This window comes from Rhamphochromis longiceps, linkage group LG2 (assembly GCF_057381845.1).
Source record: "Rhamphochromis longiceps isolate RC_006_pf linkage group LG2, R_longiceps_female_GT1.1, whole genome shotgun sequence".
Classification (NCBI taxonomy): Eukaryota; Metazoa; Chordata; class Actinopteri; order Cichliformes; family Cichlidae; genus Rhamphochromis; species Rhamphochromis longiceps.
Window position 1 is genome coordinate 10,105,032 of NC_140558.1, and position 66,779 is coordinate 10,171,810.

The following is a 66,779-nucleotide window of genomic DNA, read 5'->3' on the forward strand; positions in this document are numbered from 1 at the left end:
GAGACGACGTCACAGACAGCCGGCTCACGTACGATGACGAGTTGGTCTGCCAGACCACGTGTGAGTCTGTGTGTGAGCAGCGGCAGAGAACAGCTTACCTGCTATTCTATAAAAGACAGGTGACGTCTCCCAGCAAACAGTCAGCATGTCTGTGCAAATATTCAGTGTAACTTGTAGAAAAACCCTCACACTCAGTTTATTTGTGTTTTTCTTTTTCTATTTCTTACTTTCTTTGCCGCACTAGAAAGGCAGCAGAGTCGGGACTCAGATCTGCAGCAACACCTTCATTGTTATTGTTATTATTGTTGTTAGTACTGTTGTTGTTATGATTGATATTGTTACTGTTATGATCAGTTTTATTATTATTATCATTATTAATTTTTTAATACATTTGTTTATCTTTATTATTAGTAGTAGTAATGTTGTTGTTTATGTTGTTATTGTTATTATTATTACTGGTATTTTTGACATTATTATTATTATTTTGTTGTTATTGTCATTATTAGTAGAAGTAGTATTAGTTATATCATTTTTATATCAGCCTGGAGTGAACAACATGAAAGCATGGATCCATCCTCCCTCACATTCACAATTCAGGCTGCTGGTGTAATCGTGCAGGGGATATTTTCCTGGTACACTTTGGGACCTTTAAATGCTACAGTCTGAGTATTGTTATGACCACAGTGTACCCTCTTCTGATGGCTGAAAGTAAAAGGGGGTCCAGTACCGGTTCCGGTACCAGGCCTACTGACAATTTAACATAATGTAAAATGGTAACATCGTAAACATAATGTTACCATTTAACATAATGTAAAATGGTAACATTGTAAACAGAATGTTACCATTTAACACAATGTGAAATGGTAACATTGTAAACAGAATGTTACCATTTAACACAATGTGAAATGGTAACATTGTAAACAGAATGTTACCATTTAACACAATGTGAAATGGTAACATTGTAAACAGAATGTTACCATTTAACACAATGTAAAATGGTAACATTGTAAACAGAATGTTACCATTTAACACAATGTAAAATGGTAACATTGTAAACAGAATGTTACCATTTAACATAATGTGAAATGGTAACATTGTAAACAGAATGTTGCCATTTAACATTATGTTAAATATAACTAACGGATTTACTTTACCAAATGGACCATCCCGGCCTTGCCGTATTGGTCTATTTGATTCACCTTTGTTTTTCTTGTTTATTTTATTTTCACTTGCTACACATAGGACAGACATGACTGGGGGAAAGAAAGGGGAGAAAGAAAGAGGGAAAGAAAAACAGCAGGGAAGAGGAATGGTGATAAAGGGCAAAAAACAAAAACCAACAAAACAAACAGACAAAAAATATATATATCAGTCACTTCAACTCAAAGAAGTCCAGACGCTTTTCTTTCCAAGCTCCTTTGACTGACTGTTAGGACAACTTATTTATTGCAAGCATGCAGTACAAGAATAACTCGATGTTTCTGACTTTGCATTACGAATTGTTTACCCACTGACAAACATTTCAAATGAAATTAAATTAAAAAACAATTTGTGGTAACCTGATTTTAATTCAAAAAGAATCATTAACAACACTTCTTGTAATGGTGTCAAAATCAGCCCAACTTTTATTTTCAAATGCAAAAAGTAAAAGAAAATGAGCCAACATACTGGACACATATAATTGTCAATATAATTGTTTATAAACAATTATACTGTCATCATTGTTACAGATATGGAAACTTTATTAAAAATTTGTCCAAGTAAAAAAATGCCCTGCTAATTGTTGGGGTTTTCTCTCCTCTAGCCCTTTCCTTTAAGCTCTTCTTTACACCCCCCCACCCCCACCTTTTCTTTTTTCTTAATAATATAACAATAAAAACAATTGGCTGCATTTTAAATGTGTCAGATCAATGTCTTTATTCAAGAATACAAGAAATGGTAATAGCTGCATGTGTGTTTGTGTGTGTGCATAATATGCATACTTTACTTGTTGGATCCAAATCCCACAAGGAATCAAATAAAACAAGAAGACAAATTATCCTTTCAAAAAAACAGAGATTGTGGATGCGTCTGGCTTTCATAACTGGATGCAGGATAATACTTAGGCACTGGAAGTCATCCAGCCCCTGTTCTCTCAGGGAATGGACTGAACAAATGTCTAAGATGGCATCATATGAACGGGTTATGTACAGAATTAAGGGGAGAGAAGACATTTTTGAGCAGGTCTGGGGTCCTTTTTTGGTGTACATCGACAATGTCTCCTAGATATTATGATAAATGTTCTTTTGGGGGGGGGGGGGGGGGGGGTTCATGTGTCATTGGTATTTTTGTTGTTGTCTTTTTTTTTTTTTTTTTTTTTTTTTACTTTGAAAGTCAGTAGAGGGAAGAAATTGTCTTAATGTCATCAGTGGTCAAGGTTATGTTTTGTTTTTAGGCACCTGGGTGTTTTGCCCCCATTACTTTTGTTTTTGCTGATGTTTCCCAGGAGGCGGTATATCATTTTGTTTCTCCTGGGTTTTTTTTTTGCTTTGTTTTTTTGTTTGTTTGTTTGTTTGTTTGTTTGTTTGTTTGTTTGTTTGTCTGTTTGTCTTAGTTACTGTTAGTCCTTATTTGTTGGTTGTTGTTAAGAAACGGACAGAGAACTGACAGTATGATTATTCCAGTTGTATATTTGTTAACGTTTCTGTCCATCCAAAATATGAATAAAAAAAAACCAAAAAAAAAAACAAGAAGACAAACAAAATTTGTTGGTCAGCGTGATCAGTCGTTTGGGATCCTCAGCTTACAGCGGTGAGTGGGTGCTTTCAGACACATGTGCTGAATGCAGGTCAGCTTTGAAAGTTTATGAGACGTTAATAAGTGCGCCTTCTCCTCTCAGGACATTACGTCTGTGACGGCGTTCACCAGATGAGCGGAAGAGACGACGTCACAGACAGCCGGCTCACGTACGATGACGAGTTGGTCTGCCAGACCACGTGTGAGTCTGTGTGTGAGCAGCGGCAGAGAACAGCTTACCTGCTATTCTATAAAAGACAGGTGACGTCTCCCAGCAAACAGTCAGCATGTCTGTGCAAATATTCAGTGTAACTTGTAGAAAAACCCTCACACTCAGTTTATTTGTGTTTTTCTTTTTCTATTTCTTACTTTCTTTGCCGCACTAGAAAGGCAGCAGAGTCGGGACTCAGATCTGCAGCAACACCTTCATTGTTATTGTTATTATTGTTGTTAGTACTGTTGTTGTTATGATTGATATTGTTACTGTTATGATCAGTTTTATTATTATTATCATTATTAATTTTTTAATACATTTGTTTATCTTTATTATTATTAGTAGTAATGTTGTTGTTTATGTTGTTATTGTTATTATTATTACTGGTATTTTTGACATTATTATTATTATTTTGTTGTTATTGTCATTATTAGTAGAAGTAGTATTAGTTATATCATTTTTATATCAGCCTGGAGTGAACAACATGAAAGCATGGATCCATCCTCCCTCACATTCACAATTCAGGCTGCTGGTGTAATCGTGCAGGGGATATTTTCCTGGTACACTTTGGGACCTTTAAATGCTACAGTCTGAGTATTGTTATGACCACAGTGTACCCTCTTCTGATGGCTGAAAGTAAAAGGGGGTCCAGTACCGGTTCCGGTACCAGGCCTACTGACAATTTAACATAATGTAAAATGGTAACATCGTAAACATAATGTTACCATTTAACACAATGTGAAATGGTAACATTGTAAACAGAATGTTACCATTTAACACAATGTGAAATGGTAACATTGTAAACAGAATGTTACCATTTAACACAATGTGAAATGGTAACATTGTAAACAGAATGTTACCATTTAACATAATGTTAAATGGTAACATTGTAAACAGAATGTTACCATTTAACACAATGTAAAATGGTAACATTGTAAACAGAATGTTACCATTTAACACAATGTGAAATGGTAACATTGTAAACAGAATGTTACCATTTAACATAATGTGAAATGGTAACATTGTAAACAGAATGTTGCCATTTAACATTATGTTAAATATAACTAACGGATTTACTTTACCAAATGGACCATCCCGGCCTTGCCGTATTGGTCTATTTGATTCACCTTTGTTTTTCTTGTTTATTTTATTTTCACTTGCTACACATAGGACAGACATGACTGGGGGAAAGAAAGGGGAGAAAGAAAGAGGGAAAGAAAAACAGCAGGGAAGAGGAATGGTGATAAAGGGCAAAAAACAAAAACCAACAAAACAAACAGACAAAAAATATATATATCAGTCACTTCAACTCAAAGAAGTCCAGACGCTTTTCTTTCCAAGCTCCTTTGACTGACTGTTAGGACAACTTATTTATTGCAAGCATGCAGTACAAGAATAACTCGATGTTTCTGACTTTGCATTACGAATTGTTTACCCACTGACAAACATTTCAAATGAAATTAAATTAAAAAACAATTTGTGGTAACCTGATTTTAATTCAAAAAGAATCATTAACAACACTTCTTGTAATGGTGTCAAAATCAGCCCAACTTTTATTTTCAAATGCAAAAAGTAAAAGAAAATGAGCCAACATACTGGACACATATAATTGTCAATATAATTGTTTATAAACAATTATACTGTCATCATTGTTACAGATATGGAAACTTTATTAACAATTTGTCCAAGTAAAAAAATGCCCTGCTAATTGTTGGGGTTTTCTCTCCTCTAGCCCTTTCCTTTAAGCTCTTCTTTACATCCCCCCACCCCCACCTTTTCTTTTTTCTTAATAATATAACAATAAAAACAATTGGCTGCATTTTAAATGTGTCAGATCAATGTCTTTATTCAAGAATACAAGAAATGGTAATAGCTGCATGTGTGTTTGTGTGTGTGCATAATATGCATACTTTACTTGTTGGATCCAAATCCCACAAGGAATCAAATAAAACAAGAAGACAAACTATCCTTTCAAAAAAACAGAGATTGTGGATGCGTCTGGCTTTCATAACTGGATGCAGGATAATACTTAGGCACTGGAAGTCATCCAGCCCCTGTTCTCTCAGGGAATGGACTGAACAAATGTCTAAGATGGCATCATATGAACGGGTTATGTACAGAATTAAGGGGAGAGAAGACATTTTTGAGCAGGTCTGGGGTCCTTTTTTGGTGTACATCGACAATGTCTCCTAGATATTATGATAAATGTTCTTTTGGGGGGGGGGGGGGGGGGGGTTCATGTGTCATTGGTATTTTTGTTGTTGTCTTTTTTTTTTTTTTTTTTTTTTTTTACTTTGAAAGTCAGTAGAGGGAAGAAATTGTCTTAATGTCATCAGTGGTCAAGGTTATGTTTTGTTTTTAGGCACCTGGGTGTTTTGCCCCCATTACTTTTGTTTTTGCTGATGTTTCCCAGGAGGCGGTATATCATTTTGTTTCTCCTGGGTTTTTTTTTTGCTTTGTTTTTTTGTTTGTTTGTTTGTTTGTTTGTTTGTCTGTTTGTCGTAGTTACTGTTAGTCCTTATTTGTTGGTTGTTGTTAAGAAACGGACAGAGAACTGACAGTATGATTATTCCAGTTGTATATTTGTTAACGTTTCTGTCCATCCAAAATATGAATAAAAAAAAACCAAAAAAAAAAAACAAGAAGACAAACAAAATTTGTTGGTCAGCGTGATCAGTCGTTTGGGATCCTCAGCTTACAGCGGTGAGTGGGTGCTTTCAGACACATGTGCTGAATGCAGGTCAGCTTTGAAAGTTTATGAGACGTTAATAAGTGCGCCTTCTCCTCTCAGGACATTACGTCTGTGACGGCGTTCACCAGATGAGCGGAAGAGACGACGTCACAGACAGCCGGCTCACGTACGATGACGAGTTGGTCTGCCAGACCACGTGTGAGTCTGTGTGTGAGCAGCGGCAGAGAACAGCTTACCTGCTATTCTATAAAAGACAGGTGACGTCTCCCAGCAAACAGTCAGCATGTCTGTGCAAATATTCAGTGTAACTTGTAGAAAAACCCTCACACTCAGTTTATTTGTGTTTTTCTTTTTCTATTTCTTACTTTCTTTGCCGCACTAGAAAGGCAGCAGAGTCGGGACTCAGATCTGCAGCAACACCTTCATTGTTATTGTTATTATTGTTGTTAGTACTGTTGTTGTTATGATTGATATTGTTACTGTTATGATCAGTTTTATTATTATTATCATTATTAATTTTTTAATACATTTGTTTATCTTTATTATTATTAGTAGTAATGTTGTTGTTTATGTTGTTATTGTTATTATTATTACTGGTATTTTTGACATTATTATTATTATTTTGTTGTTATTGTCATTATTAGTAGAAGTAGTATTAGTTATATCATTTTTATATCAGCCTGGAGTGAACAACATGAAAGCATGGATCCATCCTCCCTCACATTCACAATTCAGGCTGCTGGTGTAATCGTGCAGGGGATATTTTCCTGGTACACTTTGGGACCTTTAAATGCTACAGTCTGAGTATTGTTATGACCACAGTGTACCCTCTTCTGATGGCTGAAAGTAAAAGGGGGTCCAGTACCGGTTCCGGTACCAGGCCTACTGACAATTTAACATAATGTAAAATGGTAACATCGTAAACATAATGTTACCATTTAACATAATGTAAATGGTAACATTGTAAACATAATGTTACCATTTAACATAATGTAAAATGGTAACATTGTAAACAGAATGTTACCATTTAACACAATGTGAAATGGTAACATTGTAAACAGAATGTTACCATTTAACACAATGTGAAATGGTAACATTGTAAACAGAATGTTACCATTTAACACAATGTAAAATGGTAACATTGTAAACAGAATGTTACCATTTAACATAATGTGAAATGGTAACATTGTAAACAGAATGTTGCCATTTAACATTATGTTAAATATAACTAACGGATTTACTTTACCAAATGGACCATCCCGGCCTTGCCGTATTGGTCTATTTGATTCACCTTTGTTTTTCTTGTTTATTTTATTTTCACTTGCTACACATAGGACAGACATGACTGGGGGAAAGAAAGGGGAGAAAGAAAGAGGGAAAGAAAAACAGCAGGGAAGAGGAATGGTGATAAAGGGCAAAAAACAAAAACCAACAAAACAAACAGACAAAAAATATATATATCAGTCACTTCAACTCAAAGAAGTCCAGACGCTTTTCTTTCCAAGCTCCTTTGACTGACTGTTAGGACAACTTATTTATTGCAAGCATGCAGTACAAGAATAACTCGATGTTTCTGACTTTGCATTACGAATTGTTTACCCACTGACAAACATTTCAAATGAAATTAAATTAAAAAACAATTTGTGGTAACCTGATTTTAATTCAAAAAGAATCATTAACAACACTTCTTGTAATGGTGTCAAAATCAGCCCAACTTTTATTTTCAAATGCAAAAAGTAAAAGAAAATGAGCCAACATACTGGACACATATAATTGTCAATATAATTGTTTATAAACAATTATACTGTCATCATTGTTACAGATATGGAAACTTTATTAACAATTTGTCCAAGTAAAAAAATGCCCTGCTAATTGTTGGGGTTTTCTCTCCTCTAGCCCTTTCCTTTAAGCTCTTCTTTACATCCCCCCACCCCCACCTTTTCTTTTTTCTTAATAATATAACAATAAAAACAATTGGCTGCATTTTAAATGTGTCAGATCAATGTCTTTATTCAAGAATACAAGAAATGGTAATAGCTGCATGTGTGTTTGTGTGTGTGCATAATATGCATACTTTACTTGTTGGATCCAAATCTCACAAGGAATCAAATAAAACAAGAAGACAAACAAAAACAAAACAAAAATATATTTCTCTCCCTTCCCAGGTCAGGTTCACAAAAGCATTGCAGCTCTTTATTCCTCTTGTACAGCTCCACAGTCTGTCAGCCAAAAAGAAACTACTGAGGTTCCAACACCCAGTGTTTCTGTAAACACAGATGAAAATGAACAGTCATCCACATCTAAAAGATTTGTAGATTCGAGGGACCGGTATAATACATCTAGTACATCTTTGTTTAAACCTCAGAACACAAAAAGGGAACAAACCATTGTATACAGATTTAAAAGTGCGCAAAGCAACGAACAGTCACCCTCTGAAACAGCTGAGGTTATCACAACCATTGTTTCTGTAAATACACAGGAACAGTCACCCACCTCAAAAAGATTAGTATATTCAAGGGACCAGTGTATCTACTCTGGTCAAAAGAATCCATGCTTCGTACTGATGTCCACAATTCTTTTTTATTCCTCTCACAATCATGGAGCACCGTGAAAACTAGAAACGAGTAAAATAATATCAATAGCACATATGACATCCATCTCAGCCACTTATTTCTTTTCACAAGATGCACAAGTGCTTAACAAATAACAGCATAATGTTTTTACCGTGTACGCCTTGTAAAACCAGTAGTAGAAAAGTTGTAGGTTCGTGCTCTTGTGGGGGAGACGTATGTTATCCACCACCTCGATAGCTAGCCGAGAGTTCGAGGGTCACTAGAGCCGCCGAGAACGCATGAACTACTTACGGTAGGACGTTTTGCCAAAGTAAGACGTTTTGTCAGAACACCGAGTCCTCAGGAGGATGCAGCCCATGAATTTGGACACGATCTCAGATGCACTTCTGGTGTTGTCATGGCAACCCACACAAACATTTCAGCGTCAGCTACAATGAGGCGGAGCCCTTACTGAAACACTGAGCTCAGGTAGAGTGAAAGACAACATTTTTCCGCATCCAAAACAGCAGCGCTGTTCCTGTGACCTCTAGTAAAGCCTCTACTTGGGAAAAGGGAGTCTTTCATCAAAGCATCCTGCAGAAGTTGAATAAAAATATGCAAATGTTTAAATGATGCAACTTAATGAAGGCTGACAGCAGTTGTACTATTTTACATTGCAGCGAACAGGGGTGACCATTATTTTCAACGTTTTTACAGCATTTTTCACATTGAAAGTGAAATAATATAAATAATGTCTCAATTAAATTGCGTTAATATTTAAAAATACAAAAACTACAGCTTTGTTCACAAGCCAATAAAAATGTACTTGGGCCAGTGGTAAATGAAAATAACACTTATTCAGCACCTGGTTGTTGCGGCTGCATCAGGACACCAGATGTTCAGCCTCCATCCTGTAGGCAGACTTATCCCCGTCTGAGAGGAGTCCAATAATGGTGGTGTCATCTGCAAGCTTAATTAATTTGACAGACTGGTGGTTGGAGGTGCGGCAGTTGGTGTACAGGGAGAAGGGCATAGAAGAAAGAACACAGCCCTGAGGGGAGCTCGTGCTGATGGTCCGGGAGTCCAAGACATTCTTCCCCAGCCTCACTGGTTGCTTCCTGTCCGTCAGGAAGTCAGTGATCCACCGGCAGATGGGATCAGGCACATTCATCTGGGAAAGCAATCCTTGAAGAAGGTCTGAAAGGATGGTGTTGAAGGTAGAGCTGAAGTCCACAAACAGGATTCTAGCATAGATTCTGCAGGACAAAGTGTAGGGCCATGTTGATGGCATCGTCTACAGACCTGTTGGCTCTGTATGCAAACTGCAGGGGGTCCAGGAGGGGGGCCGTGAGGGTCTTAAGATAGGAGAGAACCAGGCGCTCAAAAGACTTCCTGACCAGATGTCAGAGCCACAGGTCTGTAGTCTTTTCGTCCAGTGATCTTTGGCTTCTTGAAAGCTATATATGATATAAAAATTATATAAAAACTGTTAATCAGCAAAAGAAATGATATCATAGTTCTTATAAAGAAAGCCTCTATCAATCAAACACCAGCAGTGTAGCAATGTTGTTCACTTACACTGTATATAAAACACTGATTTTGGCTACATCCAGTTTTTACTGTATTATAAACATTTTTTACCATGAAGAGTAAAGTGTTTGGCATTTTTGTCATTGTTATTGAGCTCAGAGATCAGGCCCAGCCCAGTATCTACCTGGTTATGAGCAAGGAGCTGGAGGTGATAACTCAACAATAACCAGGCCATGCATGCATGCATGGATGGATGCATGGATGGATCAGTTTGTAGGCTGTGTGTGGTCAGCAGCAGGCTGCTGGGTGTGGACCAAGAGGGAAAGCCCAGCATGTGAAACCCATCAGCAGAAGGCCAGAACAAAGGTGCACAGACAAACGCAGCCCAGACACTCAGGCAGGACGAGTAAAATAAATGGCAGCAAACACAGTATGATGTGGTAAAATGTGCTTTCTTTCACAAACAGATAGCACAAACAAGAATCACAAGAATCTCCTTTGTGGTTCTTGTTTTTCTTTTGAGTACATTAATAAAAAGTTGAAATAAAGTGGCAATAAAATTCATGCACTGAAGACCACACGAAACCCTAATTCACCCTACTACCTGTTGCCTTCACATTCCATTTGCATCCCTTGTCCACAGAATCAAAAATGACCCTTCTTCACTAAAGATCGAACATAAAGCAATTGCATTTTAAATGGAAGCCCATTTTGCATTAAGAAACACTATCAGCAATCAGAAATTGTGTATATCAGAGTTCTCTGTTTTTACTGTCCTGAAAACTGCATTAATTCAGTGGATGCGGTTAGGTTCAAAACAACGTAATATAAGAGGGCAACCAATTCAATCTAAGAGGGATCCAATTTTTATCCATTCATGTACCAGCTACTGGCTTTTTGCTGTTATGTTCTCATATCGCGTGAGAGTTTATTTGCCAGGTGTCAGAAGTCTAATAATGAATAAAGTTCAGGATATGCTTAAAAACTCACCTCAGTATAGCCGTCATCAGAAGGAAGTGCGCTTCACTGACTCATCAACTTGTCTCAGGCTTTCCACAAAGTTTCACAGTTGACCTTAAAGTAAGATGCTGCAAGCTTACCTTGCAGTGTATTACTTTTTAAGGTCTAAAGACCTTAAAGTGCGCTATAGATTGAAGTGATTTGAACTGACAACAGGGCTAATTCAGCACTTCAAGTTAACATCAATAAAAGTTTTTAAATTTATTCTGATTTCCGTTTGTTTTCATTGCCTGTGCTATCTGTTATTTAGTTCAAATTGTGGGTAGATAATGCTGTGCTGTCATGTGACCTGTTCTCTCATGTGTGCCTTTCTCTTGTTTTGTATGTATTTCTCGTTTGTTATTTATTCCTATTTTATTCCTGCAATTGGTATGGAATTCATTTTTTTTTAATTGATCAGTGTTTTGAAATTAGATGTGATGAACATGTGACCTTAATTTACAAAATCAACATCATGTTGGATTCAATGAGACATGAAACTAGTGCATGAAACAGGTCTCAGTAAATGTTCTCATAGACTGCAATACACTGCCCCCTGCTGGTCATTATAAAGTCTGCAGATGTCATTTGACATGAATGTCATATTTGTGAAACAAAATAAAGGACTCTGTAAAATAAATGAAAATCAAATATTTATATACAGAATATTTATGTACAAATGCTGAAAAAGACATTTGAACAAGATGCACACCCAGTAAAATTAAAAAAAAAAAGAAAAGTCAGTTTTATCATGTGACTATCATGCTGTCATTTCTGCACAATGCACTTTACACCAGATCAAAATAAAACACTGTGAGGTCGTTCTAACCGGAAGCCCAGAGAGCTTCGACAATGCAGCACAATGCCCTGAAGCATCAGCATCAAAATATACTTCAAGTACCAAAAAGTACTCATTGTGCAGAATGCCCTATTTTTGAATAGCTGGACATTTAATTACTTTATCACCAGCTGTGACTACAGCTGATAATAAACCATGTTTCATAGGGATGTGACTACATTTAGAAATGTCACGCATTTTTAGGTATAAAGCAAAAGATGCAATGAAATAAATAAGCTATCACATATTAATCCAAATGAATTCACTGAAATACATCTGCACATTTCTGCAGCCTGACTTATTACACACGTGAACACAGTACACATTTGTTTACTGCAAGCTTGTTTCAGAGATGTGATGCAGTTAAATCTGTATGCGTCTGTTTCCTTGTAGTGTTAGTAGAGATGGTGAACCTGACACAATCCTGTGTTTGGTGTGAAGGAAACCAGTTAACAGCCGGTTTAGTGAAATTCTCTTGAACTCATGGAAAACTCATCGTCGTCTCGAAGTGAGCAGCTGAAGCGTCCCGTGTGATCAGAGGTCCTCGTCGTCCTCGCTCACCATGACGTCGAGCTCTTTGTCTTTCCGTACGACGCTCTCGGTGATGAACTCCTTGTGCTGCTCCTCCAGCTCACGCAGCTCCGCCTGCAGGCGCTCCAGGTGGAGCACTCGCCGGTTCCTCAGCAGCCGGCTGGGGAATGGGTTCATGTCGTTGAAGGCGATGCTGGTCAGCTTCCTGCATGGACACACGCAGGTGGAAAGGACTCGATCACCAACACAGAGGAACTGGAAACTGATCAGCTTGAGTGTTTCTGTTTTATGCTGCTTGATACTTCAGGTACTGCAGTTTGAGCAGGAAATACTGGACTGACTGGACCACATGTATCCGAGAGCTGCAGATACTTAAAAATCTTTAAATCGTTGTTACTGTGATCAGGGAAATTTAAACTTCTCACAAAATTTCAGTAAAAAGGGTTTGAAGCTCAAAGATTCAACAGCTACATCCGCTACACTTCTGAGAGTGTAACAGCTCGTAGATTAAGGCGGGTGGAGGCGAGTGCGTACCTGGCATTGGAGACGGTCTTTGTGAAGAAGCGTAGGTACTGGTAGATCTCCACGCTGTCGTGAATCTTCAGGATGTCGTCCTCTTTGTATTTGAACAGAGCCAGAGTGTATCTGAAGATCACCTGCAGCACAGACACGCATTTCATAACAGGACACTCACGCCACACAATTAATTGGAAACTTTGAGGAGGTGAGTCATAAAATTACTCTTTCAGTTGTGGTGCAGTTGGGCCCTTTACTCATTACAGCTCTGATCGATTTCCAATAAGCCACTTGGTTCCTCAGTTGCCAGATAATATTAACTTACTTGGTAGTTGAGCTTTAAGTTTAAATTAAACTTTTGGGTTGGATCTACGTGGCTGAAGCTGTTGTCAGCATTTATCCCTGTGTGGTATATATTTCTGTGTCTGAACTGTGATTTTATTTCCTGAGACAAACGATGTAAAAGCTGTGCTGCATTTGTCACATTGCAGAAACAAGCCCAAAGCCATTGTCCCGCTCATCGTCTGGATTTACGCTGCTTGTGGTAGACTGTGAGGTCGTTACTAGAATGATCTGCTTTCCCACTCCTATTTCATGTCACATGACAGTTCCCCATGCTTAGTAAACAATGTCTTATTACTCCTAAAATGTAAATAAAGACATCTAAAGGTGAAAACAAAATCATTTTTGTTTCCATGGACACTACTGTGGTGCATTCAAGTGTTGTCTGCATTTCTGTCATGGTGTGTTCGGGTGTATGGTACCTTGGTACCCTCATACAGGAAGGCGTCCCACAGAGGCATCAGGATGTCGCTGGGCAGACTCTCCACAAAAACCACCAGGAACCAGTTGAAGGTGACCAGAGAGACGTCAATGTTGTGATCCTCAAAGTGAGATGCCAGGCGAGGAAGCTTCTCCGCCATGAAGTCCTTCAGCACGCGCTGGTCCGCCTGAGCACAAAGACTCACAGAGATCAGCCTCACTGATCACTAAAACAGATCACAGCAGGCAAGCAGGTGAGTGTGTCTGCTGACCTGAGAGGCCACCAGATTCTTGGTGTAGTAGTCCTGAGGCATGATGGCTTCCACCACTGCCACCAGACACCAGAAGGCGTCTTCGTCACTTTGGAGGACCAGCAGAGCGAGGGCCGCTAACCTGTGGACATTGATGGAAGGTGAGGTTCTGCCTGGAAGGCGGGTCCACATAAGAACTCAGATATAAAATTTATACTTTTGTTCTGACCTGCTGAGTACCTGGCAGTAGCCAATGGCAGGGTTATGCCCGGAGAAGGCCAGAAGGATGCGGCGGAGCTGCTGGAGGGCGGGGCTGGACAGCGAGGAGAAGTGCTGATTGGTCGTCAGGGTTCGGTGAAGGTCCAGCTGGACCTGCCTGGAGGCAGGATTAGGAGCTGTCCGACTCTTCTCACACAGCTGGAAACAGAACAGGATTACTGAGTGCTCGCCAGCATTCCCAACAGGAAGGAGGAGGAGCCACCTGTGCTCAGGTGCGGATAAAGCACTCTGTTGGCAGAGGTATGAAAATGCGCAGTAAAATCTAACGTGCATAGCTAACTTCATCAACGACATTTTGGGAGGAATAATCACACATCAGCCTTCGGCCATTTTTTGATGAACGCATACGCCCCCTAGAGCGCGCTAACTTTATTAACAGCCACACAAATGTAAAGCACACATCAAACATAAATAAACCATTTGACTGTCTCCATAATTGAGAGCATTTTCTCTTCTTATTTCAACACCCCCACTTGCTCTCATATTATGATGCTCTTAAGTAAACAAAAAAAACAACAAACAAAAGGTTTCTTCCTCAGTACTGTATACATGTTTGTATACCATGTTAATGCCCAAACATAAACTTCTCAAACTTGAACAGCTTAACTTTTGTTGCAGGCTTTGTCATTACATCTGCAACCATCTCTTCTGTTGAACAATAATCCAGAGTTATTTTTCCTGCACTCACAGTTGATCTCACAAAGTTGTACTTTATGTCAACATGTTTACATCTCTGTCTCGTCACAGGATTCTTCGCCAACGCAATTGCACCCTGATTATCTTCATGAACTTTTGGCGGTGCATATTTTTGTCCATCAATACCTTGTAACAGTTGCATTAGGTACAAAACTTCTTGTAGGGTCGCAGCTAAAGCCATGTACTCCGCTTCACAGGTAGATAATGCAACAGTAGGTTGTCTTTTGGTTTTCCATGAGATTAAAGGACCATCTACAGACAAGCTTATGCAATAACCAGTTGTACTCCGTCTGTCTGTTACATCAGCTGCCCAATCAGCATCGCTGTATGCCCACAACCTCAGTTCTTTGTTGTCACATTTCCTGTAACACAGTTCTTTCTCGGTTGTCCCTTTCAGATACCTCAGTACATGTTTTACTGTAGTCCATTTGTCTTCAGTTGGCTCAGTAAAGTACTGTGAAAGTTTACTGACTATAAAACTCAAGTCCGGTCTTGTGCATGTAGCCAAATAGATCAGACTACCAACTGCCTCTCTGTACCTTTTGACATCACTCATCTTTTCTGCATCATCAGCATAGTTCAGTTTTTGCTCACAAGGTGTCTGTCTTTCTTTACAATCCTGCATGTTGAATCTTTCAAGTATTTTTTCCACATATTGTTTTTGTGACATTTTTACACAGTTATCACTCTGGTCAAAATCTATACCAATGAAATGTCTCAGTTTACCCAAATCCTTCATTTTGAATTTTGCTGCAAGCATTTTCTTCACAACAGTTAGTTCACTTTCATCACTAGCAGCAATGATCAGGTCATCTACCCATACAATCAGAATCACCTTCTTATTTTCTGTCATTTTTGTGTAAACACAATGGTCAGCGGGGTTTTGCACAAAGTCGTTCTCACTCAGATATTCATGCAACAACTTGTTCCAATTCCGGCCTGATTGTTTTAGCCCATATAGCGACTTTTTCAACTTGCACACCAGTTTTTCATTTGTGTCGGATTTTACCTCATAACCCTCAGGTTGTTCCATGAATACCTCACAATCTATTGGTGCATGAAGATAGGCAGCTTTAACATCCATCTGGTGTAAAAGCATGTTTTCTTGTGCTGCCTTTTGCATCAACACTCTGATACTAGTCAGGTTAGCAGTAGGGGAAAATGTTTCTTCATAATCCACACCTATCCTCTGACTATATCCTTTAGCAACATAACGTGCCTTGTACTTCTCAGATCCATCAACATTGTTTTTGACTGCGTACACCCATCTACCCCCCACTGTCTTCTTACCCTCAGGCAAAGTGGTTAAGGTAAATGTGTCATTTTCTCTTAGTGATTGCATCTCTTCATCCATTGCACTGACCCATTTCTCTGAGTTAGATGAAGTTATTGCTTCCTTGAATGTTTGGGGAATGTTACACATTGCTCTGTAACAATAATCCATGTTTGTAAGTACTTGATCACAATCCTCCTTATCAGTAACATATTCACTTAAATACCCAGGCCTCTTTCTCACTCTGGAAGGATACCTTGCAGCCTCGCAGTCGAGTTCATTCTCCTGTGACTGGCTGCTCATCTCAGACATGCTTACTGGGATCTGTTCCTGAGTATCTGTGTGTTCTGTACTCACATCAGTCTGTTCTCTGGTCTTGGTGAACCTGTTTGGTGTCTCAAAGTCACCCTCATCATCTGGCACCTTGTCAGTCTGTGTTTGTCTCTCTACTCTTGTTTTAGTCTCAAACTTCACCAGTCTATGCTTCTGTACTTTCCCACTGCCCGGGTAGTAGACCATATAAGCTGGACCGTTCTTGTCATATCCAACAAAAATTCCTTTCTCACACCTTGAGTCTAGTTTTCTCTTGTTCTGCCTGTAGGCATAACACACTGACCCAAATGTCTGCATCCTGGAAAGGTTTGGCCTTCTTCCTGTCAGCATTAAATATGGTGTCGGTTCTGTGCGTCTGTTAAAACATCTATTCCTCACTACAGCTGCTGTTTGCACTGCGTAAGTCCACAACTCTTTAGGTAACTGTTTCTCTATTAACATACACCTGGCCATATCAAAAAGAGTACGCCAATTGCGTTCTGCAGTACCATTTTGGTGTGGTGAGTATGGTGCTGAGGTCTCATGCCTGATTCCATTTTTGCTAAGGAGTGCCTGATACTCATTTCCCATAAACTCTGTTCCATTGTCAGACCTGATACATTTAACTTGCCCATACGGGGCTGTATCAGCCAAAAACTTCTGTGTTGCTTTTGCTGTGTCACTCTTATTTTTCAGAAAATACACAAACACTGCACTGGAATAGTCATCAGTGAATGATAGTGCAAATCTATATCCATCTCTGGACTCTGAGTCTACTGGACCAGCTAGATCTGTGTGTACCAGCTCTAAGGCGGTTTTGGCTCGTGCATCAGGGTCCCTGTTTCTAGTTTGAACAAACTTTCCCTGTGTGCACACTTCACAATGCAAGACAGATTTGTCTGTTTTTCCTTTGATTGCCATACCATCAACAACCCCCTGTAATTTCTGAATGTCATCATAATTACAGTGACCAAGAATTTCATGCCATGTTTGCATGTCATAGCAACCCTTACACTGGTCTTTACCTTCAGTGTTTACTGTTTGTAGGTAGTACAGTCTGTTGTACTCATATATTGGGAACCTTGTACCGTCTTTGTGTCGCAGGGTGTCTTTTCCTTGCTTGAAGATCATAGTTGCTCCATTTGAGGTAGCTGCTTTCACAGAGAAGATGTCTTGTGGATACGATGGGATGTACAGTGCCTGTTTCAAGGTTGTTTTGTGGCACTGCCCCCTGCTGTCCATCAAGCAAAACTCTGCCTCCCCTCTTTGCTCTGCAACTCCAGTGCACTTGGTGCCGTCAGCCAACTCTACGTAGTGTGACTTGGGCTGGAAACTGTCGTCGAATCTCCTGAACTTCGTTATATCTGTAACAATATGCGAAGTTGCCCCTGTGTCCACCATCAGACCCTTTTTGTTGATGCCATGCTCTGACTGGAACGCTGCACCCTCGCTGCTTACCCGGAATGCGTAGTCTTTGCTACCCCACTCCTCGGAAACTTTCCGTGCATTGTCTTGCCGCCGTTTCCGTCTGCATGTTGAGTCCCGATGGGTGGTGCTCGCTACACCACTGCTTGCGCTGACACGTCCTGGCTTTGTGTCCCTTTAGTCCGCATCTGAAACACACTATGTCTGCGTTGCCGGCCCCACGGTCATTCGATTTTTCAAACGTGGGATTGTCGCTCGGTCGTGCACGTGCTTTCATGATGTTGTCATCTGACGCTGCGGCGCGCATTTTCTCTGTGTCTTCAAAGCTTCGCAGTTTAGTTTTAAATTCAGCAAAAGTCACTTCAACTTCACTTTGTGTGACATGGATAGCAAACGGTTTGAACGATTCTGGCAGTCCCTTCAAAACCATTGCTACCAATAGCCCATCACTCAAAGTTTCACCAGCATTCCTCAGGGCTGTGATTATTGTCTCTGCTCGTATCACATACTCAGTCACACTCTCACTTTTGGAGCGAAGTGAGTTCTGTGTACAGGCTAATTATACGAGGCTTTCCTTTACCTGCATAATAGTTTCTTAGAATCCCCAGCGCCTTCCGTCCATCATCCGCTGCTTCTCGCATAACAAGAGACAAACTTTTGTCATCCAGAAACTGGATCAGCTCCGCGTAGGCCTCTGCATTCTTTGCTCTCTCTTCTTCTCCCTCCGCGTCGGTAGGCTGCTTCAAAATAATGTCTCTTAAACCTTGCAGACGAAGGTGGCCCAAAAATTTCGTCTCCCATAGTTCGTAATTCTTTTCATCCCCATCAAAAACTAGCCGAGCCCAACGGCTATTTGACTCAGCGGCTCGTCGGCTCATGGCGCTAGCATGGTATGCTAATCCTCACCGAGTGCGCAGTACGTCGCGGCGTTTCTCTCGGTGGCAAAACGACATGGACTCTTTTGGAAAACTTCTTAGCTTCCTGGGCCCATAACCTGTTGGCAGAGGTATGAAAATGCGCAGTAAAATCTAACGTGCATAGCTAACTTCATCAACGACATTTTGGGAGGAATAATCACACATCAGCCTTCGGCCATTTTTTGATGAACGCATACGCCCCCTAGAGCGCGCTAACTTTATTAACAGCCACACAAATGTAAAGCACACATCAAACATAAATAAACCATTTGACTGTCTCCATAATTGAGAGAATTTTCTCTTCTTATTTCAACACACTCTCTCTCTCTACAGCTGTACCTGCTGATAGCGTTGCGTGTGGCACTCTTGGCTTGTCAAAGTTCTGGCTCGGACCAAACAGCGCCACACTCTGCCGATACTCCCGAGGGACGCCTTCACGCACCAGAATTTTGAGCTCAGGTGAGATGATGAAGTCATCGTCGGACCTGCCTGCAAGGTACTGAGCCCAGCGGCTCAGCAGGGGGTGCTCCAGACCCTCCTACAGAGACAATGATGTATGATATAAAAAGAGGATAACCATTATCTGTTAAGCATTATGTTACAATTTAACATAATGTAAAATTGTAACATTGTAAACATAATGTTACAATTTTAATCCGTATTAATATCATAGGGAGATTAATATCCCTACAATATTAAGCATCAGACTTTATCAAATTTTCTAAAAACTTTTTTTGTTGGATAGTGTAGCGCAGCTGGATAGTGTAGTGGTAATACTACATATCTTTGGAGTCGCACGTTCGATTCCCACCCAGTATCCAGTAAGGGTCCTGGCTAGACCCCTCATGCTAACCAAAAATCCCTGGAATGGTGCGGCTATGTCTGCAGTCTCTCCGCTTAAATTTAGAGCTTGCTTGTTTGTTAAATGTATTATTTACTGTTTTTAGTTTACTCCATGACGGGGCTGGATATCGGGCGTCCTGCACCACCCATCCGGTCTGGAGCATAGCGAAACCATTTCTGCACTGTTTGAACGAAGGTAAACTCAGAAACTGCCCCCACCTGCTGAGTCAGGCCATCTAAGACAACAAAAACCCCCAAAAACAAACAAACAAAAAAACAGTAAAAAAGAGGGGTTCAATTAGAGTTCAAATATGAATAACCTCTCGCCAAAAGTCTTTAACAGCTAGAAAGCTGGCAAACTACTAAGCTGATCAACATGAAAGGCACAAGGTGGAAATCAGCAAACTGCTGCCTCACTTTGTTCACCTGTGCTCTATATTTCATGGTCCGGTTGGCTGCAGGACCAAACATTTGGCCTTACACCTTATTTCTTTATGTTTTGCTTCCAAGGTGCCAGACTTGTAGGTAACTTTTTACACTGACATGACCTCAGCAATAGTTTCCAGTCTTTCAACTTCCTTGGGCTTTGGCTGCTTTTTTACTCATTTTCAGTCCAGTCCTTCTACCTGACCATTTTCAGAGAACTCTAAGGAGCTTGGGGGAAAAAAGCAACCGGACTTCTTTAACTTTTTTGAAGACGTTTCGCTTCTCATCCCAGAAGCTTTTTCAGTTCACTGAAGCCTCATAAGAAAGTGACACAATAACATTTAGATAATAAAACTCGCCAAAAATGCACCTTAAGAGCACTGTCTCTTTAAATACCCTCTTTTGCTTGGTCTGCTCCTTATTTTTTCTCATTTTTTCTTACTTTGGAGGACCAGCAGAGCGAGGGCCGCTAACCTGTGGACATTCATGGAAGGTGACGTTGTGTCTGGAAGGCGGGTCCACATAAGAACTCAGATATAATATTTATATTTTTGTTCTAACCTGTTGAGTCCCTGGCAGCAGCCAATGGCAAGGTTGTGCCAGCCAGCAGGATGCTGCTGAAGGGCGGGGCTGGAGTCTGAAAGTAAGAGCTCGTTTAGACTCTATTCTGTGAACAGGCTTGCTCCCACGAATATGTGAATTCATCTGTAAAAGAGTTTAACTCTAATGCACCTGTTCCTCCTGCTCCCTGCTGCAGGGCGGCCTGTTGGACTACGAATGCCAGTGCGGAGCTAAGAAGATCAAAGAGGAGCTGTTGTTCTTGAACCTGCCAAAGTGAGTAACCTCAAATCGGTCCCCAAAGGCCTCAAACCACCACAGTTCAGTCGGTGTCAGTTTTGTTCATGTCATGTCCTCCTTGCGTCTTCCTTTGAGCCTCTCCTCTTTGTCTCATCTCTTTCAGTGTGCTGATCCTCCAGCTGAAGTGGTTTACGTTCACTCCATCGTTCACCGTGGAGAAGAAGAACAGCCCCATTGTTCTGACACAGCAGCTGGTGATCAGCCAGGACACAGCCTTTACTGAAGAGGTAAGGGAAAAGGCACACCGTTCATTTCAAGTATGGATGGAGCCCATTTCTAAGCTAACGGGTGGTGCCGCTGCCCTCTCCCAGTAAACTGCTCGCTATTTGTTGGTCAGCGTGATCAGTCGTTTGGGCTCCTCAGCTTACAGCGGTGAGTGGGTGCTTTCAGACACATGTGCTGAATGCAGGTCAGCTTTGAAAGTTTATGAGACGTTAATAAGTGCGCCTTCTCCTCTCAGGACATTACGTCTGTGACGGCGTTCACCAGATGAGCGGAAGAGACGACGTCACAGACAGCCGGCTCACGTACGATGACGAGTTGGTCTGCCAGACCACGTGTGAGTCTGTGTGTGAGCAGCGGCAGAGAACAGCTTACCTGCTATTCTATAAAAGACAGGTGACGTCTCCCAGCAAACAGTCAGCATGTCTGTGCAAATATTCAGTGTAACTTGTAGAAAAACCCTCACACTCAGTTTATTTGTGTTTTTCTTTTTCTATTTCTTACTTTCTTTGCCGCACTAGAAAGGCAGCAGAGTCGGGACTCAGATCTGCAGCAACACCTTCATTGTTATTGTTATTATTGTTGTTAGTACTGTTGTTGTTATGATTGATATTGTTACTGTTATGATCAGTTTTATTATTATTATTATCATTATTAATTTTTTAATACATTTGTTTATCTTTATTATTAGTAGTAGTAATGTTGTTGTTTATGTTGTTATTGTTATTATTATTACTGGTATTGTTGACACTATTATTATTATTTTGTTGTTATTGTCATTATTAGTAGAAGTAGTATTAGTTATATCATTTTTATATCAGCCTGGAGTGAACAACATGAAAGCATGGATCCATCCTCCCTGACATTCACAATTCAGGCTGCTGGTGTAATCGTGCGGGGGATATTTTCCTGGTACACTTTGGGACCTTTAAATGCTACAGTCTGAGTATTGTTATGACCACAGTGTACCCTCTTCTGATGGCTGAAAGTAAAAGGGGGTCCAGTACCGGTTCCGGTACCAGGCCTACTGACAATTTAACATAATGTAAAATGGTAACATTGTAAACAGAATGTTACCATTTAACACAATGTGAAATGGTAACATTGTAAACAGAATGTTACCATTTAACACAATGTAAAATGTTAACATTGTAAACAGAATGTTACCATTTAACACAATGTGAAATGGTAACATTGTAAACAGAATGTTACCATTTAACACAATGTGAAATGGTAACATTGTAAACAGAATGTTACCATTTAACACAATGTGAAATGGTAACATTGTAAACAGAATGTTACCATTTAACATAATGTGAAATGGTAACATTGTAAACAGAATGTTACCATTTAACACAATGTAAAATGGTAACATTGTAAACAGAATGTTACCATTTAACATTATGTTAAATATAACTAACGGATTTACTTTACCAAATGGACCATCCCGGCCTTGCCGTATTGGTCTATTTGATTCACCTTTGTTTTTATTGTTTATTTTATTTTCACTTGCTACACATAGGACAGACATGACTGGGGGAAAGAAAGGGGAGAAAGAAAGAGGGAAAGAAAAACAGCAGGGAAGAGGAATGGTGATAAAGGGCAAAAAACAAAAACCAACAAAACAAACAGACAAAAAATATATATATCAGTCACTTCAACTCAAAGAAGTCCAGACGCTTTTCTTTCCAAGCTCCTTTGACTGACTGTTAGGACAACTTATTTATTGCAAGCATGCAGTACAAGAATAACTCGATGTTTCTGACTTTGCATTACGAATTGTTTACCCACTGACAAACATTTCAAATGAAATTAAATTAAAAAACAATTTGTGGTAACCTGATTTTAATTCAAAAAGAATCATTAACAACACTTCTTGTAATGGTGTCAAAATCAGCCCAACTTTTATTTTCAAATGCAAAAAGTAAAAGAAAATGAGCCAACATACTGGACACATATTGTTACAGGAAAAATGATTCTATGTTTCTTTACCTTCTTTTAAATGTACAAAGATGCCTTTTGTCTGCCCTTTGCCTATGGTTAGATTAGTTTAGAATTATCTTTTTAGACTTTCTCAGCAAAGACATACTGTTTTGGGACATATTGTTTTAGATTGTTTTATCTCTCACAGCCTTCTCCCAGCTCTCTGCTGACGAGACTAGCGCCACATATGGAGTTGTTTATTTTATTTGTTTTGTATTTTCTTATCCTGTTCTCACTGTCTTTCCTATAAAAATTACCAAGCCACTGTGCATGGTGTGAGTTGTTCTTAGCAGCTCACCCGTGTACACGTTTGATAAAGAAAGTAACTTTGTCTCATTGTGTCTTTATTTCTCCTGGATCTTTTACAGAGTTTTCCCCCAACATTTCTTGGTCCTTCGACAGCCGGATCACCTCCATCGTGTCCCATCTCCGTGACCAGTCCACGTTGTTCGCCTGTCGACAGCCCACACACCAGGTGTGTGGAAAAAGACCAAGAGCGTTAAATTCGGGTCTTGGCCAACGTCTTAGAAAGCGACCCACGGTGGTGGGACCCGATCGAGGTGGACCAGACCCGGCGACACCGACCAGGTAGATACAGACACACTGACACAATCTTGCGTAAAAACGTATTTTAAATTCAGGGAATTTAAAATAGCGGAAGTAGCTCGTCGACTGGTAGCTCTGGGAGCTCGTCGACTGGAAGCTTTGGAAGCTCGTCGACTGGTAGCTTTGGAGCTCTGGGTAGCTCCCCCAGCTGGGTCTAGACTGGGTCTAGGGAGTAAGTAGCTCTGGGAGCTCCCCTTATTATAAGGGTTCCGGTCGCGCGCGTCGAAGCTGTGAATGTGAATGTGTGTGTGTGTATTGTTTTAATTAATGGAGCAAGCTGAATTTTCACGGTCCAATAAGAGACTGAGCTGCTCCTACTGTGTTTTTCTTTTACTGCTGTTCACTGACGTGCTGGTGAGTTGAGAGAACGGTCGAGTTCCGTCTCGTAAAGTTCACACCGCTTTTGGAAATAGTCCGAAAGTAGAAGGGCGTGTGAGCAACCACTCTCGTCTCTAATACCAGCGAAGGTGATAGCAGCTGTATTGTGTATATATTACTTAAACAAAAATAAGTAAATACATAAATAAGATGGGTAATCAAGCAAGTGAAATTAAAACTCACTCCTGCTGACGAGCAGTGGTGAGAAAAGAAAAGTCCAGACGCCGGACAAAAACAGTGTCTGTAAACTGAGAGATTTAAGAAAACAAAATATAAACAGTCAGAAGAACAGAACTCAACTGCCAGTTTAGTAAAACCAGAAGACGAGACACTGTGCAGTTCCCACAATCCTTTTAGTAAACCATCCCTCACTCCTGCAGCCGCATCTGCAGCACCACCCATATCAGGAAGAACTTAATAATCCCTTATTAAGTGAAAACTAGAGATCACAGTAGTTTGAAGTAGTTTAAAAGGGTTGAAAACAGACCCCACTGAGTAGATATAAATATAAAAAGTGCGAAATAAAGATGAACAAAGGGAAAATTACAGTAGAAATGATCTTTAGAGTATTTGACATTAATAATAGCAAGGACAACAACCTGTAAAGTGATATTAACAATGAAACACAGTTGGCATGATGACCATGCCCAGCATGTATAAAATGAATATAAAGCAAATAATTCACACGAAAATATTTTAATAACATAAATAAGGTATATTAAGGCTGTGTCACTGTTCAGCCAAGGACAGTGTGTGAAAAGGTAACTGTCTCCACCCTGGGAAAAGGATGATTCTGCAGGTCATCTGAAGCCCTTGATGGATACAAAATAAAATATAATTAATACATTATAATAGAACTGCCTGGTCCGCCATGCAACAGAGAGAACAAATGTGACCGCTGATTGGATGAATTCAAAATTATCTGTTTGCTGAATAAGATGATCCTAACTATCAAATTGGCTCAGTAGTACTATAGTGGTACACACTGCTAAAATATTATAATATGCTATTGCTGTCATATAAGACAAAGAGGATAATATTAACAATGACAATATTAATATGAAGAGGCACCTTAATCTGTTATGATGTGTGGTGAATAATTGTTAAGCAGTAGTCTGCATCAAGCTTAAGGTTTGCTGAAACTCAGTGTAATGACATGTGAGATGAAGACAATACGGAGAATAACTAAACTAATGAAGTGCATAGAGGCACTTGACCAGCTTGAAACCTATCATCCTAGACTGACACATTGCTGAGATATAGAGCACACCTATAATAACAACCAATAAGCAAAACCCTGTAGACAACAGCTAAAACTACAGGATTGAGAAGCTGAATTAAATATGTAGACACTGCTAAGCTGATGAGCATGTTCCACATTTTCTTTTCTTTTTATTTATTTGTTTCTTTTAGAGCAGAAGCTGCTGTAACACACCCAAAGAAAGACTCTAGGTCTGACCAACCGTCTCAGTCGTGGGCAAAAAGATGTCAGTCAATAAAATTCTAAAAGATAATTTATTGACAAAAAATATATCAAGAGACAAAACGACACACTTAATATAAAATTCATAGCGCAAAACCAATCCATCCCAATCATATCTGATTTCATCACATTACATACCTGCACAGAGAGACAAAACAAAACAGCAGTGGTTGTAGTGTGGGCTATAAGTAGACCAGTGTATCAGTGCAATCAAGTACACCTGCCTCTAATTAGTCCAACCTCATTCCAGCCATTGGCTCACCAAAAATGTGACACACACAAAACCACTCCCAACCCAGTGCAACTTCACACAATAATATGGAGCTGAATTAACACAGGCACATTAGTCTACCATGTTACAAGCTGCATGCTATTACAAGCCAACATATGCAGACTTCTGCCTTGTTCGGGTGGCAGCATTTTTCTTTTTTCTTTTGTGTCCTGACACGTTTATGTTTTTTGTTTTTGTTTGATTATTTTGTTGGTTTTGGAAACGAATTTAAACGAACTTGTGACAATACTTGAGAATCACAGTGACACATAGTGATTAGGCATATGATTGAAAAATGCCTAGGTTTAGAGCTGTGAGCTATGAGCTGTGAGCAATGCAAAGTTAAATATATATATGTATAAATGGGAAACAACCCTAACTTCAAAGTTTGAAATGTGTGAGATCCATGAATTGTTTGAAAAACTAGAAATTATTCAAAACTGCCTTAAGTGAAAATGTAGTGTTGCATCTATTCTCCCAGACCAAGACGAACAAAAAAGAAGAAGCTTTCTGTAACTTCAAAATAAGGCTGACTGTTGACAATAGACTAAAACACTAATCCACAGGTGGCTATCAGGAACAGAGAGGCGAGCAAAGTCACAAACACTAAGGCTGCAGACAGCCACGCAGAAACAGCAGATAACATAGAGACAACGCCTGCTAGAACCATGGAGAGGAAGGTCACTTCCCACGAGATTGTAGGAGTAGAGGACAAATTAGTTGTAAAGTCAGCTTCAGGCCACACAACTGTACAACAATTAACTGCCCTTTTAGAACTAGTACACACAGCAAGTGGCCGCAGGTGCTTTATTAAATTCATATATGACCCGTTGTGTCCAGTAAATTTGCTAGGTAGAGACGCTCTGACAAAACTTAAGATAGCAGTCATGCCATTCTTTTCTGGTATTACACCTGAGTGCCAGAAACCGACCGAGTATCACAACATTCTGAGATTTAAACAAACTCCAGGCCCAGATCCACCTTATGATCAGCAAGTGTGGAAGCTAGGAGAACAGCATTTGACTTTACAGCACAGGCCGAAATTGTGTAGGTTACGCAGTAACCACAGATAGTAAAATAATGGAAGCAAAACCATTTTCTTCTTCATGTTCTGCACAGAGCGCTGAGCTGATAGCTGTGATACGCGAAAGCTAAATACAAACATACATACAGACAGCCAGTATGTTTTCTCTGCTGTGCATCATTTCGCAAAGCTCTGGCAAAACAGAGGAATGATTACATCAACCGGTAAACCAGTCCAGCATGCAAGCCTCTTACAACGCCTGCTGACTGTAATAAATTTACCACAACAACTCGCATTGTGTAAATGTGCAGCACACAAAACTGATAGCTCTTTTATTACTACAGGCAACAATTTTGCTGACAGAGCCGCAAAACAGGCGGCACAAAAGACAAACATGACATTGATGGCAGTAAACACACATCAGATTCCACTGGATGTGTTGCAAAGTGAACAAAAAGCAGCGAGCACAGCAGAGCAGGCAAAATGGCTAAAACACGGTGCAGTTCTGACAAACGATTTAATGATGTGTTATGGCAAGCCAGTGTTGCCAAAATCGCTCCACAAGATGGCGGCATTAGTGACTCATGGCTGTACGCATTTGTCATCGGGGGGAATGACCTGTATTGTCAACTCTCATTTTTACACTGTAAATTTTGAAACTTCAGCAAAACAATTTGTCAGAACGTGCATGACGTGTCAAAAATATAATGCTCAGGGTAACCTGCGACCACAAAGAGGCCGTTTTCCAACTCCACCTCATCCTTTTCACACAATTCATATGGACTTTATTGAGCTAAATGAATGCCAAGGGTAAAAATACACCCTAGTGGTTATAGATGTATTCTCAAAGTGGCCAGAAATCTATCCAGTGAAAAAGGCAGATGCAATTTCAGTAGCAAAGTGCCTGTGCAATCACTTCATACCCACATATGGCATCCCAGCTTTGATACGATCAGACAACGGCACTCATTTTGTAAATGATGTCATCACTAAGGTCTCTGAAGCACTCGGTTTCAGCATAAAACACCACTGTGCTTATCACCCTCAGAGCGCAGGCCTTGTAGAGAGAACTAACGGCACTATAAAACAAAGGCTCAGGAAATGCATGGCAGAAACAGGAAGGCCGTGGCCTGAATGTTTGGGTTTAGTGAAAATGTGGATGCGCTTAACACAAGGCTCCCATAAACTAACTCCATTTGAAATCATTCATGGCAGGCCGTTCCCACTGCCGATCACCAGTCAACCAATAGACAAAGCAATCAGAGAAAACACATTAGCAGAATGGATGTCTAAGCTGTTAGAAAACAAAGAGATCATTGTACATAATCAACAACCTGATGATGTTTCTCCAGTGTCTTGCAGACTAAAGCCCGGTGACTGGGTTCTGATCAAGGTGCTCCAAAGGAAAAACTGGAGCACACCCAGGTGGGAGGGGCCATACCAAGTCCTCCTCACTACACCGACCGCTTGCAAAATTGCGGAACGACCATCCTGGGTCCATCAGAGTCACTGCAGGCGAGTCAGTGAAGCCATCTAAACACAGCTGACGGCAGGCGTGCCTACTTGTTGTGATCTCGCCCGGTGGAGGGGTCAGCTTTCCTGGCCGGGGGGTCTACTCGCGACAGGAGGGTGTGTTCCGTCGTCATGAGGTGGTGGCTCTTATCAACTGCAGCGGCCCTGACCATGGCCGGGCTCTTCACCTTTGCTTCCATGAGGGACAACAAGTCACGCTACATGGAGAAAAGGCAGACACTGTATGACAAAGGAAAGTACACCAAGTTTCCCCATGGCTATGCCACTAATTTCTGGTGGCAGTTTATGAACACTACAGCTTACTTGAATAATAAAACTGACTGCTATGCAAATACATATACACTTTCTGCCCACCAAGGAACGAGAGGAAGTGTATGGACTGTTCACTCAACGAAACCTGTGCCAGTAACGCGACACTGATGAGCCTCAACTGTCGCTCTGACTACAGCTACCGAATGCCACTACAAACAAAGACTCAGTACCAGACAGGATGTGCACGGACGGCACCCAGCAGCAGAGGAACCAGAGTTTTGGCTGACTGGTACTTCCTATGTGGCAACAAGGCTTATCTGTCACTCCCTGAAGGTTGGGGAGGTCTGTGCGCCCTGGTGGAATTATCAGATCACGTTTTCTTCATGCAAAGTGTTGCACATCACCCAAGCAGCCGGCAGAGACGTGAAGTGGACATCGCCTCCCCCAATTCTTTCGGCATTACCGTGGACACTGGAGTGCCGGGAGAGTTTCGCATCTGGGGAGGAGGAGTGAAATTCTTACAGAGCTTGATCCCCGGCATTGGAGTTGCCGAGGTGCGGGATCACGTGGAAATCAACCGATATGCTCTGCTACGACACATCAACTTAACTAAGACCCTGGGAACCGCCTTAGCAGGAGAACAGCAGGCCATCAGAACGATGGTGCTGCAGAACAGACTGACACTAGACCTGCTAACAGCATCACAAGGAGGAGTTTGCAAGCTGATCGGGGAAACATGTTGCACTTTTATCCCTGATGGATACGAAACTGGAGGAGACATTTATGAAGCTTTGCAGAATTTGACCGCTCTGCAAAAATATGTCACTGAACACACACCTGGAGCAGCTACAGCACAAAGCTGGCTGGACTGGCTGTTCAGCGGTTCATGGCTGGCTGCTGTAGCAAAGCCATTTTTCCTTCTAGGTCTCATCATGATAGCACTGCTCATATTAGTGTTGTGTGTGTTGCCATGCCTAAGAGTAATGATTTCACAGATGATAACAACTACAATGACTGCTTATGTTGCCGTGCCTGAAGAAGAACAACATCCCGTTGCAATTCTGTTAGAGGAGAACTTGTACTAGCTGCTAATAAATGACGTGGTGATTAAAAATGACTTGTCAAGTGATCATGCACTGATTAAAACATTAGTAGGTTATGCAAGTTTTCATGCTTTTATTTTTTTTTAAGTCTTGACTTTTAAACATAAAGTTTTTCATTTTAAATATAAAGTTTTCATGCTATTATTTTTTGAAGTCTTCAGTTTTAAACATAAAGTTTTCATTTTAAATATGAAGTTTTCATTATTTTACATATAAAGTTTTCAATTTAAGGTGTGCATCATTTTAAATATAAGGTTTTTATCCTTGTATTTTTTGAAGTTTTCATTTTAGTTTTCATCCTTTTATTTTTTGTAGTTTTAGTTTTATTATTTTTTCTTGTTTATTCCACTTGTTATTTCATTTACTATGATTTTCATTTACTATGTTTTTCTTTTTATTTTGTTTTATTCTTTAGACCAAATGACTGCCATTTCTGCTATGATGACATTTTGAAGATTTTGGAAATTAAAAATTGCCTAACATACTTAATAAATGATTTTCATAGACAATTGTTGTATACATTTAAAATAAGTTAAACAGGGGGGAATGTTACAGGAAAAATGATTCTATGTTTCTTTACCTTCTTTTAAATGTACAAAGATGCCTTTTGTCTGCCCTTTGCCTATGGTTAGATTAGTTTAGAATTATCTTTTTAGACTTTCTCAGCAAAGACATACTGTTTTGGGACATATTGTTTTAGATTGTTTTATCTCTCACAGCCTTCTCCCAGCTCTCTGCTGACGAGACTAGCGCCACATATGGAGTTGTTTATTTTATTTGTTTTGTATTTTCTTATCCTGTTCTCACTGTCTTTCCTATAAAAATTACCAAGCCACTGTGCATGGTGTGAGTTGTTCTTAGCAGCTCACCCGTGTACACGTTTGATAAAGAAAGTAACTTTGTCTCATTGTGTCTTTATTTCTCCTGGATCTTTTACAGAGTTTTCCCCCAACACATATAATTGTCAATATAATTGTTTATAAACAATTATACTGTCATCATTGTTACAGATATGGAAACTTTATTAACAATTTGTCCAAGTAAAAAAATGCCCTGCTAATTGTTGGGGTTTTCTCTCCTCTAGCCCTTTCCTTTAAGCTCTTCTTTACATCCCCCCAACCCCACCTTTTCTTTTTTCTTAATAATATAACAATAAAAACAATTGGCTGCATTTTAAATGTGTCAGATCAATGTCTTTATTCAAGAATACAAGAAATGGTAATAGCTGCATGTGTGTTTGTGTGTGTGCATAATATGCATACTTTACTTGTTGGATCCAAATCCCACAAGGAATCAAATAAAACAAGAAGACAAACAAAAACAAAACAAAAATATATTTCTCTCCCTTCCCAGGTCAGGTTCACAAAAGCATTGCAGCTCTTTATTCCTCTTGTACAGCTCCAGAGTCTGTCAGCCAAAAAGAAACTACTGAGGTTCCAACACCCAGTGTTTCTGTAAACACAGATGAAAATGAACAGTCATCCACATCTAAAAGATTTGTAGATTCGAGGGACCGGTATAATACATCTAGTACATCTTTGTTTAAACCTCAGAACACAAAAAGGGAACAAACCATTGTATACAGATTTAAAAGTGCGCAAAGCAACGAACAGTCACCCTCTGAAACAGCTGAGGTTATCACAACCATTGTTTCTGTAAATACACAGGAACAGTCACCCACCTCAAAAAGATTAGTATATTCAAGGGACCAGTGTATCTACTCTGGTCAAAAGAATCCATGCTTCGTACTGATGTCCACAATTCTTTTTTATTCCTCTCACAATCATGGAGCACCGTGAAAACTAGAAACGAGTAAAATAATATCAATAGCACATATGACATCCATCTCAGCCACTTATTTCTTTTCACAAGATGCACAAGTGCTTAACAAATAACAGCATAATGTTTTTACCGTGTACGCCTTGTAAAACCAGTAGTAGAAAAGTTGTAGGTTCGTGCTCTTGTGGGGGAGACGTATGTTATCCACCACCTCGATAGCTAGCCGAGAGTTCGAGGGTCACTAGAGCCGCCGAGAACGCATGAACTACTTACGGTAGGACGTTTTGCCAAAGTAAGACGTTTTGTCAGAACACCGAGTCCTCAGGAGGATGCAGCCCATGAATTTGGACACGATCTCAGATGCACTTCTGGTGTTGTCATGGCAACCCACACAAACATTTCAGCGTCAGCTACAATGAGGCGGAGCCCTTACTGAAACACTGAGCTCAGGTAGAGTGAAAGACAACATTTTTCCGCATCCAAAACAGCAGCGCTGTTCCTGTGACCTCTAGTAAAGCCTCTACTTGGGAAAAGGGAGTCTTTCATCAAAGCATCCTGCAGAAGTTGAATAAAAATATGCAAATGTTTAAATGATGCAACTTAATGAAGGCTGACAGCAGTTGTACTATTTTACATTGCAGCGAACAGGGGTGACCATTATTTTCAACGTTTTTACAGCATTTTTCACATTGAAAGTGAAATAATATAAATAATGTCTCAATTAAATTGCGTTAATATTTAAAAATACAAAAACTACAGCTTTGTTCACAAGCCAATAAAAATGTACTTGGGCCAGTGGTAAATGAAAATAACACTTATTCAGCACCTGGTTGTTGCGGCTGCATCAGGACACCAGATGTTCAGCCTCCATCCTGTAGGCAGACTTATCCCCGTCTGAGAGGAGTCCAATAATGGTGGTGTCATCTGCAAGCTTAATTAATTTGACAGACTGGTGGTTGGAGGTGCGGCAGTTGGTGTACAGGGAGAAGGGCATAGAAGAAAGAACACAGCCCTGAGGGGAGCTCGTGCTGATGGTCCGGGAGTCCAAGACATTCTTCCCCAGCCTCACTGGTTGCTTCCTGTCCGTCAGGAAGTCAGTGATCCACCGGCAGATGGGATCAGGCACATTCATCTGGGAAAGCAATCCTTGAAGAAGGTCTGAAAGGATGGTGTTGAAGGTAGAGCTGAAGTCCACAAACAGGATCCTAGCATAGATTCTGCAGGACAAAGTGTAGGGCCATGTTGATGGCATCGTCTACAGACCTGTTGGCTCTGTATGCAAACTGCAGGGGGTCCAGGAGGGGGGCCGTGAGGGTCTTAAGATAGGAGAGAACCAGGCGCTCAAAAGACTTCCTGACCAGATGTCAGAGCCACAGGTCTGTAGTCTTTTCGTCCAGTGATCTTTGGCTTCTTGAAAGCTATATATGATATAAAAATTATATAAAAACTGTTAATCAGCAAAAGAAATGATATCATAGTTCTTATAAAGAAAGCCTCTATCAATCAAACACCAGCAGTGTAGCAATGTTGTTCACTTACACTGTATATAAAACACTGATTTTGGCTACATCCAGTTTTTACTGTATTATAAACATTTTTTACCATGAAGAGTAAAGTGTTTGGCATTTTTGTCATTGTTATTGAGCTCAGAGATCAGGCCCAGCCCAGTATCTACCTGGTTATGAGCAAGGAGCTGGAGGTGATAACTCAACAATAACCAGGCCATGCATGCATGGATGGATGCATGGATGGATAAGTTTGTAGGCTGTGTGTGGTCAGCAGCAGGCTGCTGGGTGTGGACCAAGAGGGAAAGCCCAGCATGTGAAACCCATCAGCAGAAGGCCAGAACAAAGGTGCACAGACAAACGCAGCCCAGACACTCAGGCAGGACGAGTAAAATAAATGGCAGCAAACACAGTATGATGTGGTAAAATGTGCTTTCTTTCACAAACAGATAGCACAAACAAGAATCACAAGAATCTCCTTTGTGGTTCTTGTTTTTCTTTTGAGTACATTAATAAAAAGTTGAAATAAAGTGGCAATAAAATTCATGCACTGAAGACCACACGAAACCCTAATTCACCCTACTACCTGTTGCCTTCACATTCCATTTGCATCCCTTGTCCACAGAATCAAAAATGACCCTTCTTCACTAAAGATCGAACATAAAGCAATTGCATTTTAAATGGAAGCCCATTTTGCATTAAGAAACACTATCAGCAATCAGAAATTGTGTATATCAGAGTTCTCTGTTTTTACTGTCCTGAAAACTGCATTCATTCAGTGGATGCGGTTAGGTTCAAAACAACGTAATATAAGAGGGCAACCAATTCAATCTAAGAGGGATCCAATTTTTATCCATTCATGTACCAGCTACTGGCTTTTTGCTGTTATGTTCTCATATCGTGTGAGAGTTTATTTGCCAGGTGTCAGAAGTCTAATAATGAATAAAGTTCAGGATATGCTTAAAAACTCACCTCAGTATAGCCGTCATCAGAAGGAAGTGCGCTTCACTGACTCATCAACTTGTCTCAGGCTTTCCACAAAGTTTCACAGTTGACCTTAAAGTAAGATGCTGCAAGCTTACCTTGCAGTGTATTACTTTTTAAGGTCTAAAGACCTTAAAGTGCGCTATAGATTGAAGTGATTTGAACTGACAACAGGGCTAATTCAGCACTTCAAGTTAACATCAATAAAAGTTTTTAAATTTATTCTGATTTCCGTTTGTTTTCATTGCCTGTGCTATCTGTTATTTAGTTCAAATTGTGGGTAGATAATGCTGTGCTGTCATGTGACCTGTTCTCTCATGTGTGCCTTTCTCTTGTTTTGTATGTATTTCTCGTTTGTTATTTATTCCTATTTTATTCCTGCAATTGGTATGGAATTCATTTTTTTTTTAAATTGATCAGTGTTTTGAAATTAGATGTGATGAAGATGTGACCTTAATTTACAAAATCAACATCATGTTGGATTCAATGAGACATGAAACTAGTGCATGAAACAGGTCTCAGTAAATGTTCTCATAGACTGCAATACACTGCCCCCTGCTGGTCATTATAAAGTCTGCAGATGTCATTTGACATGAATGTCATATTTGTGAAACAAAATAAAGGACTCTGTAAAATAAATGAAAATCAAATATTTATATACAGAATATTTATGTACAAATGCTGAAAAAGACATTTGAACAAGATGCACACCCAGTAAAATTAAAAAAAAAAAGAAAAGTCAGTTTTATCATGTGACTATCATGCTGTCATTTCTGCACAATGCACTTTACACCAGATCAAAATAAAACACTGTGAGGTCGTTCTAACCGGAAGCCCAGAGAGCTTCGACAATGCAGCACAATGCCCTGAAGCATCAGCATCAAAATATACTTCAAGTACCAAAAAGTACTCATTGTGCAGAATGCCCTATTTTTGAATAGCTGGACATTTAATTACTTTATCACCAGCTGTGACTACAGCTGATAATCAACCATGTTTCATAGGGATGTGACTACATTTAGAAATGTCACGCATTTTTAGGTATAAAGCAAAAGATGCAATGAAATAAATAAGCTATCACATATTAATCCAAATGAATTCACTGAAATACATCTGCACATTTCTGCAGCCTGACTTATTACACACGTGAACACAGTACACATTTGTTTACTGCAAGCTTGTTTCAGAGATGTGATGCAGTTAAATCTGTATGCGTCTGTTTCCTTGTAGTGTTAGTAGAGATGGTGAACCTGACACAATCCTGTGTTTGGTGTGAAGGAAACCAGTTAACAGCCGGTTTAGTAAAATTCTCTTGAACTCATGGAAAACTCATCGTCGTCTCAAAGTGAGCAGCTGAAGCGTCCCGTGTGATCAGAGATCCTCGTCGTCCTCGCTCACCATGACGTCGAGCTCTTTGTCTTTCCGTACGACGCTCTCGGTGATGAACTCCTTGTGCTGCTCCTCCAGCTCACGCAGCTCCGCCTGCAGGCGCTCCAGGTGGAGCACTCGCCGGTTCCTCAGCAGCCGGCTGGGGAATGGGTTCATGTCGTTGAAGGCGATGCTGGTCAGCTTCCTGCATGGACACACGCAGGTGGAAAGGACTCGATCACCAACACAGAGGAACTGGAAACTGATCAGCTTGAGTGTTTCTGTTTTATGCTGCTTGATACTTCAGGTACTGCAGTTTGAGCAGGAAATACTGGACTGACTGGACCACATGTATCCGAGAGCTGCAGATACTTAAAAATCTTTAAATCGTTGTTACTGTGATCAGGGAAATTTAAACTTCTCACAAAATTTCAGTAAAAAGGGTTTGAAGCTCAAAGATTCAACAGCTACATCCGCTACACTTCTGAGAGTGTAACAGCTCGTAGATTAAGGCGGGTGGAGGCGAGTGCGTACCTGGCATTGGAGACGGTCTTTGTGAAGAAGCGTAGGTACTGGTAGATCTCCACGCTGTCGTGAATCTTCAGGATGTCGTCCTCTTTGTATTTGAACAGAGCCAGAGTGTATCTGAAGATCACCTGCAGCACAGACACGCATTTCATAACAGGACACTCACGCCACACAATTAATTGGAAACTTTGAGGAGGTGAGTCATAAAATTACTCTTTCAGTTGTGGTGCAGTTGGGCCCTTTACTCATTACAGCTCTGATCGATTTCCAATAAGCCACTTGGTTCCTCAGTTGCCAGATAATATTAACTTACTTGGTAGTTGAGCTTTAAGTTTAAATTAAACTTTTGGGTTGGATCTACGTGGCTGAAGCTGTTGTCAGCATTTATCCCTGTGTGGTATATATTTCTGTGTCTGAACTGTGATTTTATTTCCTGAGACAAACGATGTAAAAGCTGTGCTGCATTTGTCACATTGCAGAAACAAGCCCAAAGCCATTGTCCCGCTCATCGTCTGGATTTACGCTGCTTGTGGTAGACTGTGAGGTCGTTACTAGAATGATCTGCTTTCCCACTCCTATTTCATGTCACATGACAGTTCCCCATGCTTAGTAAACAATGTCTTATTACTCCTAAAATGTAAATAAAGACATCTAAAGGTGAAAACAAAATCATTTTTGTTTCCATGGACACTACTGTGGTGCATTCAAGTGTTGTCTGCATTTCTGTCATGGTGTGTTCGGGTGTATGGTACCTTGGTACCCTCATACAGGAAGGCGTCCCACAGAGGCATCAGGATGTCGCTGGGCAGACTCTCCACAAAAACCACCAGGAACCAGTTGAAGGTGACCAGAGAGACGTCAATGTTGTGATCCTCAAAGTGAGATGCCAGGCGAGGAAGCTTCTCCGCCATGAAGTCCTTCAGCACGCGCTGGTCCGCCTGAGCACAAAGACTCACAGAGATCAGCCTCACTGATCACTAAAACAGATCACAGCAGGCAAGCAGGTGAGTGTGTCTGCTGACCTGAGAGGCCACCAGATTCTTGGTGTAGTAGTCCTGAGGCATGATGGCTTCCACCACTGCCACCAGACACCAGAAGGCGTCTTCGTCACTTTGGAGGACCAGCAGAGCGAGGGCCGCTAACCTGTGGACATTGATGGAAGGTGAGGTTCTGCCTGGAAGGCGGGTCCACATAAGAACTCAGATATAATATTTATATTTTTGTTCTAACCTGTTGAGTCCCTGGCAGCAGCCAATGGCAAGGTTGTGCCAGCCAGCAGGATGCTGCTGAAGGGCGGGGCTGGAGTCTGAAAGTAAGAGCTCGTTTAGACTCTATTCTGTGAACAGGCTTGCTCCCACGAATATGTGAATTCATCTGTAAAAGAGTTTAACTCTAATGCACCTGTTCCTCCTGCTCCCTGCTGCAGGGCGGCCTGTTGGACTACGAATGCCAGTGCGGAGCTAAGAAGATCAAAGAGGAGCTGCTGTTCTTGAACCTGCCAAAGTGAGTAACCTCAAATCGGTCCCCAAAGGCCTCAAACCACCACAGTTCAGTCGGTGTCAGTTTTGTTCATGTCATGTCCTCCTTGCATCTTCCTTTGAGCCTCTCCTCTTTGTCTCATCTCTTTCAGTGTGCTGATCCTCCAGCTGAAGTGGTTTACGTTCACTCCATCGTTCACCGTGGAGAAGAAGAACAGCCCCATTGTTCTGACACAGCAGCTGGTGATCAGCCAGGACACAGCCTTTACTGAAGAGGTAAGGGAAAAGGCACACCGTTCATTTCAAGTATGGATGGAGCCCATTTCTAAGCTAACGGGTGGTGCCGCTGCCCTCTCCCAGTAAACTGCTCGCTATTTGTTGGTCAGCGTGATCAGTCGTTTGGGCTCCTCAGCTTACAGCGGTGAGTGGGTGCTTTCAGACACATGTGCTGAATGCAGGTCAGCTTTGAAAGTTTATGAGACGTTAATAAGTGCGCCTTCTCCTCTCAGGACATTACGTCTGTGACGGCGTTCACCAGATGAGCGGAAGAGACGACGTCACAGACAGCCGGCTCACGTACGATGACGAGTTGGTCTGCCAGACCACGTGTGAGTCTGTGTGTGAGCAGCGGCAGAGAACAGCTTACCTGCTATTCTATAAAAGACAGGTGACGTCTCCCAGCAAACAGTCAGCATGTCTGTGCAAATATTCAGTGTAACTTGTAGAAAAACCCTCACACTCAGTTTATTTGTGTTTTTCTTTTTCTATTTCTTACTTTCTTTGCCGCACTAGAAAGGCAGCAGAGTCGGGACTCAGATCTGCAGCAACACCTTCATTGTTATTGTTATAACTCTCATAACTCAGACGCCCTCTCCAGGAAAGGGCAGAGCAGGCTGTACCTGCTGCGGAGACTCAGGTCGTTTGGGGTGGAGGGCCCACTCCTGAAGACCTTCTATGACTCTGTGGTGGCTTCTGCTATCTTTTATGGTGTGGTCTGCTGGGGCGGCAGCATCTCTGCTGGGGACAGGAAGAGACTGAACAGGGTGATCCGAAGGGCCAGCTCTGTTCTAGGATGCCCTCTGGACCCAGTGGAGGTGGTGAGTGACAGGAGAATGGCGGCTAAGCTGTCATCCCTGTTGGACAACGTCTCCCACCCCATGCAGCAGACTGTGACAGCACTGAGCAGCTCCTTCAGTGGGAGACTGCGGCACCCACGGTGTGGGACGGAGAGATTTCGCAGGTCTTTCCTCCCCACTGCTGTCAGACTCCACAACAAAGACTTTAACTGAACAAACACACACATCCACACATGTGCAATAACACTAAGTGCAATAATCTTTTCTGGCATCGTTGTATTTTTACTCAGTTGTATATAGCATTCGTATTCTATTTTTATCTTATTGTATATTTTTATTCTATTTTATTCTACTGTATATAGTATATTATTTTATTCTATTCTGTACAGCTGTGTACTGTATTTATTCTTATTGTATTCTAATTTTTGCGTCATAACTTTTGCACTGTCCACTTCCTGCTGTGACAAAACAAATTTCCCACGTGTGGGACTAATAAAGGTTATCTTATCTTATCTTATCTTATCTTATCTTATTATTGTTGTTAGTACTGTTGTTGTTATGATTGATATTGTTACTGTTATGATCAGTTTTATTATTATTATTATCATTATTAATTTTTTAATACATTTGTTTATCTTTATTATTATTAGTAGTAATGTTGTTGTTTATGTTGTTATTGTTATTATTATTACTGGTATTTTTGACATTATTATTATTATTTTGTTGTTATTGTCATTATTAGTAGAAGTAGTATTAGTTATATCATTTTTATATCAGCCTGGAGTGAACAACATGAAAGCATGGATCCATCCTCCCTCACATTCACAATTCAGGCTGCTGGTGTAATCGTGCGGGGGATATTTTCCTGGTACACTTTGGGACCTTTAAATGCTACAGTCTGAGTATTGTTATGACCACAGTGTACCCTCTTCTGATGGCTGAAAGTAAAAGGGGGTCCAGTACCAGTTCCGGTACCAGGCCTACTGACAATTTAACATAATGTAAAATGGTAACATCGTAAACAGAATGTTACCATTTAACATAATGTAAATGGTAACATTGTAAACAGAATGTTACCATTTAACACAATGTAAAATGGTAACATTGTAAACAGAATGTTACCATTTAACATAATGTAAAATGGTAACATTGTAAACAGAATGTTACCATTTAACATAATGTAAAATGGTAACATTGTAAACAGAATGTTACCATTTAACACAATGTAAAATGGTAACATTGTAAACAGAATGTTACCATTTAACACAATGTAAAATGGTAACATTGTAAACAGAATGTTACCATTTAACACAAGGTAAAATGGTAACATTGTAAACAGAATGTTACCATTTAACACAATGTAAAATGGTAACATTGTAAACAGAATGTTACCATTTAACACAATGTAAAATGGTAACATTGTAAACAGAATGTTGCCATTTAACATTATGTTAAATATAACTAACGGATTTACTTTACCAAATGGACCATCCCGGCCTTGCCGTATTGGTCTATTTGATTCACCTTTGTTTTTATTGTTTATTTTATTTTCACTTGCTACACATAGGACAGACATGACTGGGGGAAAGAAAGGGGAGAAAGAAAGAGGGAAAGAAAAACAGCAGGGAAGAGGAATGGTGATAAAGGGCAAAAAACAAAAACCAACAAAACAGACAAAAAATATATATATCAGTCACTTCAACTCAAAGAAGTCCAGACGCTTTTCTTTCCAAGCTCCTTTGACTGACTGTTAGGACAACTTATTTATTGCAAGCATGCAGTACAAGAATAACTCGATGTTTCTGACTTTGCATTACGAATTGTTTACCCACTGACAAACATTTCAAATGAAATTAAATTAAAAAACAATTTGTGGTAACCTGATTTTAATTCAAAAAGAATCATTAACAACACTTCTTGTAATGGTGTCAAAATCAGCCCAACTTTTATTTTCAAATGCAAAAAGTAAAAGAAAATGAGCCAACATACTGGACACATATAATTGTCAATATAATTGTTTATAAACAATTATACTGTCATCATTGTTACAGATATGGAAACTTTATTAACAATTTGTCCAAGTAAAAAAATGCCCTGCTAATTGTTGGGGTTTTCTCTCCTCTAGCCCTTTCCTTTAAGCTCTTCTTTACATCCCCCCACCCCCACCTTTTCTTTTTTCTTAATAATATAACAATAAAAACAATTGGCTGCATTTTAAATGTGTCAGATCAATGTCTTTATTCAAGAATACAAGAAATGGTAATAGCTGCATGTGTGTTTGTGTGTGTGCATAATATGCATACTTTACTTGTTGGATCCAAATCCCACAAGGAATCAAATAAAACAAGAAGACAAACAAAAACAAAACAAAAATATATTTCTCTCCCTTCCCAGGTCAGGTTCACAAAAGCATTGCAGCTCTTTATTCCTCTTGTACAGCTCCAGAGTCTGTCAGCCAAAAAGAAACTACTGAGGTTCCAACACCCAGTGTTTCTGTAAACACATCATCATCATCATCATCAACTTTATTTATAAAGCACTTTAAAACAACCACAGCTGACACAAAGTGCTGTACATTGGAACTGTAAAATAAAATTACATGAGATATAAATAAAAAACAAATAAAAGAAGAGTGAAATCATTAATTAAATAACTACTGCATTAAAAAAGAAACTAAGTCTCACTGAGGTTAAAAGCCAAGGAATAAAAGTGGGTTTTAAGACGTGATTTAAAAGTGGACAGTGAAGGGGCCTCTCTAACATGCATGGGCAAATTATTCCATAATTTTGGAGCCACAATAGAGAAGGCCCTGTCCCCTCTGAGCTTCCTCCTGGATCTCGGTACCTCCAGGAGCAGCTGGTCAGCTGACCTGAGAGACCGACAGGGTATGTGGGGATGAAGAAGCTCAGAGAGGTAAGGCGGGGCAAGACTGTGTAGACATTTAAAAACAAACATAAGAATTTTAAAATTAACTCTAAAAGACACAGGCAGCCAGTGCAGAGAGGCCAGCACGGGGGTTATATGCTCTCTCTTTCGAGTTCCTGTTAGGAGTCGTGCAGCCGCATTTTGAACCAGCTGCAGACGTGAGAGCAATAACTGACTGACCCCCACATAAAGTGAGTTACAGTAGTCCAGGCGGGAAGAAATAAAAGCATGGATCACTGTTTCAAGGTGCTGCCTCGAAAGAAAAGATTTTAGTCTTGCCAGTCGCCTTAAATGATAAAAACTGGACTTCACCACTGCTCTGATTTGGTTGTCCAATTTAAAATCACTGTCCAACTTAAAACCAAGGTCAGTAACAACAGATTTAAAATAGACTTCCAGGGATCCTAAAACAACAGAGGAGGACTCACAGGGACCACTGGGTCCAAACACCAACACTTCTGTTTTCTTTTTATTAAAATTTAAAAAGTTTCGAGCCAACCAAGCTTTAATGTCATCTAGACATGTCAAGAGAGGTTTTATGGAGATGGCATCCTTGCGTTTTAGTGTCAAATAAATTTGGCAGTCATCGGCATAACAGTGAAATGAGATCCCATGCCTTCTAAGGATAGAACCCAGAGGCAGTAGATACAGAGAAAAGAGCAGTGGCCCTAAAATTGAGCCCTGTGGGACACCACATGACAGAGGAGCAGAAGACGATTCGTAACCGAGAAGGCTGACAGAGAAAGTTCTATCTGACAAATAAGACCTAAACCAATTGAGTGCAGTGCCACCAATACCCACTACATCATGTAATCGAGAAATTAAAATATTGTGGTCTACTGTGTCAAAGGCAGCAGTTAGGTCAAGCAAGACAAGAACAACATGGTTACCAGAATCACATGCCAGAAGGATGTCATTAAAAACCCTTAGTAATGCAGATTCTGTGCTGTGAAGGGTTTTAAAACCTGACTGAAAAACCTCAAAGATTCCATTTTCATCTAGAAAATCTTTCAGTTGACTAAAAACAATTTTCTCTAAAACCTTGGAGACTAAAGGCAGCTTGGAAATAGGCCTATAGTTCGCTAAAACTGTGTGATCAAGGCCAGGTTTCTTAAGCAGTGGCTGTACTACTGCATGTTTGAAATTTGCAGGAACCACACCAGAAGACAGACTGCTGTTAATAATGTCAAGGACATACTGTTGTATACTAGGAAAAATTTCTTTAAAGAATTGTGGAGGGACAGGATCCCGTGGGGAACCTGTGGGCTTAATATGGCGAACCACTTCCTCTAAAGAGGAGAGCGTCACAAGCTCAAACTGAGTGAAAACAGCAGCGCAAGGGACAGAGACAGAGGGGTCAGAGTCAGGAGCTGTGATAAGAGCCCTGATGGTGACAACCTTTTCAATAAAAAAGTTCAGAAAATCATTGCAAATCTCAGGAGAAACTTCCAAACAGACATTCAAAGGAGTATTAAGAACAGTGTCAATGGTCCTAAATAACACACGTGGGTTATGACAGTTGGAAGAAATAATATTTGCAAAATATTCCCTTTTTGCCTCTTTAACAGTGTTCTGGTAGCGATGCCAGCAGTCTTTGAGAATTTGAAATGATACATGCAGTTTATCCTTTTTCCACCTCCGTTCTGCTCGACGACATTCCCTCTTAACAGCACGACTGCTCTCATTAAACCAAGGCTCAGGTTTAGCCTTAAGCTGCCTGGTTTTTAAAGGAGCCACAGAGTCCATGATTTTTTGACAGCAAGAATTAAACCAGGAATGTAGGTCTTCTGTGTCAGAGGAAACAAAGTCAGAAGGCCCGCCGAGCTGATTAAAAGCAGCAGAAAACTGCGCAGCAGTGGCGGGGTTAATAACCCGACAGCACCGAGTAGCAGCGCCAGGTTTAACTGCGGTATATGTCAAACCAACGTTGAATAACACAGGCATATGATCTGAGAGTGCACAGTCACAAATCTCCAAGTCAGTGACAGGCAGACCATATGACAGAACAAGGTCCAGTGTGTGTCCGTGCTCATGTGTAGGGCCACGTACGGACTGTACCAGGCTAAAAGAGTCAATAAGGCTTAAAAAGTCCTTTACCAGTGGCTTATCAGGACAGCATACATGTATATTAAAATCTCCAACAATAAGAACACTATCATAGTTGGGCATAATCCCAGCTAAAAAATCAGAAAAGTCGTTTATGAAGTTCTTATTGTATTTCGGGGGGCGATAGATGACAGCGCAGAAAATCGGGTTTGTACGACTCACCTCAAATGAGGTAAGTTCAAAGCTGGAGAACGAAGGCTGTAGAAAACACTGCTTACATTTAAAATCCTTTTTGTAAACAGTCACTGTGCCTCCACCTCTGCCTGACGTCCGTGGCGAGTTAAAATAGCAACAATCCACAGGTAAAAGTTCAGATAGAACACTGGACTCACCAACACTCAGCCACGTCTCAGTCACACACAGAAAATCCAGATCACGGGAACTGAAGAAGTCCCGAAGAATAAAAGTTTTGTTTAAAAGTGATCTGGCGTTCACCAGGCCAATCCTAGCTGGAGCTGGAGTTGGCGCTCGGGGTTCAGGAGGTCCAGAAACCCGCCGCAGCGATCTCAGATTCCGATAATGTTGACAGCGGAGGTTTAGCCTGGGAGGGCATGGGCAGCGAGGCCGAGGAGCATCATCATCAAAGCCGACCACAGGCACCAAACAGGTATCAACAGGATCCAGAAAACGCCGAGACGCAAACAGCCTTGGCAAGAATCCATGCACTGGTCGGAAAACAGCAGAATAATTCTTTAGGTAAACCTTTAGCTTCACCAGGCGACCGCTTCGTTTACCCCGGCGACGAGGACGCTTTCGCCGGGAAGGTAGCGTGGGAACCCAGTACAGGTAACCCGGGGTTTCCGATGCAAATGGGGGCAGGGGTTGCTGCCCACCAGCTCCAAAGGACACAATATTTTGGACCACAGGTTTGAGGTCCAATAGTGTCTGGCGATCATACCTCAGCAGAGACTTTGTTTCATGAATGACACAAATTAAAAATAACATAAACAGGAACAAACTTGGCAGTGACAGACGAGCAGCCACACACACCGGCGCCATCTTGCCAATCTTCAGTGTGAGGTTTCCCTCAGAAGCATGTAGAACAGGGGTGGGCAATTCCAGATGAAAATGAACAGTCATCCACATCTAAAAGATTTGTAGATTCGAGGGACCGGTATAATACATCTAGTACATCTTTGTTTAAACCTCAGAACACAAAAAGGGAACAAACCATTGTATACAGATTTAAAAGTGCGCAAAGCAACGAACAGTCACCCTCTGAAACAGCTGAGGTTATCACAACCATTGTTTCTGTAAATACACAGGAACAGTCACCCACCTCAAAAAGATTAGTATATTCAAGGGACCAGTGTATCTACTCTGGTCAAAAGAATCCATGCTTCGTACTGATGTCCACAATTCTTTTTTATTCCTCTCACAATCATGGAGCACCGTGAAAACTAGAAACGAGTAAAATAATATCAATAGCACATATGACATCCATCTCAGCCACTTATTTCTTTTCACAAGATGCACAAGTGCTTAACAAATAACAGCATAATGTTTTTACCGTGTACGCCTTGTAAAACCAGTAGTAGAAAAGTTGTAGGTTCGTGCTCTTGTGGGGGAGACGTATGTTATCCACCACCTCGATAGCTAGCCGAGAGTTCGAGGGTCACTAGAGCCGCCGAGAACGCATGAACTACTTACGGTAGGACGTTTTGCCAAAGTAAGACGTTTTGTCAGAACACCGAGTCCTCAGGAGGATGCAGCCCATGAATTTGGACACGATCTCAGATGCACTTCTGGTGTTGTCATGGCAACCCACACAAACATTTCAGCGTCAGCTACAATGAGGCGGAGCCCTTACTGAAACACTGAGCTCAGGTAGAGTGAAAGACAACATTTTTCCGCATCCAAAACAGCAGCGCTGTTCCTGTGACCTCTAGTAAAGCCTCTACTTGGGAAAAGGGAGTCTTTCATCAAAGCATCCTGCAGAAGTTGAATAAAAATATGCAAATGTTTAAATGATGCAACTTAATGAAGGCTGACAGCAGTTGTACTATTTTACATTGCAGCGAACAGGGGTGACCATTATTTTCAACGTTTTTACAGCATTTTTCACATTGAAAGTGAAATAATATAAATAATGTCTCAATTAAATTGCGTTAATATTTAAAAATACAAAAACTACAGCTTTGTTCACAAGCCAATAAAAATGTACTTGGGCCAGTGGTAAATGAAAATAACACTTATTCAGCACCTGGTTGTTGCGGCTGCATCAGGACACCAGATGTTCAGCCTCCATCCTGTAGGCAGACTTATCCCCGTCTGAGAGGAGTCCAATAATGGTGGTGTCATCTGCAAGCTTAATTAATTTGACAGACTGGTGGTTGGAGGTGCGGCAGTTGGTGTACAGGGAGAAGGGCATAGAAGAAAGAACACAGCCCTGAGGGGAGCTCGTGCTGATGGTCCGGGAGTCCAAGACATTCTTCCCCAGCCTCACTGGTTGCTTCCTGTCCGTCAGGAAGTCAGTGATCCACCGGCAGATGGGATCAGGCACATTCATCTGGGAAAGCAATCCTTGAAGAAGGTCTGAAAGGATGGTGTTGAAGGTAGAGCTGAAGTCCACAAACAGGATCCTAGCATAGATTCTGCAGGACAAAGTGTAGGGCCATGTTGATGGCATCGTCTACAGACCTGTTGGCTCTGTATGCAAACTGCAGGGGGTCCAGGAGGGGGGCCGTGAGGGTCTTAAGATAGGAGAGAACCAGGCGCTCAAAAGACTTCCTGACCAGATGTCAGAGCCACAGGTCTGTAGTCTTTTCGTCCAGTGATCTTTGGCTTCTTGAAAGCTATATATGATATAAAAATGATATAAAAACTGTTAATCAGCAAAAGAAATGATATCATAGTTCTTATAAAGAAAGCCTCTATCAATCAAACACCAGCAGTGTAGCAATGTTGTTCACTTACACTGTATATAAAACACAGTTTTTGGCTACATCCAGTTTTTACTGTATTATAAACATTTTTTACCATGAAGAGTAAAGTGTTTGGCATTTTTGTCATTGTTATTGAGCTCAGAGATCAGGCCCAGCCCAGTATCTACCTGGTTATGAGCAAGGAGCTGGAGGTGATAACTCAACAATAACCAGGCCATGCATGCATGGATGGATGCATGGATGGATCAGTTTGTAGGCTGTGTGTGGTCAGCAGCAGGCTGCTGGGTGTGGACCAAGAGGGAAAGCCCAGCATGTGAAACCCATCAGCAGAAGGCCAGAACAAAGGTGCACAGACAAACGCAGCCCAGACACTCAGGCAGGACGAGTAAAATAAATGGCAGCAAACACAGTATGATGTGGTAAAATGTGCTTTCTTTCACAAACAGATAGCACAAACAAGAATCACAAGAATCTCCTTTGTGGTTCTTGTTTTTCTTTTGAGTACATTAATAAAAAGTTGAAATAAAGTGGCAATAAAATTCATGCACTGAAGACCACACGAAACCCTAATTCACCCTACTACCTGTTGCCTTCACATTCCATTTGCATCCCTTGTCCACAGAATCAAAAATGACCCTTCTTCGCTAAAGATCGAACATAAAGCAATTGCATTTTAAATGGAAGCCCATTTTGCATTAAGAAACACTATCAGCAATCAGAAATTGTGTATATCAGAGTTCTCTGTTTTTACTGTCCTGAAAACTGCATTAATTCAGTGGATGCGGTTAGGTTCAAAACAACGTAATATAAGAGGGCAACCAATTCAATCTAAGAGGGATCCAATTTTTATCCATTCATGTACCAGCTACTGGCTTTTTGCTGTTATGTTCTCATATCGCGTGAGAGTTTATTTGCCAGGTGTCAGAAGTCTAATAATAAAGCTCCGGCACAACGTGGTCGAAGTTACCCGCATATCGGATCGCATCATGTCAGTGAAGATCGACGCCGACCCGACCGTCCTACGGATTATCTCCTGCTATGCACCACAGACCAACTGCCCCGACGAGGAGAAGACAGAATTCTGGCGCGCCCTCGACAACCACCTGCAAACGATTAGCCCTGAGGAACACGTGGCGGTAGGCGGCGACCTAAATGGACATGTAGGCAAGGGGAGTGACGGATATCACCGATTCCATGGCGGCCAAGGATTTGGGACCAGAAACGACGACGGTTGCCGGGTACTGGACTATGCAGAGGCCCACGATCTTGCCGTGACCAACACCTTCTTCAAAAAGAAGCCGGCACACCTCATCACGTACTCCAGCGGCGGCAGAGACACCCAAATCGACTACTGGCTAGTCCGAAGACCCCATCTCAGCCTAGTCACGAACGTAAAAGTCATACCATCAACCAATATTGGCCCTCAACATCGGCTACTTGTGATGGATCTCCGACTCAACCTTGGCCAACGACGACGAAGAACACCAACCACGACGGTGGAGAAGATCAAGTGGTGGCGCCTCCCTGAGGGATCCAATTTTTATCCATTCATGTACCAGCTACTGGCTTTTTGCTGTTATGTTCTCATATCGCGTGAGAGTTTATTTGCCAGGTGTCAGAAGTCTAATAATGAATAAAGTTCAGGATATGCTTAAAAACTCACCTCAGTATAGCCGTCATCAGAAGGAAGTGCGCTTCACTGACTCATCAACTTGTCTCAGGCTTTCCACAAAGTTTCACAGTTGACCTTAAAGTAAGATGCTGCAAGCTTACCTTGCAGTGTATTACTTTTTAAGGTCTAAAGACCTTAAAGTGCGCTATAGATTGAAGTGATTTGAACTGACAACAGGGCTAATTCAGCACTTCAAGTTAACATCAATAAAAGTTTTTAAATTTATTCTGATTTCCGTTTGTTTTCATTGCCTGTGCTATCTGTTATTTAGTTCAAATTGTGGGTAGATAATGCTGTGCTGTCATGTGACCTGTTCTCTCATGTGTGCCTTTCTCTTGTTTTGTATGTATTTCTCGTTTGTTATTTATTCCTATTTTATTCCTGCAATTGGTATAGAATTCATTTTTTTAAAAAATTGATCAGTGTTTTGAAATTAGATGTGATGAAGATGTGACCTTAATTTACAAAATCAACATCATGTTGGATTCAATGAGACATGAAACTAGTGCATGAAACAGGTCTCAGTAAATGTTCTCATAGACTGCAATACACTGCCCCCTGCTGGTCATTATAAAGTCTGCAGATGTCATTTGACATGAATGTCATATTTGTGAAACAAAATAAAGGACTCTGTAAAATAAATGAAAATCAAATATTTATATACAGAATATTTATGTACAAATGCTGAAAAAGACATTTGAACAAGATGCACACCCAGTAAAATTAAAAAAAAAAAGAAAAGTCAGTTTTATCATGTGACTATCATGCTGTCATTTCTGCACAATGCACTTTACACCAGATCAAAATAAAACACTGTGAGGTCGTTCTAACCGGAAGCCCAGAGAGCTTCGACAATGCAGCACAATGCCCTGAAGCATCAGCATCAAAATACTTCAAGTACCAAAAAGTACTCATTGTGCAGAATGCCCTATTTTTGAATAGCTGGACATTTAATTACTTTATCACCAGCTGTGACTACAGCTGATAATCAACCATGTTTCATAGGGATGTGACTACATTTAGAAATGTCACGCATTTTTAGGTATAAAGCAAAAGATGCAATGAAATAAATAAGCTATCACATATTAATCCAAATGAATTCACTGAAATACATCTGCACATTTCTGCAGCCTGACTTATTACACACGTGAACACAGTACACATTTGTTTACTGCAAGCTTGTTTCAGAGATGTGATGCAGTTAAATCTGTATGCGTCTGTTTCCTTGTAGTGTTAGTAGAGATGGTGAACCTGACACAATCCTGTGTTTGGTGTGAAGGAAACCAGTTAACAGCCGGTTTAGTAAAATTCTCTTGAACTCATGGAAAACTCATCGTCGTCTCGAAGTGAGCAGCTGAAGCGTCCCGTGTGATCAGAGGTCCTCGTCGTCCTCGCTCACCATGACGTCGAGCTCTTTGTCTTTCCGTACGACGCTCTCGGTGATGAACTCCTTGTGCTGCTCCTCCAGCTCACGCAGCTCCGCCTGCAGGCGCTCCAGGTGGAGCACTCGCCGGTTCCTCAGCAGCCGGCTGGGGAATGGGTTCATGTCGTTGAAGGCGATGCTGGTCAGCTTCCTGCATGGACACACGCAGGTGGAAAGGACTCGATCACCAACACAGAGGAACTGGAAACTGATCAGCTTGAGTGTTTCTGTTTTATGCTGCTTGATACTTCAGGTACTGCAGTTTGAGCAGGAAATACTGGACTGACTGGACCACATGTATCCGAGAGCTGCAGATACTTAAAAATCTTTAAATCGTTGTTACTGTGATCAGGGAAATTTAAACTTCTCACAAAATTTCAGTAAAAAGGGTTTGAAGCTCAAAGATTCAACAGCTACATCCGCTACACTTCTGAGAGTGTAACAGCTCGTAGATTAAGGCGGGTGGAGGCGAGTGCGTACCTGGCATTGGAGACGGTCTTTGTGAAGAAGCGTAGGTACTGGTAGATCTCCACGCTGTCGTGAATCTTCAGGATGTCGTCCTCTTTGTATTTGAACAGAGCCAGAGTGTATCTGAAGATCACCTGCAGCACAGACACACATTTCATAACAGGACACTCACGCCACACAATTAATTGGAAACTTTGAGGAGGTGAGTCATAAAATTACTCTTTCAGTTGTGGTGCAGTTGGGCCCTTTACTCATTACAGCTCTGATCGATTTCCAATAAGCCACTTGGTTCCTCAGTTGCCAGATAATATTAACTTACTTGGTAGTTGAGCTTTAAGTTTAAATTAAACTTTTGGGTTGGATCTACGTGGCTGAAGCTGTTGTCAGCATTTATCCCTGTGTGGTATATATTTCTGTGTCTGAACTGTGATTTTATTTCCTGAGACAAACGATGTAAAAGCTGTGCTGCATTTGTCACATTGCAGAAACAAGCCCAAAGCCATTGTCCCGCTCATCGTCTGGATTTACGCTGCTTGTGGTAGACTGTGAGGTCGTTACTAGAATGATCTGCTTTCCCACTCCTATTTCATGTCACATGACAGTTCTCCATGCTTAGTAAACAATGTCTTATTACTCCTAAAATGTAAATAAAGACATCTAAAGGTGAAAACAAAATCATTTTTGTTTCCATGGACACTACTGTGGTGCATTCAAGTGTTGTCTGCATTTCTGTCATGGTGTGTTCGGGTGTATGGTACCTTGGTACCCTCATACAGGAAGGCGTCCCACAGAGGCATCAGGATGTCGCTGGGCAGACTCTCCACAAAAACCACCAGGAACCAGTTGAAGGTGACCAGAGAGACGTCAATGTTGTGATCCTCAAAGTGAGATGCCAGGCGAGGAAGCTTCTCCGCCATGAAGTCCTTCAGCACGCGCTGGTCCGCCTGAGCACAAAGACTCACAGAGATCAGCCTCACTGATCACTAAAACAGATCACAGCAGGCAAGCAGGTGAGTGTGTCTGCTGACCTGAGAGGCCACCAGATTCTTGGTGTAGTAGTCCTGAGGCATGATGGCTTCCACCACTGCCACCAGACACCAGAAGGCGTCTTCGTCACTTTGGAGGACCAGCAGAGCGAGGGCCACTAACCTGTGGACATTGATGGAAGGTGAGGTTCTGCCTGGAAGGCGGGTCCACATAAGAACTCAGATATAAAATTTATACTTTTGTTCTGACCTGTTGAGTACCTGGCAGTAGCCAATGGCAGGGTTATGCCCGGAGAAGGCCAGAAGGATGCGGCGGAGCTGCTGGAGGGCAGGGCTGGAGGGCGGGGCTGGACGGCGAGGAGAAGTGCTGATTGGTCGTCAGGGTAAAGTGAAGGTCCAGCTGGACCTGCCTGGAGGCAGGATTAGGAGCTGTCCGACTCTTCTCACACAGCTGGAAACAGAACAGGATTACTGAGTGCTCGCCAGCATTCCCAACAGGAAGAAGGAGGAGCCACCTGTGCTCAGGTGCGGATAAAGCACTCTCTCTCTCTACAGCTGTACCTGCTGATAGCGTTGCGTGTGGCACTCTTGGCTTGTCAAAGTTCTGGCTCGGACCAAACAGCGCCACACTCTCTGCCGATACTCCCGAGGGACGCCTTCACGCACCAGAATTTTGAGCTCAGGTGAGATGATGAAGTCATCGTCGGACCTGCCTGCAAGGTACTGAGCCCAGCGGCTCAGCAGGGAGTGCTCCAGACCCTCCTACAGAGACAATGATGTATGATATAAAAAGAGGATAACCATTATCTGTTAAGCATTATGTTACAATTTAACATAATGTAAAATTGTAACATTGTAAACATAATGTTACAATTTTACATTATGTTACAGTTTAACATCATATAAAATTGTAACATTATGTTTACAATGTTACAATTTACAAATTGTAACATTGTAAACATAATGTTACAATTTTACATTATGTAACAATTTAACATAATGTAAAATTGTAACATTGTAAACATAATGTTACAATTTTACATTATGTTACAGTTTAACATCATATAAAATTGTAACATTATGTTTACAATGTTACAATTTACAAATTGTAACATTGTAAACATAATGTTACAATTTTACATTATGTAACAATTTAACATAATGTAAAATTGTAACATTGTAAACATAATGTTACAATTTTACATTATGTAACAATTTAACATAATGTAAAATTGTAACATTGTAAACCTAATGTTACAATTTTATATTATGTTACAGTTTAACATCATATAAAATTGTAACATTATGTTTACAATGTTACAATTTACAAATTGTAACATTGTAAACATGATGTTACAATTTTACATGATGTTAAATTGTAGCTGTTAAGGGTGGTGAGTTAGCGAACCTAGACGCGGACCTCTCGTTTAAGTTGAACAGTGTCTTTATTTACAGTGAAGCCAAAATCAATCCACAGTTATCCACAGTGCAAGTCCCTTCAGTGCTCCTCTCCCCGTCTCCCCTCGTGTGTCCACAAAACTCCCTAGAATCAGTGAAGTGTCCCCTTCCGTCTCTCCGTCTCGATCGCGTCCAGGCTTATTAGGCAGCTCAGAGTGGCAGCACTTACGGGTCGGAGGTAACAATCGCAGCGGAGAAAAAGCGGAGCGAGAGAGGAGAACAAAAAAACACACACACACAGGTCGACCGGTCGGGGCACCGTCCGACTCTGACAGTAACATAATGTAAAATTGTATTATGTTTACAATGTTACAATCCCTACCCTCACCTATGGCCACGAGCTGTGGGTAGTGACCGAAAGAACGAGATCGCGTATACAAGCGGCAGAAATGAGCTTCCTCCGAAGGGTGGCTGGCCTCTCCCTTAGAGATAGGGTGAGAAGTTCGGCCGTCCGGGAGGGGCTCAGAGTAGAGCAGCTGCTGCTCCACATCGAAAGGAGCCAGCTGAGGTGGTTCGGGCATCTGACAAGGATGCCCCCTGGGCGCCTCCTGGGTGAGGTGTTCCAGGCATGTCCCACCGGGAGCAGGCCCCGGGGCAGACCCAGGACACGCTGGAGAGATTATATCTCTCGGCTGGCCTGGGAACGCCTTGGGACGCTTGAGCGGTCAGCAAAAGTCGACTTCCCCCATCACCCACTCATTCACAAAATTTCCCTCGGGCCGTGAACAGGTGATATAGCAATCACTATTACTGACACCACGTGACCCAAAGCTACGCCTATCCACAACATTCCGGCCCCTAATTATTACATTTTTACAGTAATAATTACACATCCAACACCATAACTCACAACACACACTTCATCATATCACAGACACCCAGTGAGACAACATAACATACTCAAAAGTCCACCAAAGTTATTTTCTCATGTCTTCTCTTCTTTTCTTCTGTCTGCACATGGTCAGTCAGTCATAGGCCAGAGGTTACCAGCACTTAGCCTAAATATAGTCAGTCTGATGTACATCTCATAACATTAAAGTCAATTCAAAGTTAGTTATGTCACACTGTGTCAAAAATGTCATAGTCATGGGTCAGAGGCCTCCTGAAGAAGGCATATCTTTGTGATGGGTCTGCACACATGGCTGGTTGGGGTCTTAATCCAGACCTGACGCACAAGCCCCCTTTCATCTGGTGCAGCTCCGGTGACTCTCCCAATGAGCCAAGAACCACGAGGTGCAGAATCATCCACTATAAGGACCACGTTTAATCCTTCCCCATTTCTGGCGCTCTAATTCTGTGACTGGGACTCTCTTTGCATATCCTCTAGATATAAGATCTGTCATGAAGGCAGTGTAGTCTTTATGAAAGTCTTTATCTCTGATGAACCTTTTCTTCAAACCTAAGGCTCGTTGCTCAATTGCACAGTTGTCAGGCATTCTTATGTCTCGGTCTTTTAGTGGCAGGGCAATGCTGTAGTGCCAATCCCCCAAAGTCACCATCTTGCTGGCCAATTCCAGGAACTTCAAGTCTTCCTTTGACAGCCCCATCTGTTCATCATTGCTGCTCTCAGGAAAATCCATCTTGAACTGCTGTTTCCATAGCTTGTCCAGTGTGACAGCAGAAACTCTGTTGGCGGTAACTGTTGCCAAACATCCTGGCCTTCCACAGCATTCTTGATTAAGTGGCCCATTCACAGTCCAGCCGAGCACAGTCCTAATGGCAAAGGGTCCATCACCTACACTCCGGATGACCTCCAAAGGTTCTAGAGCTCTGGGCATATTCATGCCAATCAAAAGCTCAACATTGGCCTTAATTTCTGGCAAATGAACATGCTTCAAATGTGGCCAGTCAACCAGGTCCTGTTGATTTGGGATGTTACCAATATCTACAGGCATTTTATGCTGAGTGAAGAGGTTAGGCATATCACAGTACATGTCACTGTCCAATCCAGCAACTTCAAGTTCAGGTACAATGAAACTGTCCACCACTTTCTCCTGTCCCATGGTGCGCAGGAGAATCTTTGTCCTCCTCCCAGCAATATTCAGCTTGTCCATAAGACCCGCTGTACAAAAGGATGCTGAACTCCCTTGGTCCAGAAAGGCATACGTTTCCACTATTCTTTGACCTCTCTTTGATTTTACTTTAACTGGCACAATGGCAAGCTTACAGTCCTGTTCACCGGCCCCAGTAAGACCACTAGTCTGGATCGTAACAGGAATGTTATCTGCCTCATTATTAGGTTTGATTTCATGTACAGTGTAGTGTAAGCATTAAAAGATCATAAAAGGAAACACTAACATTTATGTGAAACTAATTGTAATAAAAAAAATGAACAGGTGCTTTATAGATTTAAAAGAAAGAATCTGAAAACAACACTTTTTTGGTCTGAGTGATCAAAGTAGAAAACAGAACTGATGTTCAAGAACAAACCATAGCTGCACTAATATTACACATCTCCATTGTTGTGGTGAACAGACATGTTGCTTTTAAAACCACATGCAGTGTGTGACCGTGACTGTTCACTGAGACCATGAACGCCACTTCGCTGAAGCCTTCGCCTTCTTCTTCTTCTTCTAAATTGGAAGCAGAAGGAGCACGAGCTGCTTTGATCTACTGAAAGGAAAAAGCAGAATATCTGAGTTGAAACCAGTCAGCTGAAACCAGTAAGACAGGAACAAATTCAATGCAGTGTCTCAGGTGGCTTAGCCTGTTACAACTGTTGATACAAGCTAAATACAGTTAACACACAGTGTCAGGGAGCTCCAGTGTGGGAACTAGTGGCTTTAGGTTTGTAGTCATTTAACTTTCATCCCTTCATTCATTTAATTCAGGAGGAAGAAATGTCAGGTGGGTGCAGGCTGGTTACATGCATTTGGTCCCATGCTGTCTTTAACTTGGTTCACTTTATGGCTGGGCTGTATGTGGGCTTATATCATGTTACTTGGGCAGGAGTTCCTGTCCCCTGTTAGACTTAGAAAGTTTCTCCATAAGTAGAGCTTCTAACTCTTCTAGCACATCTGTGGCTGACAGTTTTTTGGTGGCTCTTTTTACCCCACACTGGTTGTGAGTGTGTAAATAGCCCCACTAGTTATTTTGGGTTGCAGTTAACTTGGGAGGAAGAGGTAGGTCTGCCATGACTAGATGAATAACAATTATCTGGGATACATAAATTTCATAATGCATGCATGTATCTCTATAAACCTGCCTGAGGGCTGCCATTTTTTACATTCAGTTATTTCTTTGTTGAATCTAAATAATGAATGTGTTACAGTTAAACTGACACTGATCAGTGTAAATGGCTCATTGGGACACAGAAACCTTTAAATTAAACCCTATCACCTGATATCGAGTGTCAAACAATATCAAAGCTGTAAAAGCTGTTTACAGTCAGAATTTATAAAACTATGATTGTAAATAAATTCAAACAAGTGAGCTTTTCTCTTTGTGCTGAATATCAACACTGTGATTTCTTAGACTGTAAGCTTTACTTTAGCACAACCAGTTGTAGAAGCTGCCACTCCAAATGTCTTTTGATAACAAGAAAAAAATACCTTTTCAGTCCACGGCCTGAAGTTCTTCTCCGACATCTTCTGCCATCGGCTTTGTCTGCTGGTTTGAAGACAATAAACCACAAAAAGATGATTTAGTCACTTTGTCTGCGTCATGCAGCTCGAATGTGTCGTGTAACGATGTTGAATAGCTGTCGTTATCCCTCTGCTGTGTCAGTAGGATTGTACTGTACAGCATCTCATTGATATGTGAGGAATGCTAATGTAACACGATAACAGACTTACATCATTAAAACATAAAGGGCAGGAGATATTTAGATATTTTTATATTTATATTACATTTTATAGCTGACGGATATTACTAAATAGATAGAATTTACTAAATAGCTGGATGAACATGAAAAATATGACTATAATAACAAATGACCATGAGAGCCAGTAGAATTAATTCAACTGGACACTCAAAAGACGTCCTTAAATGCTCTTTAAGTGGCGGAACAGATGAACAAACAGTTAATCGCTTACTTGAGATGAAATCTGCTCAGCTACTTTGAAAACAGCTTCTAACTGGTTCATCCTTTAACAGGATGACTGCTCAGGGGTAAGGCCATCATGCAGTCCAGCAACCTTTATGGTTCTGCTTTGATTCACCAGGAACTATTAGGGAAACCTTCCAGCGCCTCCTGTGAAAGACACAGGCATAAACACACAAACATTTATTAACATGTTCCACAGTGTTCCAGTTTGATTTTCTCATCCTGTGGACAACAACGTACATGGATGCAGGTTTATTGTTAACTTTTGTAAGGTTTATTTAGTGAACATATCCAGCTGCAGCTCCACTGTGATCCTGAACTGGATAAGCACTTAAGAAAATGTGTCAATAAATGGACATACATCAACTTACTATATTTATCCAAACAGACGGGACCAATAATGCTTCACTGAGTTAGAGACTTTAATGTCTCTTCTATGTAAGAATGTCTCGTGCTGATATACCTGCAAACTTGACAACAAAGGTTTTTCAGACTGCATGTAGCTCTATGTCAGCTCACACATTTACATTTATGTCACACTTATTTCTGCTTTCCCATTTTATAATTATTACTTACATTTTGATTAGATACCTTGAGTTTGTAAATGATCAGATTACATAATTGGAATAAAATGTATCCAATTCAAGGTTGCGGGAGGATGAAGCCTATCCCAGCTGATACAGGACAAAGACAGGCTGCCAGTTTATCGCAGGGCTAACACAATATGTGTAACAGAAAATCCACTTAAATGTTTGATATTTCTTATAATAATCATAATTATGACTATTATTTAAAGGTTTCTTTATAAATACATTTTGATTTTTTATAACCTCTAAAATATAAACCTGAGCTGTTTCAGATTCTGACCTCTGACCTCACTGCAGCTCCCTCTTGGAAGTATGTCTGCTTCTTGTCCCCAGTGTTGACCACCTGCCCTTGATATCACGTACTGTACCTGAGGAACAAAAAAGGACAAACACTTGCCTTCATTTAAGAAGTACATTCATACAGAGGTAATCTATGGAAACACACTAGTTCAACCTTTGGGAGAAATCAGTTCCTGTGAAACATTTCTGTAAATTAACATCATATGGAGAATGAATGAAATGAGTTCTTCCGGTGACTCAGCAGTCAAACACTGACAAATGAAATCTAGTTAAACTATTAAGCATATTTGCTCTTCTGAAATCTGTGTTAAACAACAACAAACATAAATTAGTAACAAAAATACAGCTGAGTAGATATTACAAACCACCAGCAGCCATAATGCTAAATTTTAATCTTCAAATGTTTCTGAGCCGTCTTCAACCTGCTTTTAACACATTAAAGTCCCACAGTCAATGCAGCCTGACTCAATCCTAGATGTTCAGCACACAGAGGTACCGTTTGAAGTTTAGTGTTAACCTGAGTCACTGATCATTTGCAGTATTACAGAGTCTGGCAGTCTTTGCATGATGTCCACGTCACTATAACTTTCTAGCTGACTCTCAGGTGTGCCAGCAGGAAAGAGTAATAATAACCTGCATCCTGAGGTTTGTCATGCAGGATTAAATTTACAGTGGCTTTGTTCACACAGCTAGGATTGTATTTTACACTGACCCTGGGTCAGTATAAGTATCATACAGTTTAAACGAAGCACTGAAACTTGCACATATTTATTACAGATGCACTGAAGCTAATCGAGATATTTGCTGTCAACCTGTGGCTGCGATTAATCACTTTACTGAAAACTTTATTAACTAGTAACTTCATCAGTCATGACAGAAGCTAATATTTCTGTGCTAACATCGTTTAACCAGTAACAGCTTTCCTCCAATATAAGCTAACGTTTACACCGTAACTTTAAGCTAGCACCATAAAGACGGTAAAACACGTAATAATATCTACAAATGCATCTTAAAGCTCTTATATTAGCACTCGGTGTATTACTAACATAACCACATTAACATTACTGACACTCGCTGACTTTTAATAGTCATTCTATAAATGCTGTCCGTTTAAATGGTCCTGTACCTGTACACACTGCATATCCACCGGATTCCAGCCAGAGTGGATTCTGGAGTCTTCCACGCTCCTGTTAGTGATCCTCCATCTGGATGGATGAGAACAACCTTCTGAACAATCTAGCAGGTCCCCTTGGGGGGCACATCTCCCCACCCCCCAAGCGAGGGCCGTGGCACTGAAACTGCCGGCTGAGAGAAGGCTTGAAAAAAAAGGACATTTATCATTTCTTCTTCGGCCACCTTTTTTTCTCATCGTTTTTCCAAAGTACACATTAAGCTTCTTCTGCAATAACACACTAATTACACATGCAAACCTACCTACTTCTTTCTTCATCATAAACAATTACACTTTCTGTAAAGTGCTTTCAATAAAACAGAAAAGAAAAGTGTGTTTTGTTTTGTTTTTTTATTCAAGATCTGTTCACATGTACTTAGCAAAGGTGAGTACACAGCATGAGGAAAGCCAAAAGCAAAGAGAGCGTATGAAGGTAATATTGAAGTAGGCTTCGTTTTGAAGTGGTGAAAGGCAAAGGCATGAGTGTAAGGTAATAAGGGGTAATGAGAGAGATGAGGAGCGGGCGGAGGACTTGGCTCGAGCAGGAAAAAGCAAAAAGGAAATGCGAGTGCGTTTCCCCGCCCCCCGCGCAGGGCCGTGGCAGTGAGTTCGTGGGGGGTTCGAACTGGCGGAGTTCTGTAGCAGAGTCCCCGCCACATGTCATAAGCCAAACGACCGGCCAAGGGAATACTTAAAAAAAAGGACATTTATCTTTTCTTCTTAGGCCACCTTTTTTTCCCATTGTTTTTGCAAACTACACATTAAGCTTCTTCTGCAATAACACACTAATTACACATGCAAACCTACCTACTTCTTTCTTCATTACAAACAATTACACTTTCTGTAAAGTGCTTTCAATAAAACACAAAACAAAAGTAGCTTTTCTTTTCTTTTCTTTTTTTTATTCAACATCTCTTGATTGTGATTTTCGGGTAATAAAAGCTAATAAGAGAGATGTAGAGCGGGCGGAGGACTTGGCGAGAGCAGGAAAAAGCAAAAAGGAAACGCCAGTGCATGTCTCCCCGCCCCCCAAGCAAGGGCCGTGGCACTGAAACGGCTGGCCAGAGAAGGCTTGAAAAAAAAGGACATTTATCTTTTCTTCTTCAGCCAGCTTTTTCCCCCATTGTTTTTCCAAAGTACACATTAAGCTTCTTCTGCAGCATTATCACACACTAATTACACATGGAAACCTACCTACTTCTTTCTTCATTACAAACAATTACACTTTCTGTAAAGTGCTTTCAATAAAACAGAAAAGAAAAGTGTGTTTTGTTTTGTTTTTTTTATTCAAGATCTGTTCACATGTACTTAGCAAAGGTGAGTACACAGCGTGTTGGGTCTGGGCCTCTTTGCTTAGGCTGCTGCCCCCGCGACCCGGCCTCGGATAAAGCGGATGAAGATGCATGGATAGATGGACTGATGTTCCAATTGTAACATTATGTTTACAATGTTACAATTTCACATTATGTTAAATTGCAACATAATGTAAAATTGTAACGTTAAGTTTACAATGTTACGATTTTACATCATGTTACAATTTAATATAATGTAAAATCATAACATTAAGTTTACAATGTTACAATTGTAAATATAATTTACCCAATTAATTCTGTCATAACAGAAGTATGACTTCTCTGTGTTATTAATCCGTATTAATATCATAGGGAGATTAATATCCCTACAATATTAAGCATCAGACTTTATCAAATTTTCTAAAAACTTTTTTTGTTGGATAGTGTAGCGCAGCTGGATAGTGTAGTGGTAATACTACACATCTTTGGAGTCGCACGTTCGATTCCCACCAAGTATCCAGTAAGGGTCCTGGCTAGACCCCTCATGCTAACCAAAAATCCCTGGAATGGTGCGGCTACGTCTGCAGTCTCTCCGCTTGAATTTAGAGCTTGCTTGTTTGTTAAATGTATTATTTACTGTTTTTAGTTTACTCCATGACGGGGCTGGATATCGGGCGTCCTGCACCACCCATCCGGTCTGGAGCATAGCGAAACCATTTCTGCACTGTTTGAACGAAGGTGAACTCAGAAACTGCCCCCACCTGCTGAGTCAGGCCATCTAAGACAACAAAAAACCCCAAAAACAAACAAACAAAAAAACAGTAAAAAAGAGGGGTTCAATTAGAGTTCAAATATGAATAACCTCTCGCCAAAAGTCTTTAACAGCTAGAAAGCTGGCAAACTACTAAGCTGATCAACATGAAAGGCACAAGGTGGAAATCAGCAAACTGCTGCCTCACTTTGTTCACCTGTGCTCTATATTTCATGGTCCGGTTGGCTGCAGGACCAAACATTTGGCCTTACACCTTATTTCTTTATGTTTTGCTTCCAAGGTGCCAGACTTGTAGGTAACTTTTTACACTGACATGACCTCAGCAATAGTTTCCAGTCTTTCAACTTCCTTGGGCTTTGGCTGCTTTTTTACTCATTTTCAGTCCAGTCCTTCTACCTGACCATTTTCAGAGAACTCTAAGGAGCTTGGGGGAAAAAAGCAACCGGACTTCTTTAACTTTTTTGAAGACGTTTCGCTTCTCATCCCAGAAGCTTTTTCAGTTCACTGAAGCCTCATAAGAAAGTGACACAATGACATTTAGATAATAAAACTCGCCAAAAATGCACCTTAAGAACACTGTCTCTTTAAATACCCTCTTTTGCTTGGTCTGCTCCTTATTTTTTCTCATTTTTTCTTACTTTGGAGGACCAGCAGAGCGAGGGCCGCTAACCTGTGGACATTCATGGAAGGTGACGTTGTGTCTGGAAGGCGGGTCCACATAAGAACTCAGATATAATATTTATATTTTTGTTCTAACCTGTTGAGTCCCTGGCAGCAGCCAATGGCAAGGTTGTGCCAGCCAGCAGGATGCTGCTGAAGGGCGGGGCTGGAGTCTGAAAGTAAGAGCTCGTTTAGACTCTATTCTGTGAACAGGCTTGCTCCCACGAATATGTGAATTCATCTGTAAAAGAGTTTAACTCTAATGCACCTGTTCCTCCTGCTCCCTGCTGCAGGGCGGCCTGTTGGACTACGAATGCCAGTGCGGAGCTAAGAAGATCAAAGAGGAGCTGTTGTTCTTGAACCTGCCAAAGTGAGTAACCTCAAATCGGTCCCCAAAGGCCTCAAACCACCACAGTTCAGTCGGTGTCAGTTTTGTTCATGTCATGTCCTCCTTGCGTCTTCCTTTGAGCCTCTCCTCTTTGTCTCATCTCTTTCAGTGTGCTGATCCTCCAGCTGAAGTGGTTTACGTTCACTCCATCATTCACCGTGGAGAAGAAGAACAGCCCCATTGTTCTGACACAGCAGCTGGTGATCAGCCAGGACACAGCCTTTACTGAAGAGGTAAGGGAAAAGGCACACCGTTCATTTCAAGTATGGATGGAGCCCATTTCTAAGCTAACGGGTGGTGCCGCTGCCCTCTCCCAGTAAACTGCTCGCTATTTGTTGGTCAGCGTGATCAGTCGTTTGGGCTCCTCAGCTTACAGCGGTGAGTGGGTGCTTTCAGACACATGTGCTGAATGCAGGTCAGCTTTGAAAGTTTATGAGACGTTAATAAGTGCGCCTTCTCCTCTCAGGACATTACGTCTGTGACGGCGTTCACCAGATGAGCGGAAGAGACGACGTCACAGACAGCCGGCTCACGTACGATGACGAGTTGGTCTGCCAGACCACGTGTGAGTCTGTGTGTGAGCAGCGGCAGAGAACAGCTTACCTGCTATTCTATAAAAGACAGGTGACGTCTCCCAGCAAACAGTCAGCATGTCTGTGCAAATATTCAGTGTAACTTGTAGAAAAACCCTCACACTCAGTTTATTTGTGTTTTTCTTTTTCTATTTCTTACTTTCTTTGCCGCACTAGAAAGGCAGCAGAGTCGGGACTCAGATCTGCAGCAACACCTTCATTGTTATTGTTATTATTGTTGTTAGTACTGTTGTTGTTATGATTGATATTGTTACTGTTATGATCAGTTTTATTATTATTATCATTATTAATTTTTTAATACATTTGTTTATCTTTATTATTATTAGTAGTAATGTTGTTGTTTATGTTGTTATTGTTATTATTATTACTGGTATTTTTGACATTATTATTATTATTTTGTTGTTATTGTCATTATTAGTAGAAGTAGTATTAGTTATATCATTTTTATATCAGCCTGGAGTGAACAACATGAAAGCATGGATCCATCCTCCCTCACATTCACAATTCAGGCTGCTGGTGTAATCGTGCGGGGGATATTTTCCTGGTACACTTTGGGACCTTTAAATGCTACAGTCTGAGTATTGTTATGACCACAGTGTACCCTCTTCTGATGGCTGAAAGTAAAAGGGGGTCCAGTACCGGTTCCGGTACCAGGCCTACTGACAATTTAACATAATGTAAAATGGTAACATCGTAAACATAATGTTACCATTTAACATAATGTAAAATGGTAACATTGTAAACAGAATGTTACCATTTAACACAATGTGAAATGGTAACATTGTAAACAGAATGTTACCATTTAACACAATGTAAAATGGTAACATTGTAAACAGAATGTTACCATTTAACACAATGTAAAATGGTAACATTGTAAACAGAATGTTACCATTTAACATAATGTGAAATGGTAACATTGTAAACAGAATGTTGCCATTTAACATTATGTTAAATATAACTAACGGATTTACTTTACCAAATGGACCATCCCGGCCTTGCCGTATTGGTCTATTTGATTCACCTTTGTTTTTCTTGTTTATTTTATTTTCACTTGCTACACATAGGACAGACATGACTGGGGGAAAGAAAGGGGAGAAAGAAAGAGGGAAAGAAAAACAGCAGGGAAGAGGAATGGTGATAAAGGGCAAAAAACAAAAACCAACAAAACAAACAGACAAAAAATATATATATCAGTCACTTCAACTCAAAGAAGTCCAGACGCTTTTCTTTCCAAGCTCCTTTGACTGACTGTTAGGACAACTTATTTATTGCAAGCATGCAGTACAAGAATAACTCGATGTTTCTGACTTTGCATTACGAATTGTTTACCCACTGACAAACATTTCAAATGAAATTAAATTAAAAAACAATTTGTGGTAACCTGATTTTAATTCAAAAAGAATCATTAACAACACTTCTTGTAATGGTGTCAAAATCAGCCCAACTTTTATTTTCAAATGCAAAAAGTAAAAGAAAATGAGCCAACATACTGGACACATATAATTGTCAATATAATTGTTTATAAACAATTATACTGTCATCATTGTTACAGATATGGAAACTTTATTAACAATTTGTCCAAGTAAAAAAATGCCCTGCTAATTGTTGGGGTTTTCTCTCCTCTAGCCCTTTCCTTTAAGCTCTTCTTTACATCCCCCCACCCCCACCTTTTCTTTTTTCTTAATAATATAACAATAAAAACAATTGGCTGCATTTTAAATGTGTCAGATCAATGTCTTTATTCAAGAATACAAGAAATGGTAATAGCTGCATGTGTGTTTGTGTGTGTGCATAATATGCATACTTTACTTGTTGGATCCAAATCCCACAAGGAATAAAATAAAACAAGAAGACAAACTATCCTTTCAAAAAAACAGAGATTGTGGATGCATCTGGCTTTCATAACTGGATGCAGGATAATACTTAGGCACTGGAAGTCATCCAGCCCCTGTTCTCTCAGGGAATGGACTGATCAAATGTCTAAGATGGCATCATATGAACGGGTTATGTACAGAATTAAGGGGAGAGAAGACATTTTTGAGCAGGTCTGGGGTCCTTTTTTGGTGTACATCGACAATGTCTCCTAGATATTATGATAAATGTTCTTTTGGGGGGGGGGGGGGGGGGGGTTTCATGTGTCATTGGTATTTTTGTTGTTGTCTTTTTTTTTTTTTTTTTTTTTTTTTACTTTGAAAGTCAGTAGAGGGAAGAAATTGTCTTAATGTCATCAGTGGTCAAGGTTATGTTTTGTTTTTAGGCACCTGGGTGTTTTGCCCCCATTACTTTTGTTTTTGCTGATGTTTCCCAGGAGGCGGTATATCATTTTGTTTCTCCTGGGTTTTTTTTTTGCTTTGTTTTTTTGTTTGTTTGTTTGTTTGTTTGTTTGTTTGTTTGTTTGTTTGTTTGTCTGTTTGTCTTAGTTACTGTTAGTCCTTATTTGTTGGTTGTTGTTAAGAAACGGACAGAGAACTGACAGTATGATTATTCCAGTTGTATATTTGTTAACGTTTCTGTCCATCCAAAATATGAATAAAAAAAAACCAAAAAAAAAAAACAAGAAGACAAACAAAATTTGTTGGTCAGCGTGATCAGTCGTTTGGGCTCCTCAGCTTACAGCGGTGAGTGGGTGCTTTCAGACACATGTGCTGAATGCAGGTCAGCTTTGAAAGTTTATGAGACGTTAATAAGTGCGCCTTCTCCTCTCAGGACATTACGTCTGTGACGGCGTTCACCAGATGAGCGGAAGAGACGACGTCACAGACAGCCGGCTCACGTACGATGACGAGTTGGTCTGCCAGACCACGTGTGAGTCTGTGTGTGAGCAGCGGCAGAGAACAGCTTACCTGCTATTCTATAAAAGACAGGTGACGTCTCCCAGCAAACAGTCAGCATGTCTGTGCAAATATTCAGTGTAACTTGTAGAAAAACCCTCACACTCAGTTTATTTGTGTTTTTCTTTTTCTATTTCTTACTTTCTTTGCCGCACTAGAAAGGCAGCAGAGTCGGGACTCAGATCTGCAGCAACACCTTCATTGTTATTGTTATTATTGTTGTTAGTACTGTTGTTGTTATGATTGATATTGTTACTGTTATGATCAGTTTTATTATTATTATCATTATTAATTTTTTAATACATTTGTTTATCTTTATTATTATTAGTAGTAATGTTGTTGTTTATGTTGTTATTGTTATTATTATTACTGGTATTTTTGACATTATTATTATTATTTTGTTGTTATTGTCATTATTAGTAGAAGTAGTATTAGTTATATCATTTTTATATCAGCCTGGAGTGAACAACATGAAAGCATGGATCCATCCTCCCTCACATTCACAATTCAGGCTGCTGGTGTAATCGTGCAGGGGATATTTTCCTGGTACACTTTGGGACCTTTAAATGCTACAGTCTGAGTATTGTTATGACCACAGTGTACCCTCTTCTGATGGCTGAAAGTAAAAGGGGGTCCAGTACCGGTTCCGGTACCAGGCCTACTGACAATTTAACATAATGTAAAATGGTAACATTGTAAACAGAATGTTACCATTTAACACAATGTGAAATGGTAACATTGTAAACAGAATGTTACCATTTAACACAATGTAAAATGGTAACATTGTAAACAGAATGTTACCATTTAACACAATGTAAAATGGTAACATTGTAAACAGAATGTTACCATTTAACATAATGTGAAATGGTAACATTGTAAACAGAATGTTGCCATTTAACATTATGTTAAATATAACTAACGGATTTACTTTACCAAATGGACCATCCCGGCCTTGCCGTATTGGTCTATTTGATTCACCTTTGTTTTTCTTGTTTATTTTATTTTCACTTGCTACACATAGGACAGACATGACTGGGGGAAAGAAAGGGGAGAAAGAAAGAGGGAAAGAAAAACAGCAGGGAAGAGGAATGGTGATAAAGGGCAAAAAACAAAAACCAACAAAACAAACAGACAAAAAATATATATATCAGTCACTTCAACTCAAAGAAGTCCAGACGCTTTTCTTTCCAAGCTCCTTTGACTGACTGTTAGGACAACTTATTTATTGCAAGCATGCAGTACAAGAATAACTCGATGTTTCTGACTTTGCATTACGAATTGTTTACCCACTGACAAACATTTCAAATGAAATTAAATTAAAAAACAATTTGTGGTAACCTGATTTTAATTCAAAAAGAATCATTAACAACACTTCTTGTAATGGTGTCAAAATCAGCCCAACTTTTATTTTCAAATGCAAAAAGTAAAAGAAAATGAGCCAACATACTGGACACATATAATTGTCAATATAATTGTTTATAAACAATTATACTGTCATCATTGTTACAGATATGGAAACTTTATTAACAATTTGTCCAAGTAAAAAAATGCCCTGCTAATTGTTGGGGTTTTCTCTCCTCTAGCCCTTTCCTTTAAGCTCTTCTTTACATCCCCCCACCCCCACCTTTTCTTTTTTCTTAATAATATAACAATAAAAACAATTGGCTGCATTTTAAATGTGTCAGATCAATGTCTTTATTCAAGAATACAAGAAATGGTAATAGCTGCATGTGTGTTTGTGTGTGTGCATAATATGCATACTTTACTTGTTGGATCCAAATCCCACAAGGAATAAAATAAAACAAGAAGACAAACTATCCTTTCAAAAAAACAGAGATTGTGGATGCATCTGGCTTTCATAACTGGATGCAGGATAATACTTAGGCACTGGAAGTCATCCAGCCCCTGTTCTCTCAGGGAATGGACTGAACAAATGTCTAAGATGGCATCATATG

At 40.6% G+C, this 66,779-nt stretch overlaps 4 protein-coding genes and 2 long non-coding RNA genes across 13 annotated transcripts; 2 read left to right on the forward strand and 4 right to left on the reverse strand.

Moving 5' to 3' along the window:
* Window positions 1–11,215: 11,215 nt before the first annotated feature.
* On the reverse strand, window positions 11,216–18,362 carry LOC146676983 (TBC1 domain family member 2A-like). 5 transcript variants are annotated; one of them, XM_085417359.1, is made up of 6 exons: window positions 18,226–18,362; window positions 13,890–14,077; window positions 13,682–13,802; window positions 13,412–13,597; window positions 12,666–12,787; window positions 11,217–12,336 (listed from the first exon to the last, which is right to left on the reverse strand). In XM_085417359.1, the coding sequence occupies exons 1-6, from the start codon at window positions 18,229–18,231 to the stop codon at window positions 12,135–12,137; spliced, it is 825 nt and encodes a 274-aa protein (XP_085273485.1). In that variant the 5' UTR covers window positions 18,232–18,362; the 3' UTR covers window positions 11,217–12,134. The 5 variants fall into 5 exon arrangements, with proteins under 5 accessions (XP_085273479.1, XP_085273485.1, XP_085273490.1 ...); XM_085417375.1 differs by lacking the exon at window positions 18,226–18,362 and adding an exon at window positions 17,246–17,848 and having other exon boundaries at window positions 11,219–12,336; window positions 13,901–14,077; XM_085417369.1 differs by lacking the exon at window positions 18,226–18,362 and adding an exon at window positions 17,246–17,848 and having other exon boundaries at window positions 11,219–12,336.
* Window positions 18,363–18,524: 162 nt separating this feature from the next.
* Window positions 18,525–21,156, forward strand: LOC146676984 (uncharacterized). 2 transcript variants are annotated; one of them, XR_014913126.1, is made up of 6 exons: window positions 18,525–18,651; window positions 18,896–19,021; window positions 19,510–19,601; window positions 20,281–20,474; window positions 20,589–20,665; window positions 20,793–21,156. It is a non-coding gene; the product is annotated as an uncharacterized LOC146676984 (long non-coding RNA). The 2 variants fall into 2 exon arrangements; XR_014913125.1 differs by having other exon boundaries at window positions 20,281–20,665.
* Window positions 21,157–28,386: 7,230 nt separating this feature from the next.
* On the forward strand, window positions 28,387–29,698 carry LOC146676985 (syncytin-A-like). Its single transcript, XM_085380788.1, has one exon. The coding sequence runs from the start codon at window positions 28,564–28,566 to the stop codon at window positions 29,524–29,526; it is 963 nt and encodes a 320-aa protein (XP_085236914.1). The 5' UTR covers window positions 28,387–28,563; the 3' UTR covers window positions 29,527–29,698.
* A 5,485-nt stretch (window positions 29,699–35,183) lies between these two features.
* Window positions 35,184–36,901, reverse strand: LOC146676986 (TBC1 domain family member 2A-like). Its single transcript, XM_085380813.1, has 4 exons — window positions 36,731–36,901; window positions 36,461–36,646; window positions 35,715–35,836; window positions 35,184–35,385 (listed from the first exon to the last, which is right to left on the reverse strand). The coding sequence occupies exons 1-4, from the start codon at window positions 36,899–36,901 to the stop codon at window positions 35,184–35,186; spliced, it is 681 nt and encodes a 226-aa protein (XP_085236939.1).
* Window positions 36,902–48,746: 11,845 nt separating this feature from the next.
* Window positions 48,747–50,940, reverse strand: LOC146676987 (TBC1 domain family member 2A-like). The gene is made up of 4 exons (XM_085417384.1): window positions 50,770–50,940; window positions 50,500–50,685; window positions 49,754–49,875; window positions 48,747–49,424 (listed from the first exon to the last, which is right to left on the reverse strand). The coding sequence occupies exons 1-4, from the start codon at window positions 50,938–50,940 to the stop codon at window positions 49,223–49,225; spliced, it is 681 nt and encodes a 226-aa protein (XP_085273510.1). The 3' UTR covers window positions 48,747–49,222.
* Window positions 50,941–53,872: 2,932 nt separating this feature from the next.
* On the reverse strand, window positions 53,873–58,362 carry LOC146676988 (uncharacterized). 3 transcript variants are annotated; one of them, XR_014913128.1, is made up of 5 exons: window positions 58,244–58,362; window positions 57,098–57,185; window positions 56,220–56,377; window positions 55,737–55,791; window positions 53,873–54,798 (listed from the first exon to the last, which is right to left on the reverse strand). It is a non-coding gene; the product is annotated as an uncharacterized LOC146676988 (long non-coding RNA). The 3 variants fall into 3 exon arrangements; XR_014913129.1 differs by having other exon boundaries at window positions 53,873–54,795; window positions 55,737–55,794; XR_014913127.1 differs by having other exon boundaries at window positions 55,737–55,794.
* Between the last annotated feature and the right edge of the window lie 8,417 nt (window positions 58,363–66,779).

What these genes read in the sequence shown, in the direction of transcription:
- LOC146676986 (XM_085380813.1), bottom strand. Translation starts at nt 36,901, where the DNA reads ATGTGGACCCGCCTTCCAGGCAGAACCTCACCTTCCATCAATGTCCAC. An exon ending in AGAATCTGGTGGCCTCTCAG is followed by an intron (nt 36,647 to 36,730) that starts GTCAGCAGACAC and finishes CTTTGTGCTCAG; the next exon opens with GCGGACCAGCGCGTGCTGAA. An exon ending in AAGACCGTCTCCAATGCCAG is followed by an intron (nt 35,386 to 35,714) that starts GTACGCACTCGC and finishes GTGTCCATGCAG; the next exon opens with GAAGCTGACCAGCATCGCCT.
- LOC146676983 (XM_085417353.1), bottom strand. Translation starts at nt 14,233, where the DNA reads ATGTCGTTGATGAAGTTAGCTATGCACGTTAGATTTTACTGCGCATTT. An exon ending in TACTGCCAGGTACTCAGCAG is followed by an intron (nt 13,803 to 13,889) that starts GTCAGAACAAAA and finishes CAATGTCCACAG; the next exon opens with GTTAGCGGCCCTCGCTCTGC. An exon ending in AAGACCGTCTCCAATGCCAG is followed by an intron (nt 12,337 to 12,665) that starts GTACGCACTCGC and finishes GTGTCCATGCAG; the next exon opens with GAAGCTGACCAGCATCGCCT.
- LOC146676985 (XM_085380788.1), top strand. Translation starts at nt 28,564, where the DNA reads ATGGACTGTTCACTCAACGAAACCTGTGCCAGTAACGCGACACTGATG.
- LOC146676987 (XM_085417384.1), bottom strand. Translation starts at nt 50,940, where the DNA reads ATGTGGACCCGCCTTCCAGGCAGAACCTCACCTTCCATCAATGTCCAC. An exon ending in TCCTGTATGAGGGTACCAAG is followed by an intron (nt 49,876 to 50,499) that starts GTACCATACACC and finishes TCTGTGCTGCAG; the next exon opens with GTGATCTTCAGATACACTCT. An exon ending in AAGACCGTCTCCAATGCCAG is followed by an intron (nt 49,425 to 49,753) that starts GTACGCACTCGC and finishes GTGTCCATGCAG; the next exon opens with GAAGCTGACCAGCATCGCCT.